The sequence below is a fragment of the Tachyglossus aculeatus genome, chromosome 4 (genome assembly GCF_015852505.1).
Source record: "Tachyglossus aculeatus isolate mTacAcu1 chromosome 4, mTacAcu1.pri, whole genome shotgun sequence".
In the NCBI taxonomy this organism is placed as follows: domain Eukaryota; kingdom Metazoa; phylum Chordata; class Mammalia; order Monotremata; family Tachyglossidae; genus Tachyglossus; species Tachyglossus aculeatus.
This window is the reverse complement of record NC_052069.1, coordinates 96,507,865-96,579,953: the sequence shown is the minus strand read 5'-3', so window position 1 is coordinate 96,579,953 and position 72,089 is coordinate 96,507,865. Positions and strand designations below refer to the sequence as shown.

At 42.9% G+C, this 72,089-nt stretch overlaps 1 protein-coding gene and 3 non-coding genes across 4 annotated transcripts in view; 3 read left to right on the top strand and 1 right to left on the bottom strand.

Moving 5' to 3' along the window:
* Positions 1 to 624, top strand: part of LOC119926892 (carbonic anhydrase 2-like) — a 20,516-nt gene extending 19,892 nt beyond the window's left edge. The window contains exon 7 of the mRNA XM_038745348.1: positions 1 to 624. This exon is cut by the window's left edge and continues 42 nt beyond it. Coding sequence (XP_038601276.1) covers positions 1 to 78 — 78 coding nt within the window. The 3' untranslated portion in view covers positions 79 to 624.
* Positions 625 to 43,712: 43,088 nt separating this feature from the next.
* Positions 43,713 to 43,850, bottom strand: LOC119927854. Its single transcript, XR_005450821.1, has one exon. It is a non-coding gene; the product is annotated as a small nucleolar RNA SNORA7 (small nucleolar RNA).
* A 16,574-nt stretch (positions 43,851 to 60,424) lies between these two features.
* On the top strand, positions 60,425 to 60,562 carry LOC119927899. Its single transcript, XR_005450865.1, has one exon. It is a non-coding gene; the product is annotated as a small nucleolar RNA SNORA7 (small nucleolar RNA).
* Positions 60,563 to 64,272: 3,710 nt separating this feature from the next.
* Positions 64,273 to 64,410, top strand: LOC119927800. Its single transcript, XR_005450769.1, has one exon. It is a non-coding gene; the product is annotated as a small nucleolar RNA SNORA7 (small nucleolar RNA).
* The last annotated feature ends 7,679 nt before the right edge of the window (positions 64,411 to 72,089 follow it).

Below are 72,089 nucleotides of genomic sequence, written 5' to 3'. Positions count from 1 at the left end.
ACACCATGCAAAATGGTGGACAACTGGCGTCCTTGTCAGCCCCTGAAGAACCGGGAAATAAGAGCCTCATTCCAATAAACCTGATCCAGAAGGAGGTTGGGGAGGGCAGTCGCCATTCTACTTTGGCAACTGGGGCACTGGCATCTTTTCTTTTAGAGCTCCAATTGCTGCATCTTTCTGTTCCTAATGTCCTCACTAATGAAATGTGAAAGACCAATAAAGTGTTCTTAATGTGAAAAAAAGAGTAAACTGCATAATGCTTCACAAACTTGCTGTGATTGGTGCTTCAGTTAGGTTAGTTCTTTTCCTATGGCCCTTTGGAAAATGGGTCTTCTTTCCCTACAGGCTAAAGGCCTTAACTACCTGACAATAATAAAGCTGATTTTAAATATAGGCAAGGAGAATAGTTGAGAAATTTAAATCTCATTTTAGTGATTGAATGAACATCAATCTACATTGATGTGGTGAAATGAACAAGATTAATAGAAGTGATTTCAAGAGGTTGCATTTTAGGAAACTGAAATGTATATATTTTTTAAATTTGTTTTACTCTGGTAGTCATCAAATATTAAATCTGTATATTTTGGATTTCATAGAGTTCTAGATTAAATATCTGTAAAAATTGCTATTGTATCTGTAAATCAGAATATCTTTCCATTCAGATAATATATATCATAATTTAAAAGAGATTAATATGTATTTTAGATATATTCTCTAATAAAAACATATGATTATATCTTGGCTTTTGATCTTTAATTGTGTTATGGGGAAAAACAAAAGAGCACACATTTTGTCAGACAAGCTACATCATTTCCCTTAATGGCCCTACTCTGTTCTCTACAAACTAGAATCCAGGATAAGTAAGGTATTGACATTAGGTATTCCATAGCTTTTCTGAAATCTATCAGTCCTACAGGCTAAGATGCCTACCTATCTCTTAATATGACCAACTTGTTCCACTTCCTCATCAGCAAATATTTGCTGGAGAAGAAAATGAGCAAATCTTGGAAGGAGATGAAAGATATTTTCAAATTTCATTTGAAAACTAATGCATAGATCATACAGTGGAAACACAGATGACTGGCTGGAAACGCACAAATTATGATTCTGATCCCAAAGCACCCACAAGATAGGATTCATAATACCCAGAAATGGGGGATGGGAAAAAAATTAGGAAACCATTATTAGTATTAAACTCTTCACAAATACTAGTGTGTTACTTCTGAAACAGTTGTGCTTGCTTCGGGAACCTCCTTGCTGAGTTAGGACTAATCCATTGTTTTTTTCTCTAGAGGGACTAATACTGCTTTTTTTGGAATATCCTAGGTGTTACTTCAACAGTGGGCTTACTATGGAGCAGTAGGACTTTTAAGACTTCCTTACAATGCTACATAAATGTATGGCTGAATGTGTGACCATTTCAGATTGCACTCACAACCCTGTGCAAACTCCACTGTTTCCAGAGAGCTGCCTCTGCCTGTCTCAGAGCCAGCAAATCCAGAATGTGATCAGCAGTTGGAATTTATAACTTTTTCTGATGCAACCCCTCTGCTAAATAAACATGCTCTAAAGGGATTTTTGGCACAGACAAGAAAGTGAATTAGTGTTGACAAACTCCTTCTCAATGGAACCTGCTTTTCGTGCCTCCTTGCTGGATTTACCCTGTAAATGATCTCCAAATAAACTGGCATGTCTATTTGTTTTCTAGCAGCACACTTGTTGGCAATATATGCTACTACAGAGAGGTATTTACATTCAACTACTCTGACTTGGGGCTTAATTGTTTCCCTAAATACAGAGATCATTTGGTTCCTGAACCAGCTGTGAATAAATAAGGTGAGGAGGGTGGAAGGAGCCAGTCAAGAAGTGAATCCAAAAGACACCTTGAAAATGGAAACAAAAGGAGTAGTACATCCATACAGATTAGTCAGGCCATTGGGGTAGTAATTCTTGCCCTAGGGTACATTTTGTGGGGCCAAAATCACAGTGCAACACCTGAGTGTCATAGATACTATTTCTGCAGTTCCCAGAACAGAAAAACTGGGGTTGGGAGGAAAAATCCAGTGGAAACGGGAATCTAGAAGTGTGTCAGTATGGGTCTGATGACAATCCCAGCTCCGCCGCTTGTCAGCTGTGTGACTTTGGGCAAGTCCCTTACATTCTCTGTGCCTCAGTTCCCTCATCTGTAAAATGAGGATTAAGATTGTGAGCCCCACATGGGACAACCTGATCACTTTGTATCTTCCCCAGTGCTTAGAACAGTGCTTTGCACATAGTAAGTGCTTAACAAATACCAAAATTATTATTATTTAATTCATTCATTCATTCAATCATATTTCTTGAGTGCTTACTGTGTGCAGAGCACTGAACTAAGCATTTGGGAGACTACAATATAACAGTAAACACGCACAACAATAACAGTCTAGAGGGGGAAAGAGACATTAATATAAATAAATAAATTACAGATATGTACATAGGTGCTGTGGGGGTGGGAGGGGGGATGAATAAAGGGAGCAAGTCAGGGTGATGCAGAAGGCAGTGGGAGAAAAGAGGGCTTAGTCAAGAAAGGCCTCTTGGAGATGGAGGACTTTGGTTGGAGGACTTTGGGCAAGTCACTTAACTTGTCACTTAACTCTGTGCCTCAGTTACCTCATCTGTAAAATGGGGATGAAGACTGTGAGCCCCTTGTGGGACAACCTGATCACCTTGTAACCTCCCCAGCGCTCAGAACAGTGCACTGCACACAGTAAGTGCTTAATAAATGCCATTATTATTATTATTGTTATTATTATTATTATTATTATTATTAAGACTTTGAGGAGGGGGAGAGTAATTGTCTGATGGCTTTGAGGAGGGAGGGCATTCCAGACCAGAGACAGGATGTGGGTGAGGGGTTGGCTGGCAAGGTAGATGAGATCAAAGTACACTGAGAAAGTTAGCCTTAGAGGAGCAAATTGTGCCGGCTGAGTTGTAGTAGGAGAGTAGCAAGATGAGGTAGGAGTGTGTTAGGTGATTGCTTTAAAGCGACAAATCAGCTAAAGCTCCTGGAGGGCAAGACTCATATGCACTAATTTGACTGTACTCTCCCATGTGCTTAATACAGTGTTTTGCAGACAATAGGTGTTTAGTAATTTTTTTAATGGCAATTGTTAAGTGCTTCCTATGTGAGAGGCACTGTACTAAGCCCTAAGGTAAATGCAAGCTAATCAGGTTCGACACAGTCCCTTTCCAACATGGGGCTCAGTCTTAATCCTCATTTTACAGATGAGGTAACAGAAGTACAAAGAAGTCAAGTGATTTTCCTAAGGCTACATAGCAGACAAGTGGCAGAGACGGTATTAGAACCCAGATCCTTCTGATTTCCAGGCCTATGCTCTATCTACTAGATCACACTGCTCAGTGATTGATTAATTGAAATTAAAACTACAGTCAAATCAACAGAAACCTGAAATCCTTGAAGACATCAGAATCTGAAATCTGCCTGACTAAAAAAAGTCATTTTTAAAAGGTCATGGGAGAAAAAGCTGAGAATTGTAATGAAAATCTTATTTTACCTTTTGAGTTTTTAGGAGAGCCTTAGATGATTAGGTGATTTGATAGCTAGATTATTTTATTTCATTTGCTTTACTTCATTGAATTTTCTGAAGTCTGGGATGATCTATAGGGAACACCAGTGTCCAAATCCTTTTCCGAGCAGTTGAAGAAGCCAGGAGCCAGGAGGCTCCTTATTGCTTAGCAAATCATCTTTATTCTTGCTGCTCTTTAGTGTTATTGAATTCCCTATCTTCCTCTCACTGCATGCACTGCTTTTTAGAGTCCTACCAAGCCAACTCTTCTCTCTGGACTTTATTTACACTGTTGAAAAACTCTTCAAGATATTTATCTACCATTTACCTCATGCCTCTCAGTCACGTTTACTGAATAACTCTTAAATAGTTACTATAGCTATGGGATTGTTACTCATATCCTAAAAAGCAATAACAATTAAATTTAAGACTGCATGTTCTTACTACTGCTCAATAAAAACAATAGTATTTAAATGTTGAGATTTTAATCGCACTTAAACAGTAAAATTGTATTTTTCATTAATGCCTTTTCTAATTAATTATTCTTCAAAAAACCATGCTCTATATTCAATTTTTGATAAATCCTCCTCTTCTAGATTGGACAGGAAACAAATAGCAATGTTTTCCTCCTCCATTCAATTCTGGATAGGATGGGGAGTTAGAACAGGGCATGTGTCCGTTTATTGTTATAATGTATTCTCCCAAACGCTTAGTTCAGTGTTTTGCACACAGTAAGCACTCATTCATTCATTCATTCAATTGTATTTATTGAGCACTTACTGTGTGCAAAACACTGTACTAAGCGCTTGAGAAGTACAAATCGGCAACATATAGAGATGGCCCCTAACCAACAACAGGCTCACAGTCTAGAATAAATACTATTGAATGAATTAATGAAAGAAGCATTTTGAGTTTGCCCCATATGCCCAAGTAGTTGCCCAATGGTGAGAATTTTCATTTATGCAGGGCCCCAATTGGAAAAATGAAGACCAAAAAAGCTGCATTAGGCTGAGGCCAACTAGTTCCAGGATAAAAGTCATGCACCTTGTATCATCTAGAAAATATTTGCTGTCAGTTGAGTGCCAGAGCAGCTAGACTTTCAAAAATCAATAATTTAATTTATGATATTTATTGAGCACTTGTGTGCAGAGCACTGTACTAAGTGCTTGAGAGAGTACAATACAACAGAGTTGATAGACACATTCCCTCTCCATAACGAGCTTACAATCTAGAGATCGATCAATCAATCAATTGTATTTACTGAGCGTTTACTGTGTGCAGAGCATTGTACTAAGCACTTGGGAAGTACAAGTTGGCAACATATAGAGATGGTCCCTGCCCAACAGTGGGCTCACAGTCTAGAAGGGGGAGACAGAGAACAAAACCAAACATATTAACAAAATAAAATAAATAGAATAGATATGTACAAGTAAAATAAATAAATAGAGTAAGAAATATGTACAAACATATATACGTATATACAGGTGCTGTGGGGAAAGGAAGGAGGTAAGGCGGGGGATGAAGAGGGGGAAGAGGGGGAGAGGAAGGAGGGGGCTCAGTCTGGGAAGGCCTCTTGGAGGAGGTGAGCTTTCAGTAGGGCCTTGAAGGGAGGAAGAGAGCTAGCTTGGTGGATGAGCAGAGGGAAGGCATTCCAGGCCAGGGGGAGGACATGGGCCGGGGGTCGACGGCGGGACAGGCGAGAATGAGGCCCGGTGAGGAGATTAGCGGCAGAGGAGTGGAGGGTGTGGGCTGGGCTGTAGTAGGAGAGAAAGGATGTGAGGTAGGAGGAGGCGAGGTGATGGAGAGCCTTGAAGCCTAGGGTGAGGAGTTTCTGCTGGATGCGTAGGTTGATTGGTAGCCACTGGAGATTTTTGAGGAGGGGAGTAACATGCCCAGAGCGTTTCTGGACAAAGACAATGAGTTTATAGTCTTGAAGTGGCAAGCAAAAAACATCCAAAACAAAACAAAAAAACCCCAAACACAACACTCACTGCTATCTGAATTATATATAGAAATGGATATATATTATATGTGTATATATGTACTTATGTATAAAAATGGAAGTTTTTCCCAAGTATGTTTTCCCAAGTATGTTTGTCCTCACAGTATTACTGTGAGGAAGAGATGGTCAGATTTACATTTTACAAATGAGGAAACTGACTCAGAGAGATTAAGTGGTTTGACCAAGATCCCATAGCAGGCTGAAAGCAGAAGTGGCACTGAAACCCACTTGATAAAATGTCCAGGCTTGTTCTATTTTCCACATCGATCACTGGACTCCCTGAAAAACTCACTGTCCTGGCATGTGATACCCAATTTGAGATACATCTGCCTACTAGTCCAAGGGGCCTGAGTCCTTAGAGCATTTCTCCAAAATGGATTATACCATCCTGTATCCATACTGCCTCAGAGAATATTGTGTCATTTGCTTGTAACTCGTCTTAAGCTGAGAATGTGTCTGTTTATTGTTATATTGTACTCTCCCCAAGTGCTTAGTACAGTAAGTTTTTCACACATTAAGCAATCAATAAATATGATTGAATGAATGAATAAACTGTGTCCACCATAATCCACACTACTTGAGTGAAATTTATTTAAATGCCAGCCAAAAACCAGATTACTCTTTTGGTGCCCCAAATTCCTTGTTAGCTTTGAGAAGCAGCATGGCCTAGTAGATAGAGCGCAGGCCTGGGAGTCAGAAGGAGCTGGGTTCTAATATCGACACTGCCACTTGTGTACTGTGTGACCTAGGGCAAATGACTTCCCTCCTCTGTGCCTCAGTTACCTCTTCTGTAAAATGGGGATTAAGACTAAGCCCCATGTGGGATATGGACTGTGTCTAACCTGATTAGTTTATATCTACCCCAGAACTTAGTACAATGCCTGACACACAATAAGCACTTAACAAATGTCATTAAAAAAAAAAAGGAAAAAAGGAGTTTAAGTTGGCTTTAGGATGTACTCTCCTCTTGGCCCCAGTCTAGGAAGACCTTGCTCTCAATCACCTTTCTGCCACAGGGTCCAAGAGGTAGGCAATGCCACGCCTAATCCACCTCCATAATCTTCCTTCAGAGTTCTCTGAACAGAAAGCTGGGACTGCCATCAGCCATTCCTTGGGGAGCTCAGCTGTTGAGTCCTGCTCAGACAGGGACAGCTAGCTAAAGATCTGACAGTCTGCCCTTGGGCAGAATCAAAGTCACTAATACTAAAACTCGCATCAGACAAAAAAGCCACTGTCACTTAAAAGAACAGAGACAGGGAGCCTTCCCCAGCAGAAACAGGGAGACACTACTGGCACCATCCTCCTTCTCTCCTCCAAAAATCTCCCCAGAAATCCAGATTGCTCACAGTCTTAATCCCCATTTTACAGATGAGGTAACTGAGGCATAAAGAAGTGAATGACTTCCCTAAGGTAACACAGCAGCTGTGTCTCAAATTGGATATCATGTGCCAGGACAGTGAGGTGTTCAGGGAGCCCAGTGGTAGATGGGGAAAATAATGCCAGCCTGGACATTTTATCTAGTGGGTTTTGGTGCTACCTCTGCTACCAGCCTGCTGCGGGATCTTGGTCAAGTCACTTAATCTCTCTGAGCCAGTTTCCTCATGTGTAAAATATAAATCTGACCATCTCTTCCTCATAATGATGCTGTGAGGACAAAAATACTTGGGAATAATGGAAGTGCTATATAATTCAGGTAGTAGCCTGAGTTGGGGGGTTTTTTCTTGCTGTTTCAAGACTAAACTGTAAACTCATCTCTAGACTGTAAACTTGTTATGCACGGGGAACATGTCTATCAACTCTGTACTACTATTGAGCACACTAAGTGCTCAATAAATATGATTGATTGATTGATTGATAGTGATGTACAGTCCTTGGCCTGGCCCAGATTTGTAGTAGCCACCTTGGGATAACCACCCTCCCATGCTTCAAAGCCTTACTGAAGGCACATCTCCTCCAAGAGGCCTTCCCAGACTAAGCCCCACTTTTCCTCATCTCCCACTCTTTTCTGCATCACCCTGACTTGCTCCCTTTACTCTTCCCTCCTCCCAGCTCCAAAGCACTTATGTACATATCTGTAATTTGTTTGTATAGATGACTATCTTCCCCATTCTAGACTGTGACCTCATTGTTGGCAGGGAGTGTCACTGTTTATTGTTGCATTGTACTTTCCCAAGCACTTAGTGCAGTTCTTTGCACACAGTAAGTGCTCAATAAATACGATTGAATGAATGATTGAAAAAATAATAGGTTATCTCCTCAAGTGACTGTCCTTTAATTACATGGTTTTTCTCAATGTCCAGGCTTTAAGAATCCTGCCCTGCCCTTCTCCTGCAGAGACACAATTGCCTTTTTTCCATTTCTCTTACATTCCCGAATTTTTCTCCTGTGAGCCCCCCACCCGCCCAAAAAGAGGAAAACAAAAAAATATAGATCCTGATCTTTATATAATATGCATTGTCACCTGCTTTCAATGGTAGGAGGCATATATGTAGTTGTCCATATTCGAAGAAGTCAGCACTGACAGGGAAATTCACCTATGACTGATCAATTAATCAATCAATCAATGGTATTCAATCAATTGACCATATTCATTGAATGGTTACTGTGTCCTGGACACTGTACTAAGCCCTTGGGAGAGTACAATACACAGAGTTGGGAGACATATTCCCTGACAACAATGATCTTACAGTCTACATTGAGTTTACAGGATAAACTCATTATTCATTATTATTATTATGAATAAATAAATCACATATATTTATATAAGTGCTGTGGGGCTGAGGGTAGGGTGAATATCAAGAGCTCAAAGGGTACAGAACCAAGTGCAAAGGTGATGCTGAGGTAAGGGGAGTAGGGGAAAAGAGGGTTAGTTGGGGAAGGCCTCTTGGAGGAGATGTGAACTTTATAAGGCTGCGAAGTAGTATGGCCTTAGAGAAGTAGCATGGCCTAACTGGAAAGAGCACAGGCCTGGGACTCAGAGACCCTGGGTTCTACTCCTGCCTCTGCAACTTGTCTGCTGTGTAACCTTGGGCAAGTCACTTCACTTCTCTGTGCCTTAAATCCCTCAGCTGCAAAATGGAACTTCAATACCTGTTCTCCCCTCTACTTAGACTATGAGCCCCATGTGGGACCTTATTATCTTGTATCTACCCCAATGTTTAGTACAGTGCTTGGCACATAGTAAACACTTAATGCATACCACTGTTATTATTGTTGTTATTATCATTATTTTTGAAGATGGGGAGAGTGATGGCCTGGCCCATAAGGAGGGTGAGGGAGTTCCAGGCCATGAGGTGTATGTGTGGCTGAAAAGGCCAATGCAGGACCCACAGTCCCGGCCACTTGTTGCACTCCAAAAGGCAGTGCCTTGTTGTGTTGTCATGCTTAATATTCATAGTGCCTGGAGCAGTTTACTTTCTTGCCTCTTTGTCTCTCTTTCCTTGAAGATTTTGCTTGAAAAGAGCCACTCCTTTCTTGATGGCAGTGGTATGGGGGTAGGTAAAGCTATTAATCATTTCAGACTAATAAAGAAATAGCATGGCCTAGTGGCAAGAGCACGGGCTTGGGAGTCAGAGGTCGTGGGTTCTAATCCTGACTCTGACCTTGGGCAAGTCACTTCACTTATCTGTTACCTCATCTGTAAAATGGGGATTGAGACAGTGAGCCCCATGTGGGACAGGGACTGTGTCCAATCTGATTACCTTGTATCTACCCCAGCACTTAGAACAGTGCTTGTTGCATAGTAAACACTTAATGAATGCCACAATTATTATTAAAAATAATTAATTATTAATAATAATTATGGCATTTGTTAAGTGCTTACTATGTACCAAGTACTGTACTAAGTGCTGCTGGACACAGTTCCTGTCCCCCATGAGCTTTACGATCAAAGGGCTGGGGAGAATAGGTATTTAATCCCCATTTTGCAGATGAGAAAACCAAGGCACAGGAAAATTAAGTGATTTGCCCAAGGTCACACAACAGGCAAGTGGTGGAGACAGCACCAGCATCCAGGTCCCCTGACTCCCAGGCCTGTGTTTTTTCCACTAGATCATGCTGCTTCTTAATGGGGCTCTTCAGTAGACCAGTAAGGAAGAAATTCATGAAATACCGTAATACATGGCACTCAGTAAATATCTGTGGGTGATCAATAAATACCTGTGGGTGAGCATATACCAGGGAATGTTCTGTATCTAATAATAGTAATAACATTAGTGGTATTTGCTATGTGCCAGGCATTGTACTAAGTGCTGGGGAAGATGAAAGATAATCAGGCCGAAGACAGTCCCTCTCCCACACAGAGCCCACAGTCTTAATCCCCATTTTACAGATAAAGTAACAGGCACAGAGAAGTTGTGACATGCCCAAAGTCACACAGCAAACAAATGGTGGAAGTGGGATTAGAACCTAGGTCCTCTAACTCCCATGCCGTCCCCTTTCCTAGGCCATGTTACTTCTTTACTGTCTCTTGTATTTTATTCTCCCAAGTGCTTAGTACACAATGTTGTATTCTCCCAAGCGCTTGACTGATAGATTGATTGATTCAATAAATGCCTGTGAGTATTCAATAAATACTAATGACTGTGGGTATTCAATAAATAGTTGGGGGTGATCAATAAGTACTCAGGGGTGCTCAAATAATACTAGATGGAAGTAAAATCACGTGATTTTCAGTGGCTCACCTCTGGACCTTCTCCAGAGTTATTCTTCTGTGGCGGTGGCATTTCATTCAAGTCTAGCCAGTGCTATGCACCTTGTCTATGAGTACCTGACAAACTCCCAGGTCCCCAAAATACTGGCAGGAAGGACGAGGTAGTGGTCAGTCCAGTCCAAAAGGCCCTGAGTGCTCAGATCTGGGAAGAATTTACAATGATCCTGGATATGCTTGGAATGCCTGAGGGGTGGGATTTAACTACTCTTGTGTTTAGGCTGCTGTTTAGATTTGGCTAAAAGTTTCTAAATGTAAGGTAAGAAAGTGTCCTGCAACATCAGGAATTATACTGCTTACTATGTGTATATTTACTGGGGTAAATTGGCAAAGGTTGGGTTTGGTGAGGAAGGCTTATAGATGTTTGATGTAGACTATCATCTTTTTGTACCTCAAGGATAAATCTGATAGTCTGGGTCAAGCTAGACTTTCTTTGAGAGACTTTTTTTTCAAATGAATCTGTACTTTAATATATTTGGAGGTTATTGTTGCATTGAAAGTCTGGTTGATGTGTACTGGAGATTCCTATATGAGTTCCTTATTTGCACACAATGTCCCATCATGTAGAAGCTAAAAAGTGAAGAAAGAAATTGTCACACTTATAAGGGTCACTGTTAATGGACATGTTTGGAGATGAATTTAATTAGATGTATGTGCCAAAATATGTCAAATTCAATTAGTCATGGTTTCCATGTCTGTGAACCTGGACTATAAGAGAAGACAAAGAAACTGATTCTCCAGATTCCTGGCTTTAGGTGGGATCTGGTTTAGAAAATAGGTTGGAACAGTAGCCCTAAACTGTGAACTTGTCAACTTTGTATCTCACCCTTAGGGAAGCCTTTGGTCAAACTCCCTTGCAAAAATTCCCAGAGCAAGTCAAGTGTTAATTAGCAAGGAAAAGGAAATGCATTTGTGGTAATGAGTTCAATGTTTGAGATATCTTTTGTTTTTTTAATGGTACCTGTTAAGTGATTTCTGTGCCAGGCACTGTACTAAGAGCCCGGGTAGGTACAAGATAATTAAGTTGGACACAGTTCATGTCCCACATGGGCTCACAGTCCTAATCTCCATTTTTCAGGTAACTGAGGCACAGAAAAGTTAAGTGACTTGTCCAAGCTCACAATGGTGAAACAAACGGTGGAGCCAGTATCAGAACCCAATTCCTTCTGAATCCCAGGCCTGTAATCTATTTACTTAGGCCTTGCTGCTTTTCCACATTGCTTCTTCTTGTATTTTGTATTAAAACCATTTAGGGTACAGTCTTGAGAAGGAAGACAATGCCATGTTAACTAGTGGAGAAAGCATGGGCCTCTGAGTCAGAGGATAATGGGTTCTAATTCTAACTCTGCTACTTGTCTGCCATGTGATTTTAGGCAAGTCTCTTTACTTCTCTGTGCCTCAGTTACCTCATCTGTAAAATGGGGAATAAGACTGTGAGCCCTATGTGAGACAGGGATTGTGTCCAACCCAACTTGCTTGTATCTATCTCAGTGCTTACTATAGTGCCTGGAATATTGTAAGTGCTTAACAAATACCATTATTATTATTATTACTAGCCAGGGTTAATCCAAAAGTTCTCAGAGTGTAAATAAGTTGTCTTGTTGTGGACAGGGAACTTGTTTACCAATTCTGTTGTACTGTACTCTTCCAAGTGCTTAGAGCGGTGGTCTGCACACAGTAAGTGCTCAAATAATAATAATGATAAAATTATTATGGTATTTGTTAAGAGCTCACAATGTGCCAGGCACTGTTCTAAGCACTGGGGTGGATACAAGTTAATTAGGTTGGACACAGTCCCTGTCCCACATGAGGCTCACAGTCATAATCCCCATTTTACAGATGAGGTAACTGAGGCACAGAGAAGCTAAGTGATTAGAACCCACATCCTCCGACTCTCAAGCTCTCTTGCCACTAGTCCATGCAAACCGTTATGATATGTATAGTGTCTGGATATCTGTGGATTTTTATGACATTCATCAATAATTTGTAAGGGGTCGTATTTACCCATGGAATTGTCACTCGCCATTTAAAGAGAGCCTGGGGAATGATTTCAGTGCCTCTGGCTCTAAGGTTTGAGAAGCAACAACAGGGGCACAGTCTTAAAGAACGAAGCCTAGTTTTGTATTGAACGTATTTTTGAGGAATCTAGAATGTGTATTGTTGAGGTGGGAGATTATAAAATAATTGCTTGATCCATTTTAATAACCATGTCCTGGTGGACTTGAATACTTCCTAATGCTTATCTAACTGTTACATGGTTGTGACTGCCTTCACTAGGTTTTAACAAGGATGCCAAGTGAAGAGATTGGTAACATCTGGGCAGCACGACCTGATCCTGATGCAGAATGGATCCTAGCAATCAAGCAATCTGTGGTACGATCTCTGTGTTCAGAGCACTGTATTAAGCACTTATGAGAGTACAACACCGAGAGCACTCTACTAAGCGCTTATGAGAGTGCGATACCGTAGAGTTGGTGGACATGATCCCTGACTTCAAGGAGCCTTTTGGGGAGGATTTATCTCCTGGACATTTATTTAAACTGTTGGCTTCTTCCAACCATTCATTCATTAATTCAATCGTATTTATTGAGTGCTTACTGTGTGCAGAGCACTGTACTAAGTGCTTGGGAAGTACAAGTTCGCAACATATAGAGACGGTCCCTACCCAACAGCGGGCTCACAGTCTAGAAGGGGGAGACAGGCAACAAAACAAATATATTAACAAAATAAAAGAAATAGAATAGTAAATATGTACAAGGAAAATAAATAGAGCAATAAATATGTACAAACATATATACAGGTGCTGTGGGGAGGGGAAGGAGGTAGGGTGGGGGGGGATGGGGAGGGGGAGGAGGGGGAAAGGAAGGAGGGGGCTCAGTCTGGGAAGGCCTCCTGGAGGAGTTGAGCTCTCAGTAGGGCTTTGAAGGGAGGAAGAGAGCTAGCTTGGCAGATGTGCGGAGGGAGGGCATTCCAGGACAGGGGGAGGACGTGGGCCGGGGGTCGACAGCAGGACAAGCGAGAACGAAGTACAGTGGGGAGGTTAGTGGCAGAGGAGTGGAGGGTGCAGGCTGGGCTGTAGAAGGAAAGAAGGGAGGTGAGGTAGGAGGGTGCGAGGTGATGGAGAGCCTTGAAGTCTAGAGTGAGGAGTTATTGCCTGATGTGTAGGTTGATTGGTAGCCACTGGAACTTTTTGAGGAGTGGAGTAACATGCCCAGAGCATTTCTGCGCAAAGATGATCCGGGCAGCAGCATGAAGTATAGATTGAAGTGGGGAGAGACAGGAGGATGGGAGATCAGAGAGGAGGCTGATGCGGTAATCCAGTCAGGATAGGATGAGACATTGAAACAGCAGATTAGTGGTTTGGATGGAGAGGAAAGGGTGGATCTTGGCTATGTTGCGGGTGAGACCGGCAGGTTTTGGTGACGGATTGGATGTGAGGGGTGAATGAGAGAGCAGAGTCGAGGATGACACCAAGGTTGTGGGCTTGTGAGACGGGAAGGATGGTAGTGCCATCAACAGTGATGGGAAAGTCAGGGAGAGGGCAGGGTTTGGGAGGGAAGATAAGGAGTTCAGTCTTGGTCTGGGTCACATTTAGAAGCAGCGTGGCTCAGTGGAAAGAGCCCAGGCTTGGGAGTCAGAGGGCATGGGTTCTAATCCCGACTCCACCATATGTCTGTTGTGTGACCTTGGGCAAGTCACTTAACTTCTCTGGCCTCAGTTCCCTCATCTGTAAAATGGGGATTGAAACTGTGAGTCCCACGTGGGACAGCCTGATCACCTTGTATCCCCCCAGCACTTAGATCAGTGCTTTGCACATAGTAAGCACTTAACGAATTCCATTATTATTATTATTATTTATATTAGACAATGTACCATTTCTCATCTCACCAACTCTGAAAGATCCCCTCTATGATCACAATTCTCTAACATATCTCACCCAAATTGTCCCTCTCAGCAAAACTCTTCTCTCTCCCCACAAAGAAGACTGACTTTAGACCCCTAACCCTTATCCCAAGCTATTTATGCCCCACCTGGACTCCCAACTTCTCCTCCTCACCCTCGTTGCAAAAATCGTGTGTGGTGTAGTGGGTAGAGCACAGGCCTGGGATGTCAGAAAGTCATAGGTTCTAAACCCAGCTTCACCACTTGTCTGCTGTGTGACCTAGGGCAAGTCACTTCACTTCTCTGTGCTTCAGTTACCTCATCTGTAAAATGGGGATTGAAACTGTGAGTCCCATGTGGGTCAGGGACTGGGTCCAACCTAATTTACATATATTCACCCCAATGCTTATTACAGTGCCTGGCACATAGTAAATACTTAAAAAATACCACAGTTCTTATTATTATTAAATCCACACTTTCAACACTGCCTTTTCTGTTGAATATAACTCTCTCATTGCTATGACTCTCTGTCAATATTGTTCTGGCAGCTCAGCCTAGATCACCTCCATAATCCTCATTCTTCATTCCTGCACCCGTGCCACAAAGTGTTGTTGGAGGAAATCCAGGTTCCTGGTCGACTTAGGCCACTTCAAATTCAACCTTGTTTTCTCTGTCTTACTTCCACTTAGCAGCATAGCTTCTTTTCCCTCATTGACTCCCTTACCCATTGCCCCCACCAATTATTCCAGACTTTTCACTTCTTCCTGAAACTCCCAACACCCCCTGCATCCTCCCCCTCTAGACTGTACTCATTGTGAACAGAAAATGTATCTACCAACTCTGTTGTATTGCAGTCACCCAAGCACTTACTACAGTGCTGGGAACGCAGTAAGCACTCAATAATTACCATTGATTGATTAACTGAGCCTCCTCCTTGTAAGCATTATGCTCCCCAAAGCTCTCCCTTGTCTCCATAATTTACTTCTGCCCTAGACCCACTCTCTTGTCCTTCCAAATGACCTCTCAAGAGATCACCCACTTACTTTCAGAAATCTTCCCCTTAAGTCTTTGCCTCTTACCTTCTAAAAACACTTATTTCTACTCTTATTTCTTCCTTAACTTCCATCTTCAATGGTCAATTCTCGAATGACCTCTTTCACATTGCCTTCAAACAGACCCAAGTCTCACCCATTCTAAAAAAAATAAAATTCTCACCAGCTATCACCACATTCCCCTGCTTCCACGCCTGTCCAAATTCCTGGAATGGATTGCAATTAAACCTCTAAATCCAATTCCTATTTTCCACTTCCTTTTCCCACGTTCCTGCTTAACCTTATAGGTTTTCACCTCTTCAACTAGGAGACTGTGTTCTCTAGTCACCAATGACCTCTTCCTCACCAAATCTAATGATCTCTATTCCATCCTAATCCTCCTTGATCTCTCAGCAGGTTTTGACAATGGACCACTCCCTCCTCCAGGCAACCCCATCTAACCTTGTTTTGATCAACAAAAGTAGTATCCTGGGTTTTCTACTCCTCTCTGGCTCTGCTCTTTCTCATTCTCCTTCACTGGTTCCCCTTCTGTCTCTCACTCCCCAACTGTTCTGGGTCCCTTTATACATTTTATTGGGTCCCTTCTCCTTCATATTCAAATCTCTCGGTCAGCTCAGTAGCTCCTGCCTGTATGCAGAAGGTCACTAGTCCTGACATCTTTCCTCATCTGCTCTTTTGCATTGCCTCTTGCCTCCAAAACAACTCCAATAGGGATGTCCCACCAAGACCTCAAATTCAGTATGCTGAAAACCAAACTCAGGATTTAGGAGGGGAGATGAGTTTGGTTTTCACCAAACTTTTTCACCATCTTTTCCATCAGAGTTCACATCAGTTCCATTTTCCCCATTTCTGCAGCTTGCACCCATGTCATTATTCTGGATTCCTTGCTCCCATCCAACTCTCACATCCAGTCTATGCTAAATTCAGTTGCTTTTCCCCCACATTTGCTGGATCCATCTTTTCTTCTTCATCCAAATGGCCAACACTCTGATCCAGGCACTCATCATATCCCGGCTGATCATTTTATCAGGGTCAGTCAATCAATCATATTTATCGAGCACTTAATATGTGTAGAGCACTGTACTATTCTCTTGGGAGAGCACAATACAACAGAATTAGCAGACACATTCCCTACCCACAGTGAGCTTAAAGTTTTCACTGTTTTCCCCATCCCCAGCCTCTCCCCTCTCCAGTCTACACCTCACTCTACTGCACCCATTTCTCCGCTCCTCAAAAAACCTCTATGGGTTTCATCTTTACATCATAAAGGAATTTCTGATCATAAGTTTTAAGGTTCTCCTACAGTTCTTTCCTCTTCTTACCTATCCACTCTCTTCTACTACATCCTGACTCATAGTCAGTCGGTCAATTGTATTCACTGAAAGCTTACCTTATGCAGAGCACTGCACTGAGTGCTTGGGAGAGTACAATATAACAATAGAACAAGCACATTTCCTGCCCATAAAGATTGTACAGTCCAGGAGGGGAGACAGACATTAACATAAATAAAAAAAATACAGGTATGTACATAAGTACTCTGGGGCTGGGAGGGGGTAATGAATAAAGGGAACAAGTCAGGGTGATGCAGAAGTGGGTGAGAGAAGAGGAAAAGAGGGCTTAGTCAGTCATACTTTCCCTTCCTCCCAAGCTCACTGCTCACTGTGCCTTGTTCTGACTTCAGCTTCTCACACCTAACTCAGGCATATTCTCCTGCCTGGAACTTCCTTCCCCTTCTGATTCCTCAGACCACAGCTGCCTCCTCATATTCAAAATCCCACTTCTTCCAGGTGACTTTCTCTGATTAATTTTGCTTCTCCTGGGTCACATCCCTCTATGCATACCCTTAGTGGTTTTGCACTCACTACTTTCTGTACCAAGTCCTGAGAAGCAGCATGGCGTAGTGGATAGAGTATGGGCCTGGGAGAAGGTCATGGGTTCTAATGTCAGCTCTTCCATTCATTCATTCATTCATTCATTCAGTTGTATTTATTGAGCACTTACTGTGTGCAGAGCACTGTACTAAGTGCTTGGGAAGTACAAGTTGGCAACATATAGAGACGGTCCCTACCCAACAATGGGCTCACAGTCTAGAAAAGGGAAACAGACAACAAAACAAAACATGTGGACAGGTGTCAAGTCATCAGAATAAATAGAAATAAAGCTAGATGCACATCATTAACAAAATAAATAGAATAGTAAATACATACGGGTAAAATAAATAGAGTAAAAAATCTGTACAAACATATATACAGGTGCTGTGGGGAGGGGAAGGAGGTAGGGCAGGGGGGATGGGGAGGAGGAGAGGAAAAAAGGAGCTCAGTCTGGGAAGGCCTCCTGGAGGAGGTGAGCTCTCAGTAGGGCTTTGAAGGGAGGAAGAGAGCTAGCTTGGCAGATGTCCAAGGTCACATAGCAGACAAGTGCCCTCCCTCAGCACAAGTCACTTTACTTCTCTGTGCCTCAGGCACCTCATCTGTAAAATGGGGATTAAGACTGTGAGCCCCTTGTGGGGCAGGGAGTGTGTTCATACTGATTTGCTGAATCCACCCCAGCACTTAGTAGAGTGTCTGGCACATAGTAAGTGTTAAACAAATGCCATAATTTTTATTATTACTATTGCACTTTTGTTCACATTGTTTTATATTTTCTGCTACTTGAACTTTAAATTTCTATTGGCAAATTATTTTTGCTAGCCAGATCACAGATGGCCATCAGAATGGATCTGACCTTCCCTCACCCACCCTTCCAGGGTGTTTCCAATGTTCTTGAAAGGAACTGGGTCTAAGCCAATAGGGTGGAAAAGCTCCCTTAGAGGGTGGAGCTCATAGCACAGAGAAGCTAAGGCTCTTTGGATTGAGCTAAGGAGGTCTGATTCTCACCTTGAGGGACCTAGTCAGATCCATTTTGTGTGGTAAGTTATTTCTCTTTTCCAGGTTATATGTGAGATAAAAAAGAAGGTTAAATTGGGTTAATTTGGTTATAAACATCATTGGTGGATGTCACCCTACACTCAGATTTTCACGACTCTCTCAGGCAGTTAAGACTGGGCACCAAACTGCCAATCGGGATGATTACTAGGTAGGTGATCTATTAATCAGCTGTAAAATCCTTCAGGAGTGGCAATTACTTACCACGAAAGCCTCTCCCTCAATATTGTGTGATCTCTTAATATTCTGAATTAAATCCTGTTGGGCTAGTCATTCTTTCATTGAAAAGCACAAGTGAAGAGCACTGTACTAAGTGCTTGGGAGAGTACATTATAACAATAAACAGACACATTCCCTGCCTACAAGGAGCCTGTTGGGGGGTATGGCTCAGCTGTGGTTCTTGGAACCTACACATCTTTGTTAATGAACACCTGAATGGTATTTCAAGGTCTACACTTCCCTCTGAGCCTCATGAATATAGGATGGCTGGGATTGAATCTCCTTTATGGGTATATAGCAGTGTGGCCAAAATTCAGACCAGTTTCTTGATTTCTAGCAATTTTTTGTCTGACTCCCCAATTAGATTGTAAGCAACTCATGGGCTGGGATCATCACTTCTTCTCTTGAACACTCTCATCTGCTTAGTGCAGTGCTTTTCCCACAGTAGGTGCTTCAGAAATACGACTGATTCTTTGTATTAGTTTCCACTGTCTATAGATGCAGCATGGCCTAGTGGAGAGAGCACAGGCCTGGGGGTCAGAAGACCTGGGTTCTAATTCCAGCTGTGCCAATTGCTTGCTGTGTGACCACGGGCAAATCACTTAACTTCTCTGTTCCTCAGTTCCCTCAACTGTAAAATGGGGATTCAATGCCTGTTCTCCCTTCTTCTCAGACTGTGAGCCCCATGAGGGACAGGGACAGTGTCCTACCTAACTAACTTGTACCTACCCTAGCCCTTAGAACAGTGTTTGATACATAGTAAGTGCTTAATAAATACCATTAAAATATGCCTGATAGATAAAGCTCCACGGCTAGTTTATAGCTCCATTTTAATTCTCTTAACATTGCCTGGATCTTTTCTCCTCCTTCTTTCCTCATCTAGAGTTTTGCTCTTTCAGTGAGTCCTTAAGTGGTCCCTCCCCCCACACGCGGCTTATTCTTCCTCCCTATACTCTCTTACTCAGTATTTCATTAATCATTCTTGGTTCCCTCCTTCAAACACTGCTCTCTGTCAGCTTTAGAGGAAAAATGACTCAAATTGAATGTGGGGGTAAATGGATTGTCACTGACTGTTCTTTCTGCAAGGGGTACTGATAGGCAGTGGGATAATGGTGTTTCTTTTCAAGCCATATTTTATAATTGGTTAAAATAAGTACAATTCCATTTTAAAAGCACATGACTAATTCCATTTGCCTGTAACATTGCTGTCCTTTTAAATCTTAAGCACACAGAACTTATCATCATCATCATCATCATCAATGACATTTATACTATGTGCAGAACACTCTACTAAGTGTTTGGGGGGGGGTACAATAAATCAGAATTAGCGGACATGTTCCCTGTCCAAAATGAATTTACAGTCTAGAGGGGGAGACAGACATTAATATGAATCATTTCTAATATATATTTTAAAGATATGTACATAAGTGCTGTGTGGTAGGGGTGGGGCGAATACCAAATGCCCAGACATCACAGATCCAAGTGCATAGAGGATGCAGAAGGGAGAGTGAGCTGGTGAAAAGAGGGCTTAATCCAGGCCAGGTGTGGGCAGGGATTGTCTCTATTGCTGAATTGTACTTTCCAAGCGCTTAGTACAGTGCTCTGCACACAGTAAACAATCAGTAAGTATGATTGAATGAATGAATGAATGAATGAGATGTGACCTTAATAATACTTTGAAGGTGAAAAATGCTTAGTAAGTATTCTCATGGCAAAGGAAGCCAGTGGCATGCCTGTTAGGAAATATGAGAAGCAAATCCTGGGTCACTACAATAGACCATCCTGCCCAGGAGTCTGTTTCTGAATCACGCAATGGTTGCTTCTCTGGATATCTACCCTGATAGTTAAGAATGGACTATCTAAAATCCCTAATTCACCCTTTAATGACTCTTCAAAGACTTCTAGCTTGTGAATTTATTCACCTAGGTTTTTACCCACATCTGCTAGCAGGTACCACTTTCCTAACCTCCTTCAGTGTTCTCATACTTAAGTTCCTTTCTCTTCTGCAGTGCATCACGACTCAGGGAAAGATAGAATCAATCAACTGTATTTTGGGGGCGCTTACTATGTGCAGAGCACTGTACTAAGCACTTAGGATTATTCCTAAGGAATGAAGCTTAGCAAGCCCAGGGGCTCGTGGCTGTAAACTCTTTACGGCAGGGAAAGTATCTGCTAATTCTGCTGTATTTTGAACAGTACTCTGCACATAGTAAGCACTCAATAAATACTAGTGATTGATTGAATAGATGCTGAGGCAGAGACACACATTCTCTCACCGGTCTGGAAACCCAATCTAGTGGGGTGGCCTTCTTGGATTTTTTTTTCTTAATGGCATTTGTTAAGTGTTTTACTATATGTCAAGCACTGTTATAAGCACTGGTATAGATACAAATTGATCAAGTTGGATACATTCCCTGATCTACATGGGGCTCATAGTCTAAGTAGGAAGGAGACAGGTATTGAATCCCCATTTTGCAGTTGAGGAAACTGAAGCACAGAGAAGTTAAGAGTTAAATGACTTTCCCAAGGTCACACAGCAGACAAGTGATGGAGCTGGGATTAGAACCTAGGTCCTCTGGCTCCCATGCCAATGCTTTATCCAGTAGATCATGCTGCTTCCCATTTATGGGCCCATTTTCTAAGTTTCACTTAATTTTCTTCCCTAAGAGTTTATATAAAGTATCATTGCAGCCATTGTCTTGAGATCACTATCACTAATTTCACCAAGGAAGCCAGATTATCAATAATTCAGCTTCTTGGGATCTCAGAGCTGGGATTTGGCTAAGAAGCTGTAACCATTATATTTTAAAATCAGTAATGTACTTTCCTTTTAGTCTCATGAAAGGAAATTGGAGGCTTTTAGTCCCTCTCCCGTACAAGAGCTGAACAATTTTTAACATCCTCGACTTAAAATCAGATATTTAATTACAGCCAGTGGCAATCCTTCCAGCAGGAGAAGGAAAAATAATGAAGTAAGCAGGCATAATTTTGAAAACATGAAGCTGGCTCCGAATGCTTTCAAACGGGGCCAGCTGGGTGAGGGGGCTGGACCTCGTGAGCCTAAATCGTGTGCTTCCTGAGCTGGTGCTCTGTCTGACTGATCAACCCTTCCCAAGTCTGGGCTTTCTTCTGTGGCTGCCTGCCTCCCCTTGAACCAGAAACAGCACGACTCAGGGCAGTAGGGCCTAGTGGAAAGACCATAGGACTTGTGTTCATCTGGTGTTTGCCACTTGCCTGCCATGTAACCTTGGATGAGTCACTTAATTTCCCTGTGCTTCAGTTTTTCCGTGTACAAAATAGGGATGATGCCTTCATTCATTCATTCCATCAAATTTCTTGAAGCGCTAACTGTGTGCAAAGCATTGTATGAGAAGCATGGATAAGTGGAAAAAGCACGGGCTTTGGAGTCAGAGGTCATGTGTTCAAAACCTGGCTCCACCACTTGTCAGCTGTGTGACTTTGGGCAAGTGACTTAACTTCTCTGTGCCTCAGTTACCTCATCTGTAAAATGGGGATTAAGACTGTGAGCCCCCAGTGGGACAACCTGATCACCTTATAACCTCCCCAGTGGTTAGAACAGTGCTTTGCACATAGTAAGTGCTTAATAAATGCCATCGCTATAATTATTATTAGTAGTAGTAAGCACTTGGGAGGGTACAATATAACAATAAAAAGACATACTCCTGCCCACAGTGAGCTCACAGTCTAGATGGGGAGACAGACATTAATATAAATACATATATATATGTGCTGTGGGGATGGAAGGGAAGATGAATGAAAGAGCAAGTAAGAGCGGCGCAGAAGGGAATGGGAGAGGAGGAGAGGAGGGCTTAGTCAGGGAAGGCTTCTTGGAGGAGATGTGCCTTCAATAAGGATACTTGTGCTACCTTCCCCTTAGACTATGAGTCCTATGTGGAACAGGGGCAGTGTCTGATTTGTTTCTATGGTATCTATCCCACTACGTAGTGTTTCAATCAATCAGTGGTATTTATTGAGCATTTACTGTGTTCAGATCACTAAACTAAGTGCAGTGCTCTGGAGAAGCAGTATGGCTTAGTGGAAAGTGCACAGACCTGGGAGGCAGTGGCTCTGCCATTTGTCTGATCTGTGACCTTGGGCATATTACTTCACTTCTCTATGCCTCAGTCTCCTCATCTACAAAATGGGGATTCGATACTTGTTCTCCCTCCTACTTAAACTGTGAGGCCCTGTGGGACTTGATGATCTTGTATCTAGCCTATGAGTGTTTACCTCATAGTGAACACTTAATATAATAATAATAACAAATATGGTATTTGTTAAGCACTTACTATGTGCCAAGCAATGTTCTAAGTGCTGGGGTGGATAAAGTTAATCAGGTTGGATACAGTCCCCGTTCTACATGGGGCTCACACTCATCCCCATTTTTTACAGATGAGGTAACTGAGGCACAGAGAAGATAAGTTACTTGCCCAAGGTTACAAGGCAGACATGTGGCAAAGTCAGGATTAGAACCCAGGTTCGTCTCTCTCCACTGAGTCATTCTGCTTCTCAAAACTTAACCATTTGGTGAAATACAATAGAGTTGGCAGGCACAGTCCCTGTCCATGAGAATTTATTGCCATTGCATTTTAATCGCAATTGCAATGATAAGCACATAGTAGATTGTAATTTAAATGTCACTGTTTATTATTATTGTTATTACTATTGTCATTGTTATTATTTGAGGCCAAGGCTAGAGAAGTCTCTGGAGAGGAAGGTAGTGCATAGCAGGTGACTGAGCTGGGCTGGGGCCTGGATAATGCTTCCCTGCTGCCTTAGCCTCCTTGGCTGCCTTGATTACCTGCTTGGTGCAGAGCTCGGGGCAATTGCTCATGCCCTTTATTCCCTTTCCTAGGGTCCAGGCTTCAGGGGAAATGGCATCTGATAGGGCTGGGTGGTGCAGCAGAGATGCACAGAATGTGCTAACTGCTCTTACTTTCTCTGTTCAGAACTTCTGAGGAATGGTGGTGCAACTGAAATGAAGCATTCATCCAAATTCCATATTTTGCCTCATCACATTCAAATAACTTAGAAAAAGGAGTTGCAGTCTAGACAGCTGTTAATAATATTAGAGACCTAACAGTCCCCAGTATCTGTTGAAGGGATTAACTATTTATAAATCCGCTAACTATTTATAAATCCTCTCAGAGTACCAAGATTGTATACAGAGATGCTGGGGGAACAGTATCCTTGTTTTATTTAAACATAGGTTCAAAAAACATTTATTAAACAGCATACCAGGGTGATGCAGAGTACAAGGTGGCAAATCCAGTTGTCCGGGCTAAAATGAGCAGTGTGGGGGAAGAGGGCATAGCTATCTTAAAGGAGCTCAATTTTGCCTCTCCTTGGCTCTGATTCTGCCCTTGAAGCACACCCTCCTCTGGCGGACTCCTCTGAGCTCCCATTCAGTTTCTGATAAGGGCAGCTGTCCATCGTGGGCTCTCCCAAATGCTTATGCCCTCTCACCTATTTAGAGGAAGTTCTTCATGAGTTCTGGATTTATTCCCTGGAATAGGGATGAGCCCAGGCCTGCTTACTTGTGGGATACACTGTCCTGTCCTTTGTCCACACCTGAGGCACCCCTTCCCTCCCCTCAGTAAATTCCCGGTCCTCTCTTGGTTCTTTTCCCCTACAGACTGTAAATTCTCCTGTAAACTGTAAACTCCTGGAGGGTAAGGATCATTTCTACCAACTCTGCTGTATTGTACTTTCCCAAGCATTTAGTGCAGGGCCCAGCACACAGGAAGCTAAAGATAAATACCACTGAAGCCTGAGATAAAAAATAACATTGCCCCATCCAAATATCTGTTCCACTTTCCCAGTCAAACTCACTGTGCAGGAAAGAAACTTCTCTAATGAAGCAGGCCCAGTCCTAGGCGAGCAAACCCCAACACTCTAAGTGAATTTATTCCTGGGTTAGTGTATAGTGTTCTCTTTTCTGTATAATGCCCTGAACTCTTATCTGTCCTGGGAAATATCTGTGGGCTTCCGTTAGGGGAAAAATAGACTCAAACAGTTTCCACTCATTCATTTTCATTTCCGGAAGGGATTCTTCAGGGGCCTGTTGGTGAGCAAGCTCAACCAGAAAGAGAGCAGATGGCAAAACTATTTGGAGGAGAGTTGGTAGAGGGCAGAAGGTTGTCTGGGGCACAGCAGATTCAATGCACTTGTAAAATACCCTAGAAGTGGGTGGTCAGTCTGAGTGAAAGCAGTTACATGTGCTGGAGGTTTTTTGGGTTTTTCATTGGACAGGCACTGTTGTAATAGCTGGGGTAGATACAAGGTAATCAGGTTGGGCAAAGTCCATCTCCCACATGGGGCTCACAGTCTTAATCCCAATTTTACAGATGAGGCAGCCGAGGCACAGAGAAGTGAAGTGACTTGCCCAAGGTCAAAAAGCAGACAAGTGGTGGAGCTGAGATTAGAACCCAGATCTTCCTGCTAGCCGAGCCTTCCTAGGCCTGCTTATCCTGCCATTTTCTCACCCCACCCCAGGCTGGTTGAGGGTAAGTATATTTGTTTTGTTAGCTGGTTTCTCCCCTCTGGGCTTGGGAAGCTGTATAGATCAGGGCCAGAGAGTGAGAAACCCTGCATTCTAGCTCTCCATTTCTGGATATGCAGCACTGTACCCCACTGCATCCCTTTCTGGCTTTGCTTCTATCTCCTCTCCACCTAGGGAGAGGATCAGAAGGCTGTAAAAGGCCCTAATCTAGCAGTAGTGATAGTGAACGGGATAAATTTTTACTTGGAACAAAACTGGACAAAGAGAATTGATCTATACCGTTTCAAGGCAAAAAGCCCAGAAACCTGAGAGACCCCAGAACCAGAGAGGAAACTAGCCCAGAAATTAGACTGGAAAATCCAGAACATTTTCAAGATCACGAGCACTAAGGAAGTCACAGGATACTAAAGCTGTGGGAGTATTTTTGTTTGTGTAATGAAAAAACGGAATCTTTTTGGACAGCCTGTATTGTCTTTTGCCACCAGAAAGCGTCTATATTTTTCCTCTCGCTTTTGTGATCATTTTCATATCATTCTTTTCCATCATTATTAAATCTGATTCTTTATAGTCATTCAAAATTACATGGAGTGATCAGTGTACATACTTTTCTCCTGGATTATCTTGCCCCACTTAGACATGTAGTGGTGGTGGCAGTATATTAACTTAGCATCTGCCTGGTGCTACATCCAGGATTAGGTGCTGAGGGGAATTCCATGAGAAAACTAAGATGGGGTCTTTGCTCTTAAGGAGCTTACTTTGATGGGACAATTCAGGCATGCTGAAATAAATGTATAATTTACAGCTAGGTTCATAAATGCTGGGGATATTGTAGGGGGTGGAGTGATAAGAGCAGGGATTCCCTTTAGGAAGAGGGGTAAGATCAGGGTTTGACAGATTGAGGTGGAGAGGGCATGCCAGGTAAGGAAGATGGTGGGAGTGGTGGCTAGGTGCCAGTGAGGAGTCTTGCTTGGATGAGCTAAGATCATGACCTGGGGTATAATTGACCAATCGATGAATGGTGTTTATTGAGGGCTTACTGAGGGCAGAGTACTGTACGGGAAGCAGCATGGCTCAGTGGAAAGAGCTTGGGCTTTGGAGTCAGAGATCATGGGTTCAAATCCTGGCTCCGCCAATTGTCAGCTATGTGCCTTTGGGCAAGTCACTTAACTTCTCTGGGCCTCAGTTACCTCATCTGTAAAATGGGGATTAAGACTGTGAGCCCCCCATGGGACAACCTGATCATCTTGTTACCTCCCCAGTGCTTAGAACAGTGCTTTGTACATAGTAAGTGCCTAATAAATACCATCATCATCATTATTATTATTACTAAGCCCTCAGGAGAGTACAGTACAACAAAGTTGGCAGGCACATTCCCTGTCCACAACAACATTAATATTGATGTCTGTCTACTTGTTTTGTTTTATTGTCTGTCTCCCCACTTCTTAGACTGTGAGCCCGTTGTTGGGTAGGGATTGTCTCTATCTGTTGCCAAATTGTACTTTCTGAGCGCTTAGTACAGTGCTCTGCACACACTAAGCACTCAATAAATATGATTGAATAAATGAATGAACAAGCTTTCAGTCTAGTGGGGGAGACAAATATTCATATAAATAAATAATTTATGCATTTGTGCATAAGTTTTGTGGACCTGAGGGTGGGATGAGTGTCAAATGCCCAAAGGTCAATAATAATATAATTATTATTATTATGGTATTTGTTTAGCACTTATTATGTGCCAGACACATAGATGATGCAGAAGAGACACTGAGTTGGAGGGAAAGAGGGCTTAATTGGGAAAGGCCTCATGTAGGAGATGTGACCTTAATAAGGCTTTGAAGGCAGGGAGAGTGGTGATCTGGCATATATAGAAGAAGAGGGAGTTCCAGGCCAGAAGGAAGACGTGGAAAGGAGTCAGAAGTGAGATAGACAAGATTGAGGAACAGTGAATCAGTCAGTCAATCACGTGTATTGAGCACTTACTGTGTGCAGTGCCGTGTACTAAGCACTTGGGAGAGTACAATGTAACAGACACATTCCCTGTTCACAACAAGCTTACAGTTTAGAGGGGGAGACAGACATTAGTTTAAATAAACAAAATTACAGATATGTACCTAAGTGTTGTGGGGCTGGGAGGGGTGATGAATAAAGGGAGCAAGTCAGGGCAACAAAGAAGTGAGTGGAAGAAAAGGAAAAGAAGGCTTAGTCAGGGAAGGCCTTTTGGAGGAGACATGCCTTCAGTAAGGCTTTGAAGCAGGGGAGAGTAATTGTCTTTTGTATATGAAGAGGGAGGGCATTCCAGGCCAGAGAAAAGATGTGGGCAAGAGGTTGGCAGTGAGGTAGACAAGACAGTGAGAAGGTTAGCATTAGAAGAGTGAAATATGCCAACTGGATTGTGGTAGGAGAGTAGTGAGGTGAGGTAGGAGAGGGCAAAGTGATTGAGTGCTTTCAAGCCGATGGTAAAGAATTTCCTTTTGATGTGGAGAGGGATAGGCAACCACTGAAGGTTCTTGAGGAGTGGGAAAATATGGCCTGAATGTTTCTGTAGAAAAATGATCCAGGCAGAAGAATGAAGTATGGACTGGAGTGGGGAGAGACAGGAGGCAAGGAGGTCAGCAAGGAGGCTGATACAATAATCAAGGTGGCATAAGCTAAATACTTGGATTGATGAGGTAGCAGTTTGGATGGAGAGGAAAGGGCAGGTTTTAGCAATGTTAAAGGGAGCAAGCTGTCACTTGAGGAGTGAAGTGTGTGGACTGGGCTTTAGTAGGAGATCATCAGGGAGAGATAGGATGGGGAGAGCTGATTGAGTGCTTTAAAAAATGTAGTGAGAGAACAGATTGGTTTTTGCTGTAGGAGACTCAGCTAGCGAGACCCAAATCCAATAGTCAGATGTGAGGGAGAGTTAAAAGCCTTTCGAGAAGGGAGGAGTCATGCGATACACTTCACTGTGCTGATTGGCGCTGCACAAAACAGTCACCAAATAGGTGCAGGGTGTGGGATAAGAGAGTGGGCATGGGAAGGGGTCTTATTCCATGGCCATTTGGGGGAAAATATTTACTAGAATTACCTCCCAGAAAGCAGATAGCATTACTGGGATGAGACACCTCAGAACTGACAGCAACTCTGGTAATGGGGGATCCCAGAAGCAGTAGAGGCACAAGGATTCTTGCAAGTGATAGACCAGGTGGAACCAATGCGTAAAGAAAGGCTTGGTGCTGAGGCCCAAGGGATGGACTGGATGAGGAGAGTCTGAGACAGGGAAAATGGAAAGGGAGCTGCTGTAATAGTCAAGATGGGAGGGGTGAAAAATTGTATAAGGGGGCATGACTAGTTCTAGCCAAATCCAGAGAGCAAGTGACAGCAAGTCTTTGTCTTTCCCCTCCCTGATCCTTCTTCCCTCCTGCCTTAGTCATTGGCATGATTGACATGATTGGCTTGAGGGCATGAATGGGAGAATGGGGGGGGGAGGGGAGAGAAGAGATGACACTCGGAATCCTGATAGGACCTGCTTGCTTGACTTTTGGCAACTGGGCACAGACTCCAGGTTGTTTCTCAGCTCACAGATGGCAAGGACTGGGCTTGAGCCCTATTTGCCCTGGCCAGCAAGGAGAAGTAGATGCAAGAGGCTACAGGAAGGGTGGATCCATTGAGTGTTTCTGGGGAAAGACCGACAGGATCTGGTGACGGCTTAGATATCAGTGTGTGAAAGAGAGAGAGGTAGCAAAGACAACACCAAGGTTGCAAACCTGAGAAACAGGAAGGATGTACTGGCGACAGTGATGAGGAAAGCTGGGAAAAGGAAAAGGCTACAGCTGGGTCACTCCTAAAGCATCCCAAACAGATGAGTATCTGCTCTGCTTTAAAGACCTTCAGAAAAGGACACTGTTTGCATTAGCATAAAATTAGGTCATCCCAGCAACTCTTATTGTGCTATTGAGTGTGTCATCATCTAGATTAATTAAGGGCCCCATAATGGTGCAAGAGCAAATTTCCTGTTTTTTCACAACCCTCATTATCTCCTTCATCTTACTCATCTGTCCTGATGCAGAAGGAAAAAGAACTTTGAATCACATTTCTCATTTCTGGAATTCCCCCAGTAGACTAGGGGTCTTATTAGGTACGTTATTACGAAGCTTCCTATTAGTAATGCTAGTAGGAAAACAGAGCATTTCTTAAAGATTGGATTTTAAATAGAGTTTTTAAATTTTGAAAATATTTCAAAATGCTTTTCCCAATCAGGAGTACTTGAGCCATCCCTTATACCATTTACCATAATCCACTGACATAAGTTTCAAGGTTCTCCACCAACATTCGCCATCTTACAGCTCTGCTCTCTTCACCTGCTACTCCCCAGCTTACTTTCTTCACCCCTCCAAGCTCATCTATTTATATCTGGCTCCAGACTCTCCCTCTTCTCTCTCCTTTCATGCTATTCTCTGAACTTCAACCCTCTCCCTCCTTCCCCAAATCCATCAGAGCAGAAAGAGATCTCCCCATATTCTAAGCCCTCCTAAAGTTCCGCCCCCTTCTCCACCAAGCCTTTCTTTAATGGTATTTGTTAAGTGCTTACTATGTGCCAGGCACTTTACTAAGTGCTGGGCTAGATACAAGCTAATCAGATTAGACAAAATCCATGCCTCACGTGCGACTCACAGTCTTAATCTCCATTTTACAGATGAGGTAACTGAGGCACAGAGAAGTTAAGTGTCTTGCCCAAGGTCACACAGCAGACATGTGGTGGAGCTGGGATTAAAACCCAGGTCCTTCTGACTCTGAGGCCCATATTTTCTCCACTAGGCCATGCTGCTTCTCCATTTAATTCCCAAACTGTTTAAATTTAGGAGACATTTCCAGCACTTATATATTTAGTTACACATATCCTTGCACTTGAGTATATATGCACATCCCTTCTTGACTGTGAGCCCGTTGTTGGGTAGGGACCATCTCTATATGTTGCCAGCTTGTACTTCCCAAGAGCTTAGTACAGTGCTCTGCACACAGTAAGCACTCAATAAATATGATTGAATGAATGAATTAAACTGTACATTCAGTTATTTTATTCCATTTAGTCTTCATACCCAAACTACCTTTCCTCGATAACCAAATTGACACCTTTACACCACCCTCTTTACTGAACTCAACTCACTTGCTCCCCTATCCCTTGGCCAATCTCCTACGATTCATTCAATCGTATTTATTGAGCACTTACTTTGTGCAGAGCACTGTACTAACCACTAACCCTTAGACCTGGATCATGTCCACTATCCGTTTTCTTCACTCCTCGGCACTAGATGCAGAGCCCTGCTGGTGAAAATCCAGATATCAGGCCAACTTTATCCACCCAAAATTCATACTTGCTAGTTCTAATGCTGCCTTCTCCTCTGCCCGGCAACATTATTCTCCATCCTTATTGACTCCCATGCCCATTGCCTCACCAGTTGTTTCAGACATATAATTCCTTCTTCAAACTCCCTGTTCCCCCATCTCTTGCCCCTAATGACCTGCCCATGTACTCTATTGAGAAAATTGAAATTATCAGGTGTGATCTCCTTAAATCTTCCCTGCTCCTTTCCAGTCCCTCCCTCTTCCTGTCCCTTATTCAACTCTCCCAACTTTCCCCGCATTATCTCAAGATATCTCCCAACTTATCTCAAAATCCAACCCTTCCACCAGTGGCTTTGACCACATCCTTTCACAACTTATCAAAATGCTTGCCCCTCCATTCTTCTCTTCCTGACCACCATTTTCAGCTGTTCACTCTACAATGGCTTCTTCACTGTTTTCAAAAATACTCATGTCTCTTCTCTCTTAAAAAACCCCTCCCTTTATCAGATGGTTCCCTCCAGTTATCATTTCATCTTCCTCCTAGCATTTCTTTCCAAACTCCTTGAAAGAGTTGTCTAACCCAATGCCTCTAATCCCTCTCCTCCAATTCCTTCCTTGACCTGATCCAATCTAGCTTCAGCCCCCACTCACTCCACCAAAACTGACCTATTGAAGGTCACCAATGATCTTCTTTCCAAATTGACTTTACTCCATCCTAATCCTCATCAACCTCTCAGCTGCCTTTGACACTCAACCATCTCCTTTTCCTAGAAACAATACCCATATCTGGTTTCATCAACACTGTCCTCTTCTGGTTCTCTTCCTATGTCTCTGGCTGCTCATTCTCAGTTTCTTATACAGGCTTCTTCTTTGCCTCCAACCCCCTAACAGTAGGAGTCCCTCAAGGCTCAGTTCTGGGTCCTCTTCTGTTCTCCATCTTCATCCACTCCCTTGGAAAACTCATTTGATCCCATGGCTTCAACTACCATCTCTATATGGATGATTCCCAGCTACATCTCTAACCCTGATGTCTCTCCTTCTCTGCTGTCTTGTTTTTCCTTCTACCTTCAGGACACCTCTATGAAGATGTCCCACCGACAACTCAACTTCCACAATATCTCTAAGATCTGTCCTTACCTCTCCCTCCAAACTACTACTATGTTAATCCAAGCACTTATACTATCCCACCTTGATAATTGCATCAACCTTCTTGCTGACTTCTCTGCCTCCTGACTCTCCTCACTTCAGTCCATACTTCACTCTGCAGCCTGAATTGTTTTTCTACAGAACATTCAGTCCATGTTTTGCTATTCCTCAGGAACCTCCAGCGGTTGTCCATTCACCATCACATTATACAGAAACTCCTTACCATCAATTTTAAAGCACTTGCTCCCTTGTACCTTACCTCCCTGATTTCCTACTTAGCTTACCTCCTCAATTTCCTACTTCCATCCACTTCACTCCTCTAATGCCAACCTACTCACTGTACCTAGATCCTGTCTATCTCACTACCAACTCTACACCCACATTCTGCTTCTGGCCTGGAATGCCCTCCCTCTTCATACCTGACAGATTATCATTCCCTCCACCTTCAAAGCCTTACTTAAAGTAGATCTCTCTCAAGAGGTCTTCCCTGACTTAAGTCCTCATTTCATCTTCTCTCACTCCCTTATGCATTGCTCTTGCACTTGGATTTTCACCCTTTATTCATCCCTCCCTCTGCCCCACAGAACTTATGTATATATCTGTAATTAATTAATTCATTCAATCGTATTTATTGAGCACTTACTGTGTGCAGAGCACTGTACTAAGCACTTGGGAAGTACAAGTTGGCAACATATAGAGAAGGTCCCTACCCAACAGTGGGCTCACAGTCTAGAAGGGGGAGAAAGAGACAGACAACAAAACAAAACATATTAACAAAATCAAATAAGTAGAATAAATATGTACAAGTAAAATAAATAAATAGAGTAATAAATACATACAAACGTATATACATATATACAGGTGCTGTGGGGAAGGGAAGGAGGTAAGGTGGGGGGATGGAGACGGGGAAGAGGGGGAGAAGAAGGAGGGGGCTCAGTTTGGGGAAGGAGGGGGCTCAGTCTATAATTTGTTTATGCTAATGCCGGTCTCCCTCTCTAGACTGCAAATTCCTTTGAGCAGGGAATGTTTCTACTAACTGGTTGCATTGTACTCTCCCAAGCTCTTAGTGCAATGCTCTGCATATAGTGAGTTCTTAATAAATATGATTGTTGTAAATATTTTTATGTCTGCATCTCTTATTAGAATGTAAACTTCTTGTGGATAGGGAATTCTTCATTTCTTCTATTGCATTTTCCCAAGAGCCTAATACAGTGCAGTGCACCCAGTAATGCTCAATATTATTACTACAAAAGTACTATTATTATCATTAAGCAATGAGTCAATGCCAGGCTAACTGGCTAAGGAAGTGTCTATACCTGTATTCTCACCAGACTTCAGTAAAGTTTTCCATTCCATCTCAATGACAGGAATGTGGCCCAGTGCATTGAGCACAGGATTGGAAGTCAGAAAGTCATGGGTTCTAATTCCAGCTCTGCCATTTGTCTGCTGTGTGTTCTTGGGAAAGTCACTTCACTTCTCTGTGCCTCAGTTACCTCATTTGTAAAATGGAGATTAAGACTGCAAGCCCTATGTGGGACAGGGACTGTGTCCAACCTGATTTGCTTATATCCACCCCAGCGCTTAGTATGGTGCCTGGCACATAGTAAGCACTAAACAAATACCATAATTACCAACCTCATAAAAAAGCTGGTAATGAATGACCTTGACCAGCCAACAGTTGGGTGGTTACAGTGTTGGCTTAAAGGTCATACCCAAATGGCAGCTAGCAATGGCTAAGTGTCAATGGAGGTCATGAGTGGTGCCAATCAAGGATCTGTCTTGGCTCTGGTTCTGTTCTATTCCTTTATTGCTGGCCTATATGAAGGAATTGAGGACTCATCACATTTGCAAATGACACTAAATGGGATAGAGGGGATAATCCTTAAGAAGGCAAGAATATAATTCTAATGGATTTGAATAATTTAGGAAAACAGTGCTAAAAGGACAGAATACTTGCCACATATCATGAAAGCATTTGTTCTGCTGTTGTCCCTGTTTGTCACTTGTCCTACTCACTGAAGTTGAGTTGTGATGATCTGAAGTTGAGTTCTGTTGATCACTGTCTTTGAATAGATTGTATTCCACCGTTGGTAATCCTGTCCTGTAAAAAGGCAGTTTAAGGGAAATGGTGAGGAAGCAGATTAAGATGAGATAGTAGTAATAGTGTTAAGGATTTACGTGTGTGTAGAGCACTGTATTAAACACAGGGAAAGCAGCGTGGCCTAGTGAATAGAGCATGAACCTGAGAATCAGAAGGATCTGGATTATAATTGTGACTCTGCCACTTGTCTGCTGTGTGACCTTGCACAAGTCACTTCACTTCCTCTGTGCCTCAATTACATCATCTATAAAATGGGAATTAAGTCTGTGAGTCCTATGGGGGACAGGGACTATGTCCAACCCAGTGTGCTTGTATCCACCCCAGTGTTTAGTACAGTGTCCGGTGCTTAACAAATACCACAATTAGGGAAAGAATATGTAGGTGAGATTTTGACAGAGTTCTTGGCCCTCAGAGATTCACAATCTGAAAGTAAAAAGAGGGAGAAGGGTCTGGAGACACAAATAAGGGGAAATGAAACAAAATATTAAGATGTTAAAGACATAAAACTAAGCTCTGTGGGGCTCTGTGCTGAAAAGGAGCAGAATTTCAGGCTTTTCATGGCTCAGAGTCCACAGCCCCAGCCCCAACCACAGTGACCACAACAGCAGCAGCCTCTACAGTCTTCTCAGCGTTTTGTGGAGGTGATGGCATTTTGTGTCTGCTTTCCTCAGTTCATGAAACCTCTTACTGAATTCTGTCTGCCCATATCAAAATTGTTATGCTGGTTTTCCTAATTCAATTTTCTGCTTCTCAGTCTAGTTCTGCACTGGACAAGCTACTGTGAAGTAGCAGAATTCAGAAAGATTAAGTTCTGTTTTACCAATAACAAATCTTTGGTTGTATGTAGGCTTCGCCAAATGCAAGCTGGTAGAAAACCAGTTTTCTTCAGACTCATTGGCAGACCATAATCGTATGGTGACTCTGAAGTGATTCATAATCACCTACATATCTTTATGAATGTATGCCAGTATTCCAGAAGTCTGACTCAAAGATAATGCTACAGTTAATAAGATACTTTTTTTTGGCAAAGAGACTGATAAAGGGGGAATGTTTGAACTTATCCCTTTGCAGCCTTAAAAAAAAGAGCAGGGTAAGCTATTCATGCAATACCATTTACCTCAAGAAAAGTCAGTAATCTAAATCCACTGAAGTTTTAGCCACAGGGTTCAAATCTTCACAATAAACCTCTTGAGTGTATTCCCATGCCTAAGCTCTTGCAAACATTTTAGCTGACAAAAAGTTTTTTTCTTCTATGCACTTGGATCTGTATGCTTCAAACATTTGATATTCACTTCATCCCTGGCCTTGTAGCACTTAAGTACATATGCTTAGATTCTGCCATTTCCCCTATTTGTAATTTATCTTAATGTCTGCCTTTCCTTCTATTCTGTAAACTTCTTTGGGCAGGGATTATGTCGTGCCAACTTTATTATACTGTACTCTCTCAAGTGCTTAGTACAGTACTCCTGTATACAGTAAGTGCTCAATCAATCAATCATTTTTTGAGCCCTTATCATGTGCACAGCACTGTACTAACTGCTTGGGCAAGTATAGTATAACAGAGTACATTAACTGATTGATTGGTAAACCACCTCCCCTCTGTAAAGTTGCTCAAGTGCTGAGTATGAATGGGGTTCTGTTCACCACAGTTATGAATAACCTTGAGCTGATTCTCTTCAATAATAATAATAATTGTAGCATTTGTTAAGCACTTACTATGCACCAGGCACTTTGCTAAGCACTGGAATGGATAGAAGCAAATTGGATTGGACATAGTCCCTGACCCATGTGGGGCTCACAGCCTCAATTCCCATTTTACAGAAGAGGTAACTGAGGCCCAGAGAAGTGAAGTGACTTGGCCAAGGTCACAGAGCAGACAAGGGGTAGAGCTGGGATTAGAACCCATGACCTTCTCACTACCAGGCCAGTCCTCTTTTCAGTCCCTCTATCTGTATAATGGGTGTCTAAACTGACTGCAGGCTCACTGTGGTCAGGGAGAGTACCTGTTATATTTTTGTATCATATTTTTCCAAACACTTAGTTCAGTGCTCTGCACACAGTAGCCTTCAATAAATATGATTGATTGATTGACTCCTGCTACAGGGATGACTTTCCCATCACTGAGAAGCATCATAGCCTAGTGGCAAGAACACAGGCTTGGGAGTCAAAAGACATGGGTTCTAATCCCGACTCCACCACTTGTCTGCTATGTGACCTTGGGTAACTTCTCAGTTACCTCATCTGTGAAATGGGGATTAAGACTGTGAGGCCCATATGGGACAACCTGATTACCTTGTATTTACCCCAGTGCTTAGAACAGTGCTTGGCACATAGTAAGCATTTAACAAATACTATTATTATCATCCTTCCTATATCACAGGCCTATAACCTTAGCATTATCTTTGACTCCTATCATTCAACCCACATATTCAATCCATCACTAAATCCTGTTGGTCTCACCTTCACAGTATCACTAAAATTTGCCCTCTTCTCTCCATCCATACTGCTACAACCTTAATACATCACTCATCTTATCCCACCTGAATTACTGCATCAGCCTCCTTCCTGACCTCCCAGCATTATGTCTCTCCCTACTCCAGTCCACACTTAACTCTGCTGCCTGGATCATTTTTCTACAGAAACATTCAGGACATGTTTCCCCACTCCTTAGAAAACTCTGGGAGTTGCCCATCCACCTCCACATCAAACAAAAACTCCTCACTATTGGCTTCAAGGCACTCAATAACCTTGCCCTCTCCTACTGTACCTCGCTACTCTCTTACTACAATCCAGCCAGCAAACTTCACTTTTCTAATGCTAACCATCTCACTGTGCCTCGACCTCATCTATCTCGCTACCAACCCCTCGCCCACACGCTGCCTCTAGCCTGGAATGCCTTCCCTCCTTAAATCTGACAGACAATTACCCTACCCACCATTCAAAGCCTTATTGAATGCACATCTCCTCCAAGAGGCCTTCCCTAAGCCCCCCTTTCCTCCTTTCCACTCCCTTTTTCCCAATCAACCCCTGCTGCAGTTGGAAAAGGATTTGATCTTCTCCACTTTTTAGAACACTGAGGCTGTCACCACCATGACTCCAGCTGTGGCTTTTGTGACTGTTTGAGCTGCAAGGAGTCTGAAATCACATTTTTCACCCACTTAGACTCTTGCAATTTGTTTGCCTTTCCTTATGTTAGTCAATCAATCATAATTATTGAGCGCATACCATGTGTGGAGCACTGTACTAAGAGCTTGGGAGAGTTCAGTATAACAGAGTTGGTAGAAACGTTCCCTGCTCACAAGGAGCTTACACACTAGAGGACTGTATGTGTCTGTCACCAATCCTACTCCCTCCCTCATTCTTAGATTGTGAGCCCCTTGGGGTCCGAGTGCCGTATCTGTACTTCATTCATGTATTTCTTTCCCAGTTCTTAACACAGTACTTTGCACACGGCAAGCATTTAGCAAATAGTATTATTACTACTCCTTTTATATCTGTCAAGAGGTTTTGCATCTCCTCTCTGAATAGATAAATCCCAGGGTTCACAGAATAGCCAACAAATAATGTGTGCAATTTAGCAGTAATATAAAAACTAGGGAAAACTCAGCAGGTCATTGCATGTGGAATGCTGCCTTCCAAGCAGACCCCAGAAAATTTCATTGCAAAGCTTCCTAGCACAGAAAGAAGAGAACCACACACTACTGGTTGTTTAAGAGAAGAGGAAACTACAACTCATTTTTCTTAGTGCTTTTTGTACCAAGCCACCTCATTTTATTCACTAATGGGGGTGGGTGTGCCTGAATGAACAATGCAGGGACCTAGCAGCCCACTCAATTACTTTTCACAGCATTTTAAGGAGATGCACTTTCCTTAAGGAATAAGTATTTCTAAAATTCCAATTGGAGTACCTCATCCCCTCTTCAAAGCTTGCCAATACCTGTTGCATGAACCCCAAACTTTTGACCTTTGCCTTCAAGGCCACCATCAGTTATCTCCTTCCTGACAATCTGCTCTCTTCTCCTACTAAACCCTAGCTTATAATAATAATGATAATAATAATAATAATAATAATAATAATAGTATTTGTTAAGCGCTTACTATGTGCCAAGCACTGTTTTAAGAGCTGGGGGAAATATAAGGTAATTGGGTTGTCCCACGTGGGGCTCACAGTCTTAATCCCCATTTTACAGATGAGGTAACTGAGGCACAGAGAAGTTAAATGACTTGCCCAAGTTCACACAACTGATAAGTGGTGGAGCCGGGATTAGAACCCATGCCCTCTGACTCCCAAGCCTGTGTTCTACTTTAATCCTCCCAAGGAAACTTACTAAATGTCCTTTGCTCATGACTCTTCTGCCTCTGACCCACTGCTCACTTCTTTCTCTCTTTCCAGAGCACCACTCCCATCCTCACCTCAGCTTCACCAAACCACATCTGTCATCTCCTTCAAAGCCCTCCCCAGAAATCACCTCCCAGAGGAGGCATTGCCTGATTGATCCCCTACTTTCCTTGTTATGTCACTGCATCCACCTCCTCAGCCTTCTTATGTTTATTTTTTATTTCTTATTGATTTATGTATGTCTGCTATTTTCCTCTCATTTTTATAGTACATTAATCAGTTTATGTCTACACTCTTCCCATTATTAATGATCTCCTTCTCACCAAATCCAATGGCATCTATTCCATCCTAGTCCTCCTCATCCTCTCAGCTGCTGTGACACTGTTGACCACTCCCTTATCCTGGAAACACTATCCATCCTTGGCTTCATTGACACTGTCCTTTCCTTGTTCATCTCCCATCTCTCTGGCAACTCATTCTCCATCTCTTTCGCAGGTGCCTCCCCAAACTGTGGGTGTCTCTCAAGTTTCAGTTCTGGGTCCCCTTCTTTTCTCCATCTACACCTAACTCCCTTGGAAAATTCATTTGCTCACACAGCTTCAACTATCATCTCTATGCTGTTGACACCCAAATCTACATCTCCAGCACAAATCTCTCTCCCTCTTCAGTTTCACATTTCCTCCCGCTTTCAAGACATCTCTACTTGGATGTCCTCCCATCACCTCAAACTTAATATGGCTAAACCTGAATTTCTTTTCTTCACACCCAAAACCTGTACTCCTGTTCACTTTCCCATCACTGTTGACGCCACCACCAACCTTCCCGTCTCATGAGCCCATAACCTTGACATTCTCCTTGACTCCTCTCTCTCGTTCCACCCACATATTCAAGCCATTACTAAATTCTGTCAGTTCTACCTTCACAACATCACAAAAATCCTTCCCTTCCTCTCCGTCCAAACTGCTACCACATTAATGCAAGCACTTATCCTATGTCACCTTGATTTACTGTATAATCTTCCTTGCTGACCTCCCTGCCTCCTGCCTCTCCCCACTCCAGTCCACACTTCACTCTGCTGCCTGTATCATTTTTCTACAAAAACATTCAGACCATGTTTCCCCGCTCCTCAAGAAACTCCAGTGGTTGCCTATCTACCTCTGCTTCAAACAAAAACTCCTCCCCATTGGCTTTAAAGCACTTATCACCTTGCCCCGTCCTACCTCATCTCGCTACTCTCCTACTACAATCCAGGTCCACACAATTCATTCCTCTAATGCTAAACTTCTCACTGTACCTTGATCTCATCTGTCTCACTGCAGACCTCTCACTCACTGGTATGGAATGGGTGCAGTGTGTGATTATAGAACAAAATATCTCTGAGATGTGATTGTGTCTGTTTATTGTTAATAATAATAATGGCATTTGTTAAGCATTTACTATGTGCAAAGCACTGTTCTATTGTACTCTCCCAAGCACTTAATACAGTACTCTGCACATAGTAAGCGCTCAATAAATATGACTGAATGAATGAGACCTTAAAAGCAGCAGCAGGCACCAGGGTCTCCTCAGGCAATTTTTTTTTGTTTTCAATGGCATTTGTTTTGCATTTACTATATGCCAGGCACTGTTTTAAGCACTGGTGCAGATACAGAGTAATCAGGTTGGACACAGTCTATGTCTCAAATGGAGCTCATGGTCTTAATCCCCACTTTACAGATGAGTTCATGCCATCTCGCTAGAACAAACTAACACAGCAGCAAGCATGACCTGTGTTGTAAAATGCTTTTTTGGGTCGATAGTCTGCTAAATGCTCTTTTAAACCCATTTCCCCCCATAATATCTTAGTGATATTCTCTGAGTGTTTCTTTCACTGGTATGGATTACTTTATAATTTAGTAAACATCTGCAATACACTAAACTACTAAACCTGGACGGAGCACTGAAATAATCCCCACCACTGTCGTTTGGACTTCTCCTAACCAGCACACTCATACAGTGGTACTTATTTTATATGATTTAACAGAAATCTTTATCTCTACCTCAGTCCCTCCCAGAACAAGAGCAGTAGCTTGCAGGGAGGGGCTGGTGGCAGAAGTAGAGGGAGTGTCCCATCTCTTCAGCTTCCTCGATTAGGCTTCCTGTGGGCCCCAGAGATTTTGAGGACCTTTGAACAGAGAGGAAAAGAAGATGTGGGTGAGGATCTCGGGGAGAGGGCAGCTGGAAAGAGTCTATGCAGTGAGAACATCATTGGGGTGGCTGGGAATAAATGATGATGTGTATCTGGGGACTGGCCAACCTTGTGAAGTATCTTATGGAAGCAAATGTGGTATCCTACGTCAGGTCAGGGCAGTATGACGGAGGCCACATAGAATCCTGGTTGTTCTTCCTTCTCTCCCTCCCCTGAAACATCCCCTCGCCCGTCTTGGACCTAGGTTGGACAGAAGATAGGGTGGTACCCCGGGTGATAAATCAACTAAGGTACTAATTGAGTGCTTACTGTGTGCAGAGGATTGTATTAAGCACTTGTACTAAGTACTTTAATAATAATAATATTAATTTTGGTATTTGTTAAGCGCTTACTATGTGCAAAGCACTGTCCTAAGCGCTGGGGAGGATACAAGGTGATCAGGTTGTCCCATGTGGGGCTCACAATCTTAATCCCCATTTTACAGATGAGGTAACTGAGGGACAGAGAAGTTAGGTGACTTGCCCAAAGTCACATAGCTGACAAGTGGTGGAGCCGGGATTTGAACCCATGACTTCTGACTCCCAAGCCCGATCTGTAATTTATTTATATCAATGCCTGTCTTCCCCCCACTTTAGGCTGTAAACTCATTTTGGGGAGGAAATGTACCCATTATATTGTGATATTGTACTCTCCCAAGCACTTAGTACGGTGTTCTGCACACAGTAAGTGCTCAATAAATATGATTGATTGATAGAATTGGAATACATGATGCCTATCTGCAAGGAGCTTACAGTCTACAAGGTTAGGTGATAGGTTTGGTTCATGTCTTTTGGGACCATATCAAGACCGAAGGAATATGAAGTGAAGGCATGGTAGTAGCATATCTGTATTTTTAAATGGTATTGATTAAGCTCTTGCTATGGGCCAGGCACTGTACTAAGCACTGGAATAGATACAAGGTAATTGGGTTGAACGAAGTCTCTGTCACACATGGGGCTCACATCTTAACCCTTATTTTGCAGATGAGGTAACTGAAACACAGAGAAGATAAGTGACTTGCCCAAGGTCACACTGCAGACAAGTGGAGGAGCCAGGATTAGAACCTAAAAGGATTAGAAATATATTTACCAGCAGGAAGAAAAAGCAACTGTAAGTGAGATGTATTGAACACACCCTAAATAATTGCAGACCGAATGGACTGTCTGAAGTGTGAAGGCTTCATAAACTTCTACTGGGCCATCTGGGCTCTCTTGGGCTACTTTAGCTAGGTGGAGTACAGGAATTTCCAAGCCAGGTCAAATCACTCACCTACTTTAACTAGGGCTCTGTGTTGTGCTGTGACTAGTAATGTGTAATAAGACTTGACCCTCTTTCTCCTCCCATTAGTAATCCACTTGGTTAAATCTCTAACTTCATTTTTTAGAAAAGTCAATCCCTTTCCCACTGTCATGGGGCACATCTTGAGGCCCAAGGTGTAAATCCATTTATATTGTCACTGTTGCAACTTGGCTTGCATAATTGTGATTCACATTAATAAAACAGCCCAGGCCTGTTTCAAATCTCATTAAATACGGATGGATGACCTCCAGGAGCTGTGACCATGTATGGCTGGAACCTTTCCATTTGTTTATTTTACATGAAATGCCTTTCAGGTTTGTCATTACCTTTTTTGTTTTCCATCAACATAGCACAAGATAAAGGGAGGACTGGTCTGTTTCTCTACAAGAGCCACTTTCATCCTCACAGAAGGATTCCATGCTTTATGGGCATATGGCACTTGATGAAGTCGGCCCTCTGGGACATACAATTTAACCCTGGTAGTGCTGACATTAACAGGCATAGCGGCAACAGGATAGACACTGAACATATGCACCACATAGAGCATTTCCACTGTGTCTTTGCAGGGGTAAGGGCACTGAATGGGGGTGAGAAATAAGAGGGCGTTTAGCCAAGAACAGTAAGGAACTCCCTGAATTGGGCAAGACATCCTGGAGGTGGGCTTTCAGGAGTGGTTTGACTAATGGGAAAGAGCTTGGTGAAGTGGGAGTAGAGCACTCCAGAAAAAGGCTACCTAATGGGGGAAGCCTTGGTGTAGGGTGGGATGTTAGAAAGTTGATCTGGGGGGGAAAGCAGGGATTGGGCTGATGAGCCCCTGTGAAATATAAAGTAGCACCAATCATTGGTATCTACTGAGTACTTTCTGTGTGCAATAAACCATTGGTATTTGTTGAGCACTTACTGTGTACAGAGCACTGTACTAAGTACTTGGAAGAGTAGAGGACACCAGTTGGTAGACACATTCCCTGCCCACAAAGAGCTTACAGTCTAGAGTAGGGAACAGACATGAAAATAGATTATGGATATGTACATAAGTGCTTTGAGGCTAAAGGTAGGGTGAATGTCAAGTGCTTAAGGGTTCACTATTTTAAGAACTTGGGAGAGTACAGTGAGAAGCAGCATGACCTAGTGGATAGAGCATGAGATTGGGAGCCAGAAGGACCTGAGTTCTAATTCTGGCTCCACCACTTATCTACTATGTGACCTTGGGCAAGTCACTTCACTTCTCTGTGCCTCAGTTACCTCCTCTGTAAAATGGGGATTAGAGCTGTGAATCCCATGTAATAATAATAATAATGATGGCATTTGTTAAGTGCTTATTATGTGCAAAGCACTGTTCTAAGCACTGGGGAGGATACAGGTTGTCCAGGTTGTATCACGTGGGGTTCACAGTCTTAATCCCCATTTTACAGATGAGATAACTGAGGCCCAGAGAAGTGAAGTGACTTGCCCAAAGTCACACAGCTGACAATTGGTGGAAACAGGATTTGAACCCATGACCTCTGACTCCCAAGCCTGTGCTCTTTCCACTGAGCCACGCATGGACTGTGTCCAACCTGATTAGCTTCTATCTACTACAGTGCTTAGTAGAGTGCCTGGCTCATAATAAGTAAATTCCAAAAAAAAAATGATCCTGACCTCAGGGAGCTAACAACTGGCTAAATCTAGTGAAACAGCTTTTCCATTTCCATCCTGTGACCAAGGGAAATTTTTCTCCATGGTTGTGCAGGAAGATTTTGTTCTTAGTAACTGTCTGTTTGTCTTCCACTTATTTGCTTCTAGGCTCATTGTCACGGGAACTTGATCAGAATCCATCTTGAGTGGGAATGTGCCAGTGCTAATTCTGGGGGTGCAAATGCCAGAACTCTTTTTTTTTTTTTGTTACTGCAGAGAGGTATCAGAGCTACCTTTGTGGTGAGGCAAGAGGTGGGGAGAGAGGGAAAAGGGAGGTGCAAGTCTAAAATAGACCAAGGGAGGAAGAGCACTTGAGTGGTAGAAATCCCATAGACCCACAGATCGGATCACTTCCTACACTGAGCCCATAGCATAAGGGAAGGAATCAGGGCAGAGCCAAGGATTTAAAACACCCAGTGATGGCCATGCTTTGAGTTTTTGATTGCTTCATTTGGAGAACTGCTTCTTCTGGAAACCCAATTCTCTGAGCCTCCTATTTCAGTAATTATGATGGCAGCTTGTCTTGTCTTATGCTGTCGACACCACAGACACATCTCTCCCAGAATGCCCCACCTCCATCTGCAATCGTTCTAGTAGTGTATCCACAGAGTTTTCTTGGTAAAAATACAGAAGTGGTTTACCGTTGCCGCCTTCCGCACAGTAAACTCAAGTCTCCACTCTTGACTCTCTCCCATGCTGCTGCTGCCCAGCATGGGTTAGTTTTGACTTGTAGTAGATTGCCTTCCACTCGCTAGCCACTGCCCAAGCTAGGAATGGAATGGGTAGGTCTCTGCTTGACTCTCCCTCCCATAGCTGAGAATGGTAGAGTACTGGAAACTCTCCAGGTGCGAACCTGAAAGGGGATGGTGGCAGCTACTCTTTGAAAACCCTCAGGATGTTGGTCCTATACATTCGTATATTCATGCATACTGTCTGGTCCTGCCTATGGGATAATTCGAGGAGAAGGAGATACATTTCATTGGAACTTTTGAGACATTTGATAGGATGCTTTATGACTTCAAAGGAATTGGGAGATAAATTTTAAAAGTAAATAGGCCAGGTAATTCCTAAATACTTCAGAGTATAGTGAGACAAATTGGAAAATAGGAGTTAGACAATGCATTCACACAATTTTCTCAGTGACAGGGATATTAGATGCTATCAATGCCTCCCACACCATAGTCATCATCAAATGGCAAAATGGGATCACAAACAATAAGGTCTTGGAATGTGGGCAAGGCCTCAGCATTGAGGCAATGTTCATTGTACATAACATCTCACCTGGGTGGGACAGGTGGGGAGGCTGAATCTAAACTAGTTGTGGGCAGGGAATGTGTCTGTTTATTGTTGTATTGCACTCTCCCAAGCACAGTAAGAACTCAGGAAATTCAATTTACTGTGTGCAGAGCACTGTATTAAGTGTTTAATACAGGAAAGATGCAACCTGTCACGTCACCTGGGGTACTGGAAATTCCTGGAGGATGTGGGATTTCAATAGAGATTTGAAGAAGAAGAAAGTTGTGGTCTGGCAGACTTGAGGAGTGGAGTTATGTGTTGTGGGAAAGAAAACTCACAATTGGTGCTCTGTTTTGCACTGTCAGAATACCATCAATTCCTAAAACACACTGGCTTTGCCCTGTTACAGGTAATCCTGAAATGAGCCTTATGGAAGAGGAATATCATCTCTAAAATGTACTGAAATGTTTCAAGGAAGAAAAAAAAACCTAGGAAGTTGAGAAATTTCATGTTATAGGCTGTGGGAAGAAAAGTTATAAAACCTTCCAGGAACCCACCCTTCAGTTAGTTGGCAAACTGTTAAAAGTATTATTTCTCTTCTAAGGAATCTTACATGGACAGGTTTTGTTGCTAATCAGTTGGTTTATTGCAAAGACAATTTTCACCAACTATTGACTGTGGAAGCTGAGAATTCATTTTAAACTTACCCAAAAGTATTTTATCCCTGTTTACAGTAAAATATCTGTGTTGATGTTGCTAGTGCTTAGAGAAAAAATAATTTTACATTTCTACTATGACTGATAGAAATGGACCTCCAGCATTAAAAGTAACTTCGAGTAGCAAAAAAAAAAAAATTTGTTCATACTTTTAGCAATGGAAAACAAAATTTCCTACTTTTAGGTGATCACTTTCCACAACTGCAATTTTATATCCATCAACCTATCTAAAACATTTTTATAATAATTTATTAAGAGCTTCCAGTTTACCAAAGGATTTTCAAACTTTTTCAACTTTCCTCTGTGGTAAAAACTTTTTCAACTTTAGAAATATGTTGTGGTATAATGATCTAGGAGGTTGGGAAATTGCATGTTATGGACTGAGGGAAGAAAACTTGTCCTCCAGGAATTTCCACTTCCCCACTATTTTAAAACATTTGTGAAAAAAAATCAATCAATGATATTGATGTGGATTAAATATCTACCTTCCACTGAGACTGTGAGCTCCATGTGGGACAGGGACTGTGCCTGACCTGATTAACTTGTATCCATCCCACTGCTTAGAACAGTGTTTGGTATGTAGTAAGTGCTTTACAAATAAAATAAGTAATAACAATAATAATAATAGAGTATTGTATGCACAGCATGGCACTAAGCACTTGGGAGAGTAGTCAGTCTTTCAGTCTTATTTACTGAGTGCTTACTGTATGCAGAGCACTGTACAGAATGTTTGAGAGAGTATAATATACCAGTATAGCAGACAAAATACCGGCCCATAGAGAGTTTACAATCTAGGGTGGGAGACAGATATTAATATAAATAAATAAAATTACAGATATGTATATATGTTCTGTGCTGTGGGGCTGGGAGGGGGAATGAATAAAGGGAGCAAGTCAGGGCAACACAGAAGGGAGTGGAAGAAAAGAAAAAAGAAGGCTTAGTCAGGGACGGTCTCTAGGAGGAGAAATGCCTTCAGTAAGATTTTGAAATGGGGGGAGAGCAATTGTCAGATATGAGGAGGGAGAGCTTTCCAGGCCAGAGGAAGGATGTGGGCGCGAGGTCAGCGATGAGATAGAGGAGATCAAGGTGCATTGAGAAGGTTAGCATTAGAGGAGTGAAGTTTGCTGGCTGGGTTGTAGTAGGAGAGTAGGGCTGTAGTAGGAGAGAGTACAATACAACAGAGTTGGTTGAACATATTCCCTGCCCACAAGGGGCTTATAGTCTAGAGATGGAGACAGATATTAATATAACATCATAAATTACAGAAATGTACATCAGTGCTGTATGGGCTGAGGGTAAGGTGAATATCAAGTGCTTAAGGGATACTGATTCAAGTGCAAAGGTGACACAGAAGGGAGAGTGAGTAGGGTAAAACAGAGAAGCTTAGTGGATAGAGCAAGGGCCTGGGAGTCAGAAGGGTCTGGGGTCTAATCCTGGCTCTGCCTCATGTTTGCTATGTGATCTTGGGCAAGTCACTTAACTTCTCTAGGTCTCAGATCCCTCATCTGTAAAGTGGGAATTAAGAGTGTGAGCCCCAAGTGGGAAAGGGACTCTGTCCAACTTGATTAATTTGTATCCACCCTAGTGCACATAGTAAGTGCTTAACAAATACCATCATTAAGAGAGGGCTTAATTCGGAAAGGCCTTTTGGAGAGATGTGAGTTTAATAAGCTTTGAAAGTGTGCTCTGAAATGAATGCAAAATAATTGTATACATATCTAGACTGGCAAAATCCATCCCCTTAAGGGACCTTGTTTCTATTTCTTTTTAAAGAAAAGGCAGGAGGAAACTAAGCCCTCATTTCCCCTATATGCCTTACCCTCTGCATGAACTCATTCACTCTGATGGCTTCAACTATCATCTCTATGCAAATGACACCCAAATCTACATCTCCTCCCCTGTTCTCTCTCCCTCCCTCCAGGCTCGTATCTCCTCCTTCCTTCAGTACATCTCCATCTGGATGTCTGCCTGCCATCTAAAACTCAACATGTCCAAGACTGAGCTCCTTATCTTCCCTCCCAAACCCGATCCTCTCCCTGACTTCCCTTCCTGCAACCCGCAACCTTGGTGTCATCCTTGACTCTGCTCTCTCATTCACCCCACACATCCATTCCGTCACCAAAACCTGCAGGTCTCACCTTCACAACATCACCAAGATCCGCCCTTTCCTCTCCATCCAAATAGTTACCTTGTTGGTACAATCTCTCATCATATCCCAACTGGATTCGTGCATCAGCCTCCTTTCTGATCTCCCAACCTCCTGTCTCTACCTGCTTCAGTCTATTCTGCTGCCCGGATTATCTTTGTACAGAAACGCTCTGGGCATGTCACCCCGCTCCGCAAAAATCTCCAGTGGTTGCCTATCAACCTTCATATGAAGCAAAACCGCCTCACTATTGGCTTCAAAACTCTCCATCCCCTTGCCCCCTCCTACCTCACCTCCCTTCTCTCCTTCTCCAGCCCAGCTTGCACACTCTGCTCCTCTACCACTAACCTCCTCACCGGGCCTCATTCTCACCTGTCCCACCGTCAACCTCTGGCCCACATCCTACCTCTGGCCTGGAATGCCCTCCCTCCACACATCCTCCAGACTAGCTCTCTCCCTCCCTTCAAAGCCCTACTGAGAGCTCACCTACTCCAGAAGGCCTTCCCAGACTGAGCACCCCCCTCCTCTGCTCCTCCTCCCCTCCCCATCACCCCCACTCCCTCCCTCTGCCCTACCCCCTTCCCCTCCCCACAGCTGTTGTATATATTTGCATGTATTTATTACTCTATTTTATTAATGATGTGTATATATCTTCAATTCTATTTATCTATTTTGATGGTACTGACACCTGTCTACTTGTCTTATTTTGTTTTGTTTCGTTGTCTGTCTCCCTCTTTTAGACTGTGAGTCCGTTGTTGGGTAGGGATTGTCTCTACCTATTGCCAAATTGTACTTTCCAAGTGCTTAGTACAGTGCTGTGCACACAGTAAGTGCTCAATAAATACAATTTAATGAATGAATGAATATACCCCTGTAAGCACTTTGATGTTCACCACAGCCCCACAGCCCCACTGTATATACCTTATACTCTACTGTTACCCCAGTCTGTCATTTTTTTAAAATGTCTGTCTCTCCCTTTAGACTGTAAACTACTTGTAGGCAAAGATGGTGTCTACCAATTCTTTTGTATTATACTTTCTAAAGAGCTTAGTACAGGGCTCTTCACACCGTAAGCACAGTAGGAGAGAAATACAAAATTAAAGAGATTGAACACCAAAAAGCAAAAAAGGTTCTCACATATTCTCCTCTAGGAAGTAGAGTCATTTTCCCAAGCCAGTAATCTTGCATTGTCCTCTATGAGAATTTTTGACAAAGGCCCACTGACAGATTTATTGGTTCGAGCACTGTGGGTGTGAGTGCCTGTGTGTGTCTCTCCCCTCTGTCCCCCATTTTCCCTTCTTTCATTCTCTCTTCCTTCCTTCCCCATGGACCGTTTGTCCATCTGAAAGTCCCTTGAGCCATCTTTCTTTGAACTCTAGAAAATCAGTTGCTTCAATTATAGTTTGCAGGGAATTAGAGACTGTCTTTGTTCAGGGGATTTGCAAAGTAACTGGACTGATAGGAGGAAAGATATGAAAATGTAAGTGGTGAGAGAGGATGAGTCATGTCCTTTGGAGGAAGTTAAATGTAAAGGTGGGAGCAAAGATCTCAAGAATTCAGAGCACTTTGCCAATTCCAGATTATTTTAGGGTGTATGAAGACATCTCCAGAAGATTTCCTAGGAAAGCTCTTTGGCAAAAGGAAAACAGCATGACCTAGTGGAAAGAATATAGGACTGAGAATCAGTAGACGTGGGTTCTAATCCCAGCCCCACCACTTACCTGCTCTGTGACCTTGGGAAAGTTATTTCACTGTTCCTCTATTTCCTTGTCTGTAAAATGGGCATTCAATGCCTGTTCTCCATCATCCTTAGACTGGAGACTCCATGTGGAAAAGAAACTGAGTCTGATATGACTGTACTGTATCTAACCCAGCACTTTGGCACAGAGCTAGACTATAAGCTCCTCTCTAGACTGTATGCTCCTTGTGGATAGGAAACATGTTTACCAACTCTAACGTGGTGACTGGGAGTGGGAGTTTCATCATTTACTGAGAAAATTGGCTGGGAAACATCTTTCGACAAGTTGCAAAATAATTGGTTGCATTAGTCTGGGATTTAAAGAGCTGATTCTACAAAAACATTAAAGAAATTGTTATTAACAGTATTTGCAATACTATTCATAATAATAATAATTACATTTGCTAAGCATTTGGTTTGGGCAAAGCACTGTTTTGTGCAATGGGGAAAGGTAAAAGGATAATAATTTAGTCATGGTTCCTAGCCCACAGGGAACTCATAAACTAAAAATATGAGGGACTGACAACAGAAACGCAGTGAAAAAATAATCTAGCCAATTGGGCAAAAACAATAAAACAACAGCAGCAATAATAAAAACGTAATTTTCCAGATATTTAGACTTAGGGAGCAGCATAGTCTAGTGGAAAGATGATGGGCCTGGGAGTCAGAGGACCTGAGTTCTAATCCTTGCTCTGCTATGTACCTACTCTGTGACCTTGGGCAAGTTAATTTATCTGTGCCTTGGTTACCTCATCTGTAAAATAGGGATTCAATAGCTGGTCTCCTTCCTACTTAGATTGTAAGTCCCATGTGGGTCACCTATTCACATGCCAATGCCATTGTACTGCTGAGTTAGTTGGCTATTGGCATTTAAAAAGGACAGTATAACTCTTACTTTTCCTCCACCTAATTCATTTATGGCCCTGAGGCTTGATTTATGAATTGTAGCATTAGCTAAGTGCTTATTATGTATTGAACACTGTTCTAAGCATTGGGGAAGATGCAAAATAATCATGTCCCTTAATCCCTGTCCCACACAGGGCTTACAGTCCAAGTAGGTAAGAAACAGGTATTAAATCCCTGTTTTACAGATGAGGTAACTGAGGCACAGATAAATTAAGTCACTTGCCCAAGTCACAGGGAGTGGGAAAGGCTAGGGTAAGATAGAAGGCTTCTTGTGAAAGATGGAGTCCAGGATGGATGCTTCAGGACCTGAGTGAAGCCCGGGAGGAATTCTCTGAGTGTAGTCAGGAGCAGATTGTGACTGATGGAAGCTTTGCAAGGAGGATGCAGTTCCTGGATGGGGAGACTGTCCAGGGTGTTTCTGGGTAGAGATGGTAAGAAGGAGTCTTCTCAGTTGAAATTAGGGGTACCAGGAGAGGAACTTCAAAGGTTCCCTTTAATGCCTTCTCCTCAGCATAAATCTTCCTTTCTCTCCTCACTTTTAGTTCTAAATTGTGTGTGGTTGGAAGATGGAAAGGGAATATGGGAGGGGATCAGTTCTGTGACAGTTAAGTGCAATTTCTGACATTTAGTGGAGGCCAGGGGAAAGGGAGCATGCAGACATGGAGGCCTGAAACAGTAGGGTTTCTTGGTGAGAGCCTGGTCAGGAGGTTTCCGAATGAGGTACTGAGACCTAGAAGAGAAAGAACCTGTTTCTAGCCAGGAAGGAGGGAGGGCAGCCATCTCCATCACTACTGCCCTTTTCTTTTCCTTCTATTCCACTCTGTGGAAAGTGGAGCTTCATCCACCGGGACCTAACCCTGGAACCTCATAAATCCACATTCCATTTCTGCTCATGATATGAAGCTGGGGCTCTTTCTGGGAAAGTCAAGATACCAGTGCAGCAATAATCCTAGTTTGATACCCAAAGCCAAAGAGAGGATTTCTATTAAGATATAGAGCTATTGCCTGAGAAAGACAGGATGAAGATACTTGGAACCAGAGGGCCCATATGTAGAACTGATGTTAGCAAAACCAAATATTTTTATTATCAAATAACCTGGATATTGATACAAGGCAAGTCTGGTTCCCATTTTATTTACTGTATCTGGTGCAGATTGATTGGGCCAATTATTGTTATTACAGTTATGTCAATCATCAAATCTTTTTCTGGCATATTGCCTAATTCCCAGGATTTAAATAGCATGAGTTTTTTTTTTAATGGAACTTGATAAACACTTACTTTTGTGCCAGGTATGGTACTAAGCAATGAGGAAGACAAGATAATAATAATAATGATGATATTTGTTAAGCACTTACTATTTTCCAAGCACTGGGGAAGATACAAGGTAATCAGGTTGTCACACATGGGGCTCACAGTCTTAATCTCCATTTTACAGATGAGGGATCTGAGGCACAGAGAAGTTAAGTGACTTGCCCAAAGACACACAGCTAAGTGGCGGGACCAGGATTAGAACCCTTGACCTCTGACTCCCAGGACCATCCTCTTTCCACTAAGCCACGCTGCTTCTCTAAGATAATGAGGTTGGACACAGTCCCTGTCCCACATGGGGGTCACTAAATCAGATGCAAGGTGATTTAATCCCATTTTACAGATAAAGTAAGTGAGGCACAGAGGAGCAGATGAGGTAACTGAGGCACAGAAGAATTAAGTACTTTGCCAAAAGTCACACAGCAGGCTAGTGGTGGAGTTGAGACTAGAACGCAGGTACTCTGATTCCCAGGCTGGTGTTCTTTCCACTAGGCCATAATCCTTCCCCTAGAGATTCTGGTAGTTGGCTCAATTTGGTTTTGAAAAAAAAATGGTGTAAGCAAACATCCTCTACAAGGGCTGAATTGGGTCAGAAAGAGATCACCTACCAGGGAGTCATCCTACTTCTCATGACTACTATTCCTGCTCAGAGCACAGAGTGTAGGTGAATCACGCTGTTGAGATGAATACAATTGGCAAGGAAAACCTGATTTAAAGGTGAGACCATTTTTGATATATTAAAAAGAGAATGGTTGAGGAAGATTTAGAATTTTGCATTTCAATTTTCCAAGAGTGTCTGGTGGCAGTTGGATTATTGGGTTCATTTGAAAAGGGGGCATTCTTGGAAGGGAGCTAGAATTAATAAAGAAAGCTCGAATAACTCAACAACAATTTCACAGCAAAAGAAATAACATTTGTACATTTCCAAATTACCATGAACGTATCACTCTGAGTAGTTAGGTCAGAAAGGATTTTTTTCAAGAGTCTTGGACGAGAGAGACACTAAGTAGGTGCTGGGGAAGCAGCATGGCCTATTGAAAAGAGCAAAGGCCTACAAGTTCGAGGATCAGGGTTCTAATCCTTGCTCTGCCACTTATCTGCTGTGTGACCTTAGACAGGCCACTTAACTTCTCTGTGCTTCAGTTCCCTCATCTGCAAAATGGGGATTCAATACCTGTCCTCCCTCCTGCTTAGACTGTGGGCCCCAGGTGTGACCTGAATATCTTATATCTACCCTAGTGCTTAGTACAGTGCTTGACATATAGTAAGTACTTAACAAATACCACAATTATTATTAATTATTATTTTTTATCAGACAACTCCAGGGGATTCTTACCTCTTTCTCAAGGGAAATACTGGGGAAAGGACTAGATTACCCAAACAAGTAACCTGAACCTATTGAGGGTATGGCCTGTTATAAGACCAGAGCCAACCTATAATAATAATAGCAAGAGGGAACGTGTCAGAAAGAAACGGGAGAAAAAGCAGATTGCAACCAGACTGAAACCAAAGAAAGGAACAGACAGGTGCTCAGCTTGACAAATGACTCTTGGGCTAGCCAGGGAATATGTCCTGACTGGACAAGGAGTCTGGCCAACCTAGGGCCCGCACTGTGCTGAGGGAAATGCTCCCCGCCAGAGCAACATGGAAGGGAGAGGCAAAGACCAATAATAATATCTTAATAATAATAGTAATGACAATAATAATGATAATGATGGTATTTCTTAAGCACTTACTATGTGACAAGCACTCTTTTAAGCGCTGGTGTAGATACAAACTAAAGTAGCATGGCTCAGTGGAAAGAGCCCGGGTTTTGGAGTCAGAGGTCATGGGTTCAAATCCCAGCTCCCTACTTGCCAACTGTGTGACTTTGGGCAAGTCACTTCACTTCTCTGGGCCTCAGTTACCTCATCTGTAAAATGAGGATGAAGACTGTGAGCCCCCTGTGGGACAACCTGATCACTTTGTAAACTTCCCAGTGCTTAGAACAGTGCTTTGCACATAGTAAGCGCTCAATAAATGCCATTAAAAAAAAAAGTTGGACAAAGTCCATGTCCCAAATGGGACTCCCAGTTTTAATCCCCATTTTACAGATGAGGTAACCAAGGCCCAGAGAAGTGAAGTGACTTGACCCAGGTCACACAGCATGCAAGTGCCAGAGCTGGGATTAGAACCCAGGTCCTTCTGACTCCCAAGCCCATGCTCTTTCCACTAGGCTACTCTGCTTATTAACGCTGGCAGCATCAATCCAATGGCCCAGGCTCTTGGCCAAGAGAATGCTCCCTCCCTATTCTAGCATGATATCATGTAAGAGCTTCTGGGTAATGGCTGACAGAGCCCTGGATGAGCTGGGCTAGACCCCTTGAGTGGGTGGGACTGGATCATAGGATTATGGAAGCTGGGCCCACCTTTCTTTGGAAGGGTGTCAACAGCCCCCAGCAAACCTGGCAGTCTGGATCATCAGTTGTCCCATCCTAGCCACCCAGGGTCAGTGGTGCATGCTTGGTATCCATTCCTCTCATTAATGGAACTACTCCAACCACAGGTGAGTGAAGTCCCCACCTGGACTATAGACTGGGTAGAGCTTCACACTCTGGGCTTTGGTTTCAGATGGCCCTGTCCTTGCCCCAGAATTCCTCCCATTCCTCCCACTCCCAGGGTCTCAGTGCCCCTGCTTCTCTCTGAGCTCAAGCACAATAACCTTTAATAACTCTATAATCCCGAGGACAAGATTTCCCTCCCAAGAAGCTCCTTAGATCAAGGGTCACCCCCAACAAGGAGACCTTATGGAATCTTATTAAAACCCTTACCTTACTGGTGGCATAAATAATTACCACCACCTCTGGTTAGGCAGAACACTTTTCAACCAGAGTTGAATCCCAAGTGGGTTTCTACTGATGCTCCTTCCCATTGGCATATCAGTTTTGGGGACCAGTGAATGTTTTCCTAACCAGCTTGAGGCCAATTGAAATCAGAATGTCCTGGTTCAATCTGGGTTTGGAGAATTATCAAATCACAATAGGCTTTCTTTATGAAAGGTAATAGCAGTTATGATTTCTCTGGGCTCATGCCTCCCCATTCCCTAAATTCTAAAATCCAGTCCCTATACTTTGATTTCCAATTACAAGTCCCTCATTGGAAGCAACATGGCTTAGTGGATAGAGCACAGGCCTGGGAGTCAGATATGGGTTCTAATCCTGGCTCTGCCACAGGTCTGCTGTGTGGCCCTGGGCGTCACTTAACTTCTCTGTGCCTCAGTTACCTCATCTGTAAAATGGAGCTAAGAGTGTGAGCCCCATATGGAATGGGACTGCATCCAACCTGATTAAATTATTTCTGTCAGCACTTAGAACGGTGCCTGACACATGGTAAGCGCTTAACAAATGCTATTATTATCATTATTACTAAGTCAATTAATTAATCAATGGTATTTCTGAAGTGTTTTCTGGGTGCAGAATACTGTACTAAGTGCCTGGGAAAGTACAGTGCAATAGAGTTGTTTGGTATAATGAACTTACAGTCTACATTAAAATAAATAATAGGGGAAATAGAGTATAAAGCTATTATTAACACTTTGAATGTGTCAGCAAGTAGCAGGAGAATAGGCTACTCTGTATCTGCAGGCAGTTTCTGTAACTGAACTTAGCCAGACACAACTGAAGAATCCCAGCTCCATCGTATGCTCCAGCATCATCACTTAATGATTCCCCTGAGCTGCATTTGTTTCCCGTTTCCAAGTTCAGTGTAGTCATCACATTCATGGAACCAGGATGAACTTTATTTAGGAAATCAGATGAATGGGAAGAGAATGGGGCACTGGAGGAGGGAGGAAGTCTATCAGACTAATTTCTCAGTTTCTGCAGCCTGGGCTGTGGGCTCTGTCCCCTGGAAGAAGGACTTTCCCCTTCTTGAGCTGTCGAACCAAATGCAACAAAGATGAAAAGGGAGAGAGGAGATGATTGGCTAGGTTGGTGGGAGGGCTGGGGAGGGCAAGGGAGGGCAGGGGGGGTGGAAGGACCCAGGCCTGCATTATGACACTTGGGGATCCAATATCTCCACTGGATAATGTCAGTTTTTGAGTCAATAACGGTGAGCAGCAAAAACAAACAAAATGTTTCTTTCTTTCATGGTAATAGTTAAGTGCTTGCTGTGTGCCAGGTACTGTACTAAATGCTGGAGCAGATACAAACTATTCAGGTTGGACACAGTCCATGTCCACGTGAAGCACAGTCATCAATCCCCGTTTTATAGATGAGGTACCTGAAGCACAGAGATGTGAGGTAACTTGCCTCAGGACACATAGAAGACAAGTGGGAGAGCAGGGATTAGGACCCAAGGCTTCTAACTCCCAGACCCATGTTCTTACTACTAGGCTATGGTTCTTTCTATCATGAAATCATGATAATCATTTCTGAATAGATCCACTGTTGAGCTCAGAAAAAGGATGTTTTTCAGTTTGTTTACAAGCTGTAGATTCTGCAGTAGACGGCTTGAATCTCATGAAGGTGAGAGACAGTGAATCATTCAGAAGTGAAATGGGAAAGGTTGAGTTTTAATGGGTGCTCTAATTCTGACAATCCCTTATTATGGGGGATTTGGAGATGGTTCTTATTTAGTTATTGGGAAGGACATACATTCTAAAAACCTAATAGTCAATAAAGGAGCTGTTCATTTGGTGACCTCTCCTAGCCTCATGGTTTTAGAGTAGGATGGACTATTGAACAATAAAGCTTAACTGAAGCCACACTGGAAGACTTTTAATGGGCTTGGATGGAATCCAAAATTGTCAATGGCAAGTTCTTTGATGGTCATAGCCATTGTTCATAAATATACTAAAGTGGAAGTGGAAAAAAAATCTTATTTAATTTTGAGAGGAAAAACCAAATAGCAGAACCAGAAAAGGAATTGTAATTCTATGAACATTGTCAAAACGTGTGACGCTCCTACATATGGTTGGTCTTTGGGATGGTTTTTGCTTCAGACTACACAAAGAGCCAGCTGACCTCCCTGCCTCCCCACTCCAGTCTATACTTTATTCAGCTGCCAGGATTATTTTTCTTAAAAAATCATTCTGCACACATCTCCTCACTCTTCAAAAACCTCTAATTGTTGTCCATCCACCTATGCATCCAACAGAAACTTCTTACCATCTGCTTTAGAACTGTGCTTGGCACATATTAAGCGCTTAACCAATGCCATCATTATTTAAGGCACACAAGCCACTCTCCATCTCCTACTACATCCCATCTCATTCATTTTGCTTCTTTAGTGCTGTTCTGCTCTCTGTGCCTTGATCTCATCTGTCTTGCCATCAACGCCTGGCTCACATCCTCTTCTCTGGCCTGCAACTCCTTCCCCTTCATATATGATAGACCGCGGCTCAGTGGAAAGAGCCCGGGCTTTGGAGTCAGAGGTCATGGGTTCAAATTCCGGCTCCACCAACTGTCAGCTGTGTGACTTTGGACATGTCACAACGTCTCTGTTCCTCAGTTACCTCATCTGTAAAATGGGGATTAAAACTGTGAGCCCCCCATGGGACAACTGATCACCTTGTAACCTCCCCAGCACTTAGAACAGTGTTTTGCACATAGTAAGTGCTTAACAAATGCCATCATTATTATTATTATCACTCTCCTCATCCTTAAAGCCCTACAAAGATAGCATGTCCTCAAAGAAGCCTTTCCTACTCACCTCTCATTTCTCCACTGTATTTGCCCTTCCTTCTCCATCACTTAAGCACTTGGGTCTGTACCCTTTAAGCACTTTGACATTCAACTCACCATTAAGTCCCAAAGCACTTATGTACAAGAGGCCTTCCCCAATTAAGTTCAAAAGCTTAGTGTGGTGCTCCGCACACAGTGAACACTCAATAAATACGATTAACTGATTGACTGACTCTTTCCCTGTCTCGCTCTCCCTTCTGTGTCACCTACTCACTTGGATCTATTTCTTATGGGCACTTGGCATTCACCCGACCTTCAGTCCCACAGCACTTATGCACATTTCTGTAGCTGATTTATTTATATTACTATTTGTCTCCCCTTTGAGACTGTGAGCTTGTTGTGGACAGGAAACGTGTGTCTACAAACTCTGTTCTATTGAACTCCCCCAAGCCCTTACTATAGTGATCAAGCGCTTAGTACAGTGCTCTGCACACAGTAAGCGCTCAATAAATACGATTGGTGATCTGCACATAGCAAGCACTCAATAAATATCATTGATTGATATCCTTATGCTCTGCTGCTTCCCCTATCTCTAATTTATTTTAATGTCTGTTTCCCTGAATAAACTGTAAAACTCTTTGAGGGGAGGGAATGTGTCTTCCAAATCCAATGTATTGTACTTTCTGAAGTGCCTAGTCCAGTGCTCTGCACTCAGTAAGAGCTAAATAAATACCACTGGCTGATTTGTGTAATTCCCTGAAAGGCTGGATGAAGCAATCCCCTACAAATCACTTTCAAATTATTTAATGGCCTAGTGGATAGGGCATGGACCTGGGAGTCAGAAGGTCATGAGTTCTAATCCCAGCTCCACTACTTGTCAACTGTGTGACCTTGGGCAAGTCACTTAACTTCTCTGGGACTCAGTTTCATCATCTGTAAAATGGGGATTAAGACTGTGAACCCTATGAAGACTGTGTCCAACCCGATTATCTTGTACCTACCCCAGTGCTTAGAACAGTGCCTTGCACATAGTAAGTGATTAACAAGTATCACCATAATAATAATAATAATTATTATTATTATTAATCTTTGCCCTCAAAACTTCCTTGTGAGGCATAATTATTTCCATGTTACAGATGAAGGAACTCTGGCATAAAGAGTTTAAATGATTTGCCCAAAGTCACCTAGGAGTACAGTGGCTGAGCTTTGACTAGAACCTGGCATCTCTGACTTCTTCCCATATTCTTTCCACTCCACTGTACTGTCCACTAGAAAGAGTGAGGGATTTGGGAGATGGAGCTGGGAAGAAGAAAGGATGGGTGAAAGGGGCATTCTCGCATTGAGTCTTTGCCACACAGAAACAGAAATGATAGTGAGACAGTTTGGCTTACTGGAAAGAGCACAAGATCAGAATTCAAGAGGCCTAAGTTCTAGTGAGAAGCAGTGCAGTCTAATGAAAAGAGTATGGGACCAGAGTCAGGGGACCTGGGTTTTAATCTTTGCTCTGCTGCTTGCCTGCTGTGACCTTGGGCAAATCACTTAACTTCTCTGTGCCTCAGTTTCTTCATCTTAAAAATGGGAATTCAATACTCCTTCTCTCTCCTACTTTGAGTTAGTCAGTCAATTGTATTTTATTTATTGAATGCTTACTGTGTGCAGAGCACTGTACTAAGTGCTTGGGAGACTACAACATAATAATATAACAGACACATTCCCTGCTCACAATGAGCTTACAGTCTAGAGGGGGAGACAGACATTGATATAAATAAATAAAATTACAGATATGTGCTTAAGTGCTGTAGGGCTGGGAGGGGAAATGAATGAAGGGTTCCGTGTGAAACCAGGACTGGGTCTAATGATAATAATAATAATAACTGTGGTATTTGTTTAGTATTTACTAAGTGTCAAGCACTGTCTCTAAGCACTGGGGTAGATAGAAGGTGAATCAAGTCCCACACGGGATTCACATTCTACATAGGGGGGAACACAGATATTGAATTCCCATTTTGTAGATGAGGGAACTGAGGCACAGAGAAGTTAAGTGACTTGCCCAAGGTCACACAGCAGGCTAGTGGCAGAGCTAGAATTATAATCCAGGTCCTCCAACTCCCAGGACCGCACTATTTCCACTAGGCCATGGTACTTCTCCAAGTGTCTGACCTGCTTTCATTTTATCAACTCCAACTCTTAGTTAATGCTTGGCACAAATAAGTGTTTAATAAATGCTATTATTATTATTATTATTGTCATTTTCTGCCATTTGCCAAGGGCACTTTGACTACCTTTGCTGTGCCTCAGTTTCCTCAACTGTAAAATAGAGATAAAATACATATTCTCCCTTCTTTAGACAGTGAATCCCATGTGGGGCAGGGGCTGAGTCTGGCCTGATGTGCTTGTCCTGTAATAAATGTCATCATCATCATGATTATTATTATGAAGATAGAATGGAACCTCTCTCTCTTTCCCTCCTCAGCTTGCAGAAACCAGTCCAGTCCAGTACAGAGTACAGTACAGACAGGCAGAGTAGGGCCATCACGATGAGCCCTCCAGGTTCATGTAGATACAGGAGTACTGCTTCCCTAGCTTTGCCTGCCTCCGCTTTCATGCTTTAAAGCACATTAACTTGAATGTTGCCTTTTCTTTCAGGATTATCTATGACTAACTAGCAGGCATTAAAGAGAACAAAATATTAGATAATTTGGCATGCTTGTGAGGTGTTTAGCACTAATGGACTCTTCTCCAAAAAAATTCCCTGGGGATGCTTTTATCCTCCATTTCTATGTGAGGAAACTGAAGCTTCAGCAAATGAGGGGCCTCAGGGGAAGGTGGAGCAGAGCTAGCCTAGCACTTAAAAGCTCTAGAAAGACAGCTCCCTTCCCAGAATCAGTTCTTTCAATGTCTACACTGTCTGACCTTGAGAGCTATTCCTCCATCACTGCTGTTCCAGCAACAACAGGACTTGCTGGTAGGCCCTGGGACAGAGCTCAAACAGGAGGCCCCTACTGCCCTATCCCTAGAGATGTGTTTCATTCTCTCAAGTACTCATGGGATCCTTAGTTCAGATGAAGTAAGGTAGCCTAGAGAAAAAAAAAACACGGGGTTGGGAGTCAGAGGAGCTGGGTTCTAATCCCAACTCTACCACTTGCCTGCTCAGTGACCTTGTTCAAGTCACTTGATGACTCTGTGCCTAAATTTCCTCATCTGTCAAATAATAATAATAATAATAATAATAATAATAATAATAGCATTTATTAAGAACCTACTATGTGCAAAGCACTGTTCTAAGCACTGGGGAGGTTACAAGGTGATCAGGTTGTCCCACGGGGGGCTCACAGTCTTAATCCCCATTTTACAGATGAGGTAACTGAGGCCCAGAGAAGTTAAGTGACTTGCCCAAAGTCACACAGCTGACAATTGGCAGAGTCGGGATTTGAACCCATGACCTCTGACTCCAAATCCCATGCTCTTTCCACTAAGCCATGCTGCTTCTCTGCAAATGGGGATTCAGTACTTGCTCTCCCTTCACCTTATACAGTGCACCCCATGTGGGACAGGGACTGTGCCTGACTTTTGATCATCTTGTATTTTTCCCAGTGCTTACTTCAATGCTTGGCACAATGAATGGCAAAAAGGGACTCCCCTTCCCACAAGAACTCCAAGAGGACTAGTGAACTTGTACCCCCTGAGCTGGGCTGTCCTTTTCTTGGCTAGTAGGGAATAGATCCCCTCTTAGGACTGTACCTGTAGAGTTTCTAGTACTCTACCAGTCTCAGCTATGGGAGGAAGAGTCAAGCGGAGGCCTACCCATTCCATTCCTAGCTTGGGCAGTGTCTAGCAAATGGAAGGCAGTCTGCTACACGTCAAACGTCACTTGTGCTGGGCAGCAGAAGTATGGGAGAGAGCTGAGGGCGGAGACTCAAGTTTACTGCATGGAAGACAACTTCCATATTTTTACCAAGAAAACTCTATGGATAGACTACCAGAACAATTGCAGATGGAGGTGGGGCATTCTGGGAGAGATGTGTCCTTGGAGTCACTATGGGTGGAAGATGACTCGACAGCCTAAAACAACACAAGGGAATGGTTGGCTGTTAGACTTCTCTCTGGTGAGCCCCATGCCCCACGCCCTTCCTTCCACTCAGGGTGTGTAGCTGAGATGTCTGAGGCTTACTCCTTTCCCTCCCATTTGCTTTAAAAGGACGATGACTCTCTAAATTCTGCTCACAGAGTCCTGTGTTTCTAGACAGTTTTCCATTAGAGACAAGAGTATTGGTGTTTTGGGAATCCAGATGCAGGGTGAAATTTGTTGGCTGTTTGAATACCAAGTCAGGAGCAGTAAATATTACTTGTAGTTGGTCATTCCTGAGCACAGGGTCCAGAAAAGGAACAGACAGTTTCATTCCTCAAGAACTGGAGGAATCCCTTTATTAACCCCATTCAGTCAGAGCGTTCGTTTCTTGTCACTAGCTAAACTTCACATTTTTCTGCCCCATTGCACATCAGAGATAAAAGAGACTGAAATTGTTCTTTTCTGCTGACTTGGTTTTCTACATGCTGTGGTAACTCACTGGGAATAATAACTCTGGGCATGCTTTGAAAGCCTGGGAAAGCACAGAGTGTTCCTAGCTGATGAGAGTTTGTTATGTTGGAGAGAGATGATCAGTTGCTCCATCAAGGTGCCCAGCAAAACAGTCACAGTGATAGTTGTGATATTTATTAATTACTTTACTGTGTGTCAAGCACTTTACTAAGAATCAGGTCAGGGACAGTCTCCATCCCACACAGGGCTCACAGACTAAGGAGGAAGGAAAACAGGCATTTAATCCCCATTTTACAGATGAGGAAACAGGCACAGAGAACTTAAGTGACTTGCCCAAGGTCACACAGCAATGTGAGGAGCCAGGATTAGAGCTCAGGTCTTCTGACCCCGCAGGCCAGTGCTCTTTCCACTAGGCCACACCACTTTTCAGCATCGGTGAAGAAGAACTGCTAGAAGGATGCACAACATCCCTTGCATTTTTCCTATTTAGAGAGCTGTGGGTGCGGTTTTAGGACGTAACAAGGAAATTAAATCAGAAGTTTTCTTTTTGCATGCTGTTTCCTGCACGTGAAAATCTGTTTGTTTAGTTAGATTCCCCAACTCCTGCGCACTAGGAGGGAAATGGAGGCCTTGAGTTACTTCCACACCAGTTCTGGCTCCGGCTCCTGCTTGGGAATTGGACATATGGGCAGTAGCCTGGATGAGGTGGGTGCTGCAGGGACTGCTAAACCTCAAAGGCATTATAGGAGAAACTGATCTCATAGAAAGAGGTCCTGAGCAGGAGTCAGAGGACTGGGCTCTAATCCTGACTCCTCCACTTTTTTTTTTTTAATGGCATTTTCTAAGCACTTACTCTGTACCAGGCACTGTACTAAGTTCTGGGGTAGATGCAAGATAATGAGGTTGGACACAGACATTGTCCCACAATGGGCTCACATGGTTGTTTGATTGAAGTACAAGATGAAACAATGCTGCATCCCAGCTGAAAAGTGGGAGTCAGCTTGCTGAGGATAAACCAGCACAGTGCTAGGGCTAACAAGAAAGGAGTGGCTCTTTCAGAGCAAAAGCTTCATTAGGAAGGAGAGACAAGGAGGCAAAAGAAAAATCAGAGCCAGGGAGCTGCAGACATGTTAGCTCTTTGTGGGCAGTGCTCTGCACAAAGTAAGCGCTCAATAAATATGATTGAATGAATAAATACCTACCAACTCTGTTATATTGTATTCTCCGAAGTGCTTAGTATCATTTTCTGCACACAGTAAGTGCTCAACAAATACCATAGACTGTTGACAACACAAAACAGACAGAATTTTTGTGTACACAATGTGCTGGGACCGTGGGTGTGTCCCTCATTGACCTTTTCAGTCACACACAGTCAGATGAGTTTCACATCAAGATAGTAAGTTTCTGGAAGAAGGAGGGTAGTGATTTAAGAGGGAAAATTAGGTGCTGAGATTTTGACATCTTGAGTTTAAGGCCTCATCTGCTCATCCAGGTGTAGATGACTGGGAAGCATTTTCCCTCACTAGTATCCACCAGACTCTGGTGGAAATGGTGATTGGCTTCAATGGGCCATTATCTTTCCCTAAGTTCTAACACTGGAATATTTTTATTTTCTGTTCTATTCTCTCTGCTGAAAATAATGCCAGACCATTGGTATTAGCTTTTACTTTCACTCTGGGAACCAGATTGACCTGGTTGATAGAACACAGGTCTGGGAGTCAGAAAGCAGCCTGGCTCAGTGGAAAGAGCACGAGCTTGGGAGCCAAAGGTCATGGGATCTAATCCCGCCTCCACCACCTGTCAGCTGTGTGATTTTGGGCAAGTCACTTAACTTCTCTGTGCCTCGGTTACCTCATCTGTAAAATGTGGATTAAGACTGTGAGCCCCACATGGGGCAACCTGATCACCTCGTATCCCCCCAGCACTTAGAACAGTGCTTCGCACATAGTAAGCACTTAACAAATGCCATCATTATTAGTATTACTATTCTATTTCCAGTTCCACCACTTGTCTGAGGTGTGACCTGGGGGAAGTCACTTCACTTCTCTGTGCCTCAGTTCTCTCATCTGCAAAATAGGATTAATAATAACAATAATGATAATAATGATAATTCTGGTATTTGAGTGCTTACTGTGTGCCAGGCACTGTGCCAAGTGCTGGGGTGGATACAAGTAAATTGGATTGGACACGGTCCCTGTCCCATGTGGGGCTCACAGTCTTAGCTCCCATTTTACAGATGAGGTACTGAGGCACAGAGAAGTGAATTGACTTGCCCAAGGTCACACCTCAGACAAGTGTTGGAGCTGGGTTTAGAAACCAGCAACTTCTTACTCCCAGGCCCTTGCCTTGGACTGTGGTACAGGGACTATGTCCAACCAGATGAGTGTGTGTTTACCCCAGCACTTAGAACGACGCCTGGCACATAAGTGCTTAATGAACACCACAGTTAATTATTTAATTACTTGAACCTCCTTCTGAGAGGCCAGTAACCCAGACATTTTTCCACAACTTTGGTTTGCTTTGCCGAGTTTTAGACATCTCTCCTTTCCTCTTTGGGTTGGAGACCAGAAGACACATTTTCATCTGTGTATTTAATGAAAGAGTGAGGTGCCTTTAAAGCTAGAACATATTTTTACTGAATTTCTTTTAAAAACTAACATTCTAAATGGAGAAGAAAGTACTTGATGGGATTTGAAGATTTAGTTGACCTTTGGTAATTTTCCCACATTTCCTTGTCATAATTGGCTTTATGCCTGTCTATAATAACTTTTGAAATAGCCCATTTTTTTATTGCCTGATTGAAATTGCTTTAATCGGTTCCCACCATTTTGCTAATGAATTGTTTGCGAGATCATCTTGCCCTCTAATAGATTCAACAGCAATCCTGAACAAGGCTTCTACATTTTTCAATGCAGAAAAATGTGCTAGATGTGCTAGTCCCACACTGCTTTTGGGCTTTCTGAACCTATCTTCCCAGCTAATGATAGTAATACTACTAATAATAACTACTGCTACTACTACTATTACTACTGCCCTCTCAAGGTCGTACCTGGAGAGTTTCCAGTACTCTACCAGTCTCGGCTACAGGAGGGAGAGTCAAGCAGAGGCATAGCCATTCCTTTCCTAGTTTGGCCAGTGGCTAGCAAGTGGAAGGCAATCTGCTGCAAGTCAAAACTCATCCATGCTGAGCAGCAGTGGCATGGGAGAGAGTTGAGGGAGGAGACTCGAGTTTACTGTGTGGAAAGCAGCATGGTAAGCCACTTCTGTATTTTTACCAAGAAAACTCTATGGATCCACTACCAGAACGATTGCAGTTGGAGAGTGGCTCATTCTGGGAGAGATGTATCCGTGGTGTCGCTATGGGTCAGAAATGACTCGACGGCATGATAAGACAAGACTACTACTACTAATAAGAGCAGTATTTGTTAAGCATTTAAGGTATCAAGTCTTGTAGTAAGTGCTGGAATATATACAAGATAATCAGGTCCCACATAGGGCTCCCAGTATAAGTAGAAGGGAGAACAGGTACTGAATCCATCCTTATTGACACCAATGCCCATTGCCCTCACCAGTTGTTCCAGATATTTAACTCCCTCCTCAAACCTCCTGTCCCCCCACCTCCCCCATCCCTTGCCCCTAATGACTTGACCATCTCTTTAATTAGTGATCTCCCTAAAATCACCCCTGCCCCTCCCCACTTCTGCCACATCTCCAACTCTCCCATCTTTCCCAGCAGCATCTTCAGCCTCTTCCCAGAGGGATATCCAAGGATGGAAGCCAAGGAGAGATCAACTGGAAAGAGGAAAGAGAAAAACAAGACCAGGAGAGGTGATAGAGGGGGGTTGGGAAGAAATGCAGAAGATAGGACTGAGAGAGACAAAGGAGGAGAGAGACAGGTAGAGGGAGTAAGCATAAGAAGGATATCTTTAGGAAGGACAAGGAAATAATAATAATTTTGATATTTGTTAAGCGCTTACTATGTTCCAAGCACTGTTCTAAGTACTGGGAGAGGTACAAGGTAATCAGGTTGTCCCACATGGGGCTCACAGTCTTAATCCCCATTTTCCAGATGAGGTAACTGAGGCACAGAGAAGTTAAGTGACTTGCCCAAAGTCACACAGCTGATAGGTGGTGCAGCTGGGATTAGAACCCATGACCTCTGACTCCCAAGCCCGTGCTCTTTCCACTGAGGCAACGAAATGAAACAAAATGCATAGTTTTGTTATCATGGCATGCCCACACCTGGAATATTCAATGCAATTCTGGTTGAAGCATCTGAATAAGGTCATAATATAGCTGGAGAAGTTACAGAGAAGCAGCCTGGCCTAGTGGAAAGAGCACAGGTTTGGGAGTCAGAGAGCCTGGGTTCTAATTCCTGCCTTGCCACTTGTCTGCTGTGCTATCTTATGCAAGTCACTTAACTGCTGTGTGTCTCAGTTTCCTCATCTGCAAAAACATGGATTCAATACCAGTTCTCCCTCCTATGTAGACTGCCATCTCCCTGTGGGATCTGATCAACTTGTGTAGTACAGTGGTTGACACAGTATAAGCATTTAATAAATACTATAATTATTACTCTTTTGATTATTATTACAGAGAAGGGCAGTTACCCAAGCAACATGGACTAGTAGAAAGAGCACAAGACTGGGAGTCAGAGGACCTGGGTTCTAACTACAATTCTGTCAATTGCTTGCTGTGTGATCTTGGATGGGTCACTTAACTTCTCTGTGCCTCAGTTTCCTCATCTGTAAAATGGAGATTCAGTACCTGTTCTTTCTTTTCCCCAGACTATGAGACTCATGTGGGACAGAGACTGTTTTCAACTTGATTCACTTGTATCTACCCCAGAACTTAGTACAGTGCTTGGTACATAGCAAGTACCATTAGTATCATTATATTGCCACCAATGATGGATATACAGGAAGGCAGCCATTATAAAGTTCCTCTAAGCATCCTGATGCCTCTGTCAGAGACAGCATACTGGGTTGGATGGGCCTTTGGCTTGATTCAGTACTGGCATTTCTTACGTTGTTCTACTAAGACAAGTAAAGAAATGGGCTGAAATCTAATAGGGGAGAGGAGGGAAAAACAAAATGGGAAGAAAGAGAAAAAGGGTGAAAAGTCAGACTCAGTTGAAAAAAAATGTATGTTTCCCCTAGAATAAAAGTAGGAAGGCTATATGCAATGATGCCTTCTGTAGCCCAGGAAATGAAATCTAAATCATGTTCTTCTAAAACATTTTGACTAACTTTCTCCATGAGTCAGTAGATGCACATTTTCATCTAACAAGTTTCAGACAAACCACAAGCAAAATTTTATGGGTTGGAAACCACATAAACCTAAAACAGTAGAAAAGGTGTGTAAAATCCCCATGAAACCACCCTCACCAACTTAGTTACTTGCCTTAACTAGTTTGCTGTGGGTCAGACCAATCTTCTTGGTAATTGCTGAGGTTTCATAGGTTTGGGAAATTGTGCCAAGGTCAGTAAGGCACGTTAATGATTCTCATTTGAACAGGATTAATGGAATCCGAGGAACAATAAATTCATGAGTCAGCAAGCCCCTTTCTCTGTCTACACAATGCCGAGTCCACAGAGATAATGGAAGAATTAGGCCCTTTTGTGAAATTGTGTACATTTTAAAACAGCAAGGTTGTGGGATTTTTACAACTGCAGGCATGTTAACTCTATCCACGTAAAGGGATTTGGGAGCAAAAGATACCCAGAGCATTTTGGAGTCAGGTCCTAGTATGAAAGGAGATGCAAGGAGTTCATTTTGCTTTATAAAATGCCACTGCTGAGGGCAGTAAGGCTTCAAGCATGTTTAACCTTGTAGGAAAAATGGACATCAAATGAATCAGGAAATTAATGGTTACATTTTTCATGTGTCCAATCTTGGTGGAGAAAGTGTTTTGAGGGGAGAAATATGTTGCATAATATTACCTGAGGATCCCCAGGTAAACTGAGTGTAAGGGGTGAGAGGAATAATAAAAATAATTGTGGCATTGAGTGCTTACTACATTCAGATACCACATATCTGTAATTTATTTATATTAATTTCTGCCTCCTCTTCTAGACTGTAAGTTTGTTATGGGCAGGGAATGAGTCTGTTTATTGTTGTATTATGCTCTCCCAACTATTATAGAGAAGCACTGTGGCTTAGTGGAAAGAACCCGGTCTTGGGAGTCAGAGGACATGGGTTCTAATCCTGGCTCTGCCACCTGTCAGCTTTGTGACTTTGGGCAAGTCACTTGGCTCCTCTGTGCCTCAGTTACCTCATCTGTAAAATGGTGATTAAGACTGTGAGCCCCACGTGGGACAACCTAATTACCTTGTATCTAACCCAGTGCTTAGAACAGTGCTTGGCACATAGTAAGAGCTTAACAAATACCATAATTAGTATTATTAATTATTAGTAGTAGTACAGTGCTCTGTACACAGTAAGTGATCAATAAATACAATTGACTGACTGGCTACCAAGTGCTGTACTAAGAGTTGAGGAAGCTACACAGTCAGCAGAATGGGCACAGTCTCTGTCCCACCAAGGGCTCACAATCTAAGAGGGAGGGCAACCAGATATTTTAACCCTATTTTATAAATGAGGAAGCTGAGGCACAGAGAAGACAAGTGAATTTTCAAGTTTGGGTGGACAGTGGACCCAAATAGTTTAGTCCAATTAATGACTTTCCACTTCACTTTATGGGACTTGAGACTGAAATATGTCAATCTCCTAATATTTGCTGGAGAACCTGTTTTAACAGGATGGCCTTTAGGAAATAATGAGCCAAAGTTGTCCATATTTTGGAAGATATGGGAAGCTCAGTTCTATTCTCTAGTGACAAAAACACTAAAAGCACACCTCTAGTCTGGTGGAAAAAGCAAGTTACAGCTTTGTCAATTCAATCATTCATTCAATCATATTTATTGAGTGCTTACTGTGTGCAGGGCACTGTATTAAGCATTTGGAAAGTACAATTCGGGAACAGAGACAATCCGTACTCAACAGCGGGCTCATAGTCTAGAAGGGGGAAACAAACAACAAAGCAAAACAAGTAAACAGGCATCAATAGCATCAAAATAGATAAATAGAATTATAGATATATACACATCATTAATAAAATAAATAGAATAATAAATATGTACAAATATACATAAGTGCTATGGGGAGGGGAAGGGGGTAGGGCAGAGGGAGAGAGTTGGGGGTGATGGGGAGGGGAGGAAGAGCAGAGGAAAAGGGGGGCTCAGTCTGGGAAGGCTTCCTAGAGGAGGTGAGCTCTCAGTAGGGTTTTGAAGGGAGGAAGAGAGCTAGTTTGGTGAATGTGAGGAGGGAGGGCATTCCAGGCCAGAGGTAGGACATGGACCAGGGGTCGACGGCGGGACAGGCGAAAACAAGGCACAGTGAGGAGGTTAGCAGCAGAGGAGCGAAGTGTGTGGGCTGGGTTGTAGAAGGAGAGAAGGGAGGTGAGGTAGGAGGGGGCAAGGTGATGGAGAGCTTTGAAGCCAATAGTGAGGAGTTTTTGTTTCACACGAAGGTTGATAGGCAATCACTGGAGATTTTTGAGGAGGGGCATGACATACCCAGAGCATTTCTGTAGAATGATAATCCAGGCAGCAGAGTGAACTATAGACTAAAGCGGGGAGAGACAGGAGGTTGGGAGATCAGAAAGGATGCTGATGCAGTAATCCAATCGGGATATGATGAGAGATTGTACCAACGAGGTAGCGGTTTGGATGGAGAGGTGAGACCAGCAGGTTTTGGTGACTGATTGGATGTGTGGGGTGAATGAGAGAGCAGAATCAAGGATGACACCAAGGTTGCGGGCTTGTGAGATGGGAAGGATGGTAGTGCCATCCACAGTAACAGGAAAGTCAGGGAGAGGAAAGGATCTGAGAGGGGAGATAAGGAGCTCACTCTTAGAAATGTTTTGCTGGTCAATGGAGAAGCAGTGTGGCTTAGTGGCAAGGGCATGGGCTTGGGAGTCAAAGGATATGGGTCCTAATCCTGGCTCGGCCATTGTCTGCTGTTTGACCTTGAGCAAGCCACTTAACTTCTCTGTGCCTCAGTTACCTCATCTGTAAAATGGGGATTAAGATTGTGAGCTGGTTTTCTGGGTGACCTCAGGCAAAGCACTTAGCCGCTCTGTGACACATCTGACGCACATGAAAATGAGAATAATGCATGTCTTCTCTTACCTTACAGGAATGGTGTGACACTAAACTACCATTACGAATGTGAAAGTGCTTGGAAAAACAAAAGTGCTGAGCAGTATCACTGTTGTTATTATAAATTACCACTCTAGACTAGATAGAGACAATTTTACCCTGGAACATGAATCTTTAGGCCTTTAAAAATGCAAAAGAATGAATGCAATAGAAAGTCCTCAAGCCATCACAATGTGTACTGGTCATCTAACCTTTCATTTTTGCTCTAGGTTTTTATTGAATTTAGCTGTTTTACAATTACACAGCATCTGAACACTGTAGGCTTATAGAGTACTGGGTACAAATGGGATAATCATGAGGCTCACCTTAATCTGAATTTCACCTTAATGACTGAAGTATTTATATCTTTACCCAACTCTCCAAAGCTACAACTTTCTTCTCACATCAAGCTTACAGTATTAAGGTGAAGAAATCAAGTCATATAAAATCATAGCCTCTTGAGAAGAGCCAGCCACTTGTAAGCATTGAAGAGTGGAAACAAGTATGTTTTTATTACTGGAGAGTTTGTAGCCTTATAAATCAGGTGTTATATTCTCCTCTAACATGCATTTACAGTGGACAGGTTTCATTTCCCAGGTGGATTGAGGAGGTGTACAATATTTTCGTTGTTCCTCATCTGTTATTTTGGATGATAGAGTGGTTATTTTGTAGCTACCAAAAGCAAAAACAACACATAATGAAGAACTCCCCAAGCAGCAACAGTCTCCAACACTGCAATTCAGAAGGTAGTCATCATAGATGGGGTTCAATAAGTCTCTTTTATGAGTGTCCTTTTCTTCTCATTTTATATTTAGTAATATAAAATTTATATATATATATATATATATATATATATAAATCATTTTATATTTAGTAAGTGCTTAACAAATAGCAGTATGGTCCAGGTAGTAAGAAGGACCTGGGTTCTAATGCCAGCTCCTCCACATGTCTGCTGTGTGACCTTGGGCAAGTCACTTCGGCATGGCTTAGTGGAAAGAGCACGGGTTTGGGAATCAGAGGACGTGGCTTCTAGTCCCACCTCTGCCACTTGTCTGCTGTGTGACCTTGGGCAAGTCACTTAACTTCTTTGTGCCTCAGTTACTTCATCTGTAAAATGGGGATTAAGACTGTGAGCCCCATGTGAGACAACTTGCTTACCTTGTATCTACCCCAGTGCTTAGAACAGTGCTTGGATTGCTTAAAAATACCATAATTAGTATTATTATTTCTCTGAGCCTCAGTTACCTTATTTGTAAAATGGGGATTAAGGCTGTGAACCCCACATGGGACAGGGACTGTGTTCAACCTGATTACTTCATATTTACCTCAGCACTTTGTGCAATACCTGACACATAGTAAGGACTTAACAAATACCATTAAAAAATACCATTGAAAACAAAACAAAAACCAAAAAACCCTCCCATGTTTCTCCAGCTGAATTGTAAGCTCCTTGAAGGCATGGATACTAATTCTACAGTCCTTTTCCAAGTGTTATGGAAATAGGAGTTCCAATTAATAGTAGTGATTGGTTGATCCCCATCTTGGGTCTAGGTACCTTGTCTTTTAATTCTATAAATGTTCCCAAGTATCTGATCAAGTACACCTTCCCCGAGGAAATACCCCAAAAAGGTGCATTTCTCTGATATCACCCTTCAATCCCTTGCTTCCCATTTCCATCACGGCCTAGCCCTCCATGTATCAATCAATCAATCAATTGTATTTATTGAGCGCTTACTATGTGCAGAGCACTGTACTAAGCGCTTGGGAAGTACAAATTGGCATCACATAGAGACAGTCCCTACCCGATAGTGGGCTCACAGTCTAAAAGGGGGAGACAGAGAACAGAACCAAACATACCAACAAAATAAAATAAGTAGGATAGAAATGTACAAGTAAAATAAATAAATAAATAAACAGAGTAATAAATATGTACAACCATATATACATATATACAGGTGCTGTGGGGAAGGGAAGGAGGTAAGACGGGGATGGAGAGGGGGACGAGGGGGAGAGGAAAGAAGGGGCTCAGTCTGGGAAGGCCTCCTGGAGGAGGTGAGCTCTCAGCAGGGCCTTGAAGGGAGGAAGAGAGCTAGCTTGGCGGATGGGCAGAGGGAGGGCATTCCAGGCCCGGGGGATGACGTGGGCCGGGGGTCGATGGCGGGACAGGCGAGAGCGAGGTACAGTGAGGAGATTAGTGGTGGAGGAGCGGAGGGTGCGGGCTGGGCAGTAGAAGGAGAGAAGGGAGGTGAGGTAGTGCTGTTGTGCTGAACTGGTGGTGGAGCGAGAGGCGAGAATGAGGCAGAGTGTGAGCTGGGGTGTATTGAGAAAAGAGCTCACCTCCTCCAGGAGGCCTTCCCAGACTGAGCCCCCTTTTTCCTCTCCTCCTCCCCATCCCTCCTGCCCTACCTCCTTCCCCTCCCCACAGCACCTATATATATGTTTGTACAGATTTATTACTCTATTTATTTTACTTGTACATATTTACTATTCTACTTATTTTGTTAATGATGTGCATCCAGCTTTATTTTTATTTATTCTGGTGACTTGACACCTGTCCACATGCTTTGTTTTGTTGTCTGTCTCCCCCTTCTAGACTGTGAGCCTGTTGTTGGGTAGGGACTGTCTCTGTATCTTGCCAACTTGTACT